At 33.7% G+C, this 72,089-nt stretch overlaps 3 protein-coding genes across 3 annotated transcripts in view; all 3 read left to right on the forward strand.

Annotated features, from left to right (window-relative positions):
• The first annotated feature begins 25,979 nt into the window (after window positions 1–25,979).
• Window positions 25,980–31,837, forward strand: LOC150101540 (cytochrome P450 2A6-like). Its single transcript, XM_090399834.1, has 3 exons — window positions 25,980–26,265; window positions 26,950–27,137; window positions 31,575–31,837. The coding sequence occupies exons 2-3, from the start codon at window positions 27,029–27,031 to the stop codon at window positions 31,721–31,723; spliced, it is 258 nt and encodes an 85-aa protein (XP_090255960.1). The 5' UTR covers window positions 25,980–26,265; window positions 26,950–27,028; the 3' UTR covers window positions 31,724–31,837.
• A 12,820-nt stretch (window positions 31,838–44,657) lies between these two features.
• On the forward strand, window positions 44,658–56,502 carry LOC150101541 (cytochrome P450 2J5-like). The gene is made up of 8 exons (XM_090400832.1): window positions 44,658–44,869; window positions 48,924–49,051; window positions 50,211–50,317; window positions 50,728–51,029; window positions 52,694–52,809; window positions 54,699–54,951; window positions 55,445–55,632; window positions 56,324–56,502. The coding sequence occupies exons 1-8, from the start codon at window positions 44,658–44,660 to the stop codon at window positions 56,500–56,502; spliced, it is 1,485 nt and encodes a 494-aa protein (XP_090256958.1).
• Window positions 56,503–69,799: 13,297 nt separating this feature from the next.
• The window catches only part of LOC150101542 (cytochrome P450 2J4-like), a 24,015-nt gene continuing 21,725 nt past the window's right edge, over window positions 69,800–72,089 (forward strand). The window contains exon 1 of the mRNA XM_090400765.1: window positions 69,800–70,049. Coding sequence (XP_090256891.1) covers window positions 69,802–70,049 — 248 coding nt within the window. The 5' untranslated portion in view covers window positions 69,800–69,801. The remainder of the gene's footprint in view (window positions 70,050–72,089) is intronic.

Genomic DNA, 72,089 nt, shown 5'->3' on the forward strand with positions numbered 1-72,089 from the left:
GGCTCAATAATACTGATGGTTATGTTATTGTCAGCTGCTATCTCTATGTGTACATGTAGTTCTTTCGCCTATGTTGAGTTCAGGAAGGCAATTATCTTGATGGACACATCAAGGTTAGCGTTACGCCTGGTGGTTTTTATCCACTTCCTGTTTTTTTTAGGAACAGTATCTAAATTACTGTCTATCAAAGTGTTTTTATAAATGCAATAGTTATCAACTGAAATAAAGGCTTTCTTCCTCTTCTTCTTTCTCTTCATATTATTATTGCGACACTCACATTCGAATTACAAATAACTCGGAAAACCTTCCCCATAGGTTTCAATATTGTACTTTTAGAGTTGCGATCGTGTTTATTTTTGCGTTCTCAACATGTGGGCACAATTCAAAGACGCAATTGGTCATTGGAAAGTGTTTATAAATGATAAAAAATACTAACTAAAATAAATATATCTGAAATAAATCATGAATAATAAAAATAACAAATTTAATATTAAACTGAAATTAATCGAAATAAGTCATGAATTGAAATAATAAATAGGATTGATTTCTTATGGTCGGCATTTATAAATGTCATTAATTTGATTTTTATTCCTTTATAAAGAAGGAAATTCGACAACTTGGAAGAAGGCAGTTGTTTTTCTTGCATGATTAATATATAACACAATGGTTGAATAAGGGAAAAAAAGGAAAGCTGTCATAAGCATATCAGAATTATCAGATTTGGGCTACGAGAACATTGAATGTTGCATTAGGATATCTATTTTTTTTGTATTTCCATTAAAAACATGTTATAATCACTAGCTTTTCTATTGTTTAGAAATTAAAATTTAGCTGGCTTGGTTGGTCGAGTGCATAGCAATCCCAACAAACAGTCGTGAGTTCGAGTCCGATTGTGGGCACGGTTTTATGTTTGTAAACGTCGGCTCTGAACGAGCTTGCACAGCTCCTTGAGTTTATAATGATTGTGTTTAAAATAAGAAATAAAAAAAAAATATATATATATATATATATATATATATATATATATATATATATATATATCTCACTAGCACGTGTGATTGGTTGGCTGGTTAACAAGGTAAATACGAGGGCGGAGAAACTGAAGGATTTATGCTATTTGCACTCTTCATTTATTGCTATATAATTATTTGCATCAATATTGCAAGTCCATGTTCAGCAGTGGTTCAGTATTTGTGGCGTCCCTGGCCGCCACAAATACAAAACCCCATTGAGAATGTATGTAACATGTTATGAAAACAGAAAAAACAGTATTTCTCCATCACTTAATAGTATTTTGTATTCAGAAAACTGCACCTTCTGAACACTATTACAACAAATGACGCTGTATTCAAGGACATAATTGCAAGGACAAAGAACATAATGAATCAGAATGTCATTATGTCCTTTCTTTCCTGTACCCGTATGCTATTATTCATGTACTGCTTATTATCTGTGGAGTGGGATATAAGCACAGAAGTTTGTTTGTTTTTTTTCCTCAAGGAGGTTGTACATGTGAACACTTTTTTTTCATCAAATGAATTTAAAAACATTCAGAAAAAGTGATCTAATATTAAAAAAGAAACGTAATTGTTAGAAATTAAACTCTGATCATAACCTTAATCAAATTTTGTTAATTATCAATTAAAATATTCTCATAAAATTAAAGCGGTTGCAGTTTAATCAGAAATGAAATTTTAATCATAAATTTTAATCCCACAATATATTTATTCAGTGCATACGTACATCAACCCCAATATCCTTCACATAAAAGAATATTTTCTGCTTGTTTACAACACTTTAGACATCGTTCTGGTCGAATAGTTCAAAATGAAACGCAATTAAATTTTTCTATACGGCAATATAAAATTAATACACAAAACCAAAGAAATGAAAAATTTGGGGAATTAATCAGTTCAATCTTGAATTTCTTTTTTTCATTTGTTGAATAATAACACTATAAATTATCGTTTTATCACTTATAACATGTTTTTCGTTTTAAACGTTTGAAATGAGAACTCTGAATTATTTTTTCTAAATTACCCTCTTGAGAATATGATAACTCCCAATCCCCAGGAGAAAAAGGAACTAAATGAGAATCCATATTGGGCAACGTAACTTTGAAAAAAATGAATATTCTGTAGTTGATCCCGTTTTGGGTTTAATTTTTTTAAATAAATTTTCTTTTAACCTAGAACATTGCATAAATAGACATCACACACCAATGAATTTTCTTCCCAGTTTTTTTAATATTTTGGGGTATATGCGATTAAAAATTACAAAAACAAACTGCTAATCAGCACGAAATTCTGTTCTGAAAGTTACTGAAATACGTGAAATATGCACTGACAAAGCGTGACACCAACAGAAGGTGTAAAACTATCCTAAGCCTCCGTAGCTTAGCGATATAAACGAATCCCCTTTGGTCGGAAAGACATGGGTTCGATTCCCGATAGTGACTTGAGGAATTTTTATCTGGTCTCTTTCGACGTCATGTGAGTTAACCAGTCTCATACGGTGGTGGTTTTTTTCACCCAGAAAGGCGGGTTTTGCGACCCCCGAATCGGCCCCAGTGAACACATAAGGTTCATCAAGAATGATAGGTGAAGATATAAGGATTATAAAGTCAAGAAAATAAGCGAAAAAGTTACATGTTTATTATTTAAAAATGTTATTTCAGGATTGTTTATCATATTTATGTGATATGTAGAGTAGCGTAGTACCTACGATACTACGCTACTCTACATATCACATCACATTTCACAAAAAAAAAAAAAATCGACTTGTGAATCGACGTCGGACTTGTGAACTCTTTTGTCTTTCAGACAAGTCTATCAGTCAAGATGCTATGCAAAGATTCTTACGTTGTTAGTGTGTTTAGGATTAGCGTGGACTAATCACTTCCATCTATACAAACTTTGCCTCTGTGACTCTGTTGAAAAGATAACAAAAATGAATAGAAATAGACATAGAAATAGAAAAAGTTCATGTTATATTTTACTCATATTATTGATTCTATTCTCCGCGTGAACTATAAAAAAGATTTTTCTTTGAATATTCAAACTAATACTAAAAAAAAATACAGTTGTTGCTTTTATGGGCTGCTCCTACAGATAATCTCTTTTGTTGTGAAAATAATAATTGCTTTTGTCTCTCTCTCTCTCTCTCTCTCTTCGTATCATTTTTTCTTCTGACTTTTATCTAAACAATAAATGTTCATCTCATAGAACAGAAACTTAACAGCATCATATTAAATAATGCATGTGAAATAACTATGAACATCCAGTAAAATTAAAGTTAGTAATTTTAAAATTAACTATATTTTTTTATCTTTTTAGTACTTCTGTAGACCCGACAATTGGAGACCACTTTATTCCAAAAGGAACAATTTTGGTACCTCTGATGTACTGTGCGCAAATGAATCCCGAAATGTTTGAAAATCCCACCGAATACCGTCCTGAAAGGTTTCTTAACGAAGATGAAAATTCAGTTCTAAAGTCAGATGCTTATGTACCATTTAGTTTAGGCATATTTTAACAAGTATTTTATAGTTTAATTGACTATATTATGAAATTATTTAAGACTCTGATAATTTATTCTATATTATTTTTATTCGAAACTTGTCTAATCAAGGTCTAATATATGTAGAAGAGAAATTTTAAAGTTAGGTTTTTGTTTTTTAAAATAATTTTAAAATAAATATTTTATTTTAAATACACACACACGCGCGCGCGCGCGCGTAAGGCAAGTGTGTATGCGTGTGTGCGTGCATTCATTCGAAGAATAACAGAAAGAGAGAGAAATCGTGACAGTGATTTATTTGTGACTGAATTCGAGAAAGAAATCGTGACTGCAAACATTTCTGTCGGCAGCATCTTACTTCACTGTCTTCTTCATTCCAATGTACATCGATGGCTATGGATTTACGAATGATTCACCATGTATACAATGAAGAGTATTGGAAAGAATTAAAGTCATCTTGCGTTTCTAAAGTGTACCACAAATATTATCGTCTGAAAACCTGTGATTTTAACGGTGTGTCAGAGAAGGACTAAAACGGAAATTTTAAAAGTTAAAAATCTTTTCGCATGCGGAGTACATTGGCTAACACGAAAAACCTGCTGCAAACTCTATTACTGAAAGGCTAGAATCGAAATATTTGCAGTCTCTTCCTGAAGGTAATTAGAGAACCCGGAGCTTTGTCAAAATATGACATACTCCAGAAGAGAATGCAAACATAGAATAATTATCACTGAAATATGAAAAGGATAGACGAGGTGTTTTTTCGAAGAGATTTGTTATTTCTTCTGCTATGTAGAAGAATCTCTCATACATGTTTTTCCGGAAATGATTCATTACCACAAGTCCAAAACTGTTCACAATAGTTCCATCCACTTGGACTTTGGTAAAATCACTAATCGCAAACGATGCAAAGAAATGTGATGTCTGCTCTCCAATTTATTTTAATCTCGCTATATAGGAAACTTTGACCATGAAATGCACCATCATGCATATTCCGTTCTCAATTTTTAATTATCATTTTGTTGAATACAACTTCTAATGTCTCCGATGAAAGCAGTATTCTAAGGATTTCAACAATTATGCTGAATTTTAAAATAACGCATGTTTGTGTGAGCAGAGAGGAAACTGATAAAATGGAAAATTGTAGCCTACATTAGCTAAATATTGTACTTTGAATACTCTATAGCATTCTACTGTTTTATAAATGCTGTATATTATTTGTTTCATTTATTGGATTCAACCTCCTCTCCCCTCCTTGATATGTATGACTATGGAAGAGAGAAGATACTTTTTTCCAGGTTGACGTTTTTTGACTTTTGTCCTCAATGATCAGGAAATATAATAAATCATGATTTTTCCCTTTACTTTATAGGAAAACGAAACTGTCCAGGAGAAGGCGCTACCTATATGAGTATCTTCATGTACGCATCCTCAGTATTACAACACTTTGTGGTGAAATCTCCCGATGGTGGGAAACCAAATATGAACTTCGACCAGCTGCTTTCTTTCTATATGCCTATAAAACAGAATCTGTGCTTCATACCAAGATAAATTTATGATAAGATGTGATGTGTATGATGATATGTATGGTAAGATAAGATCTGTATGATATAAAAATACAGAAATGTGCACAAATAATCTAAATTTTAAATAAATACTTTAGTTTAATTCTAAGTTGAAAGTTTTAATTCTAAGTTGCATGTAATCTGTTCATTAATGAGTCAGTCGTGAAATTAGTTATCATTAGTCAATATTATCCTGTTAATATAATATCGTAATTTATTAGTATTATTTAAACCGGAATTAAATATTTTCCTTTCTGCAATTATTATACGTATGTGACACCTCCAAGGCCCAAAGACTCATCGTGGCAGGGAACCTATTCCACAACTCTCCGTCTCCACCACTCAATCCACCATCTACAGAGAATCGATTATTGGAAATTAAAAGTGGGTTGGAAAAAAAAATCCGTAAAGTTCTAAATTTCAGGTTACAGTCTTTCTAGGAGGAATTCCTTTAAAAACATAAATAATTTTAATGAATTCTCCAAATATTTCAAAGATTAAAGTAATGACTGCAGCGAATCAAATAATAATAATAATAATAAAAACTGCCGTTCTTATCAGCATTCATTATCAAAATAGTGAAATCTGGCGTTATTTAGACTACGCCAGATTTCACTATTTTGCTCTTGTAACACTGTCCTCGTAATTCTGGATAAAGTGTCATTAATGTCTTTAATAATTTATTCATTATTATTAGTAATTAGTACATAACTTTATGTATGTTAATACTTAGTTAAAAATTAAGAAATATGATAAAAAAAAGAATAATAAATAATAATAAAATGAAGGTGAGTAAAACATTTAATAACTTAAACTCTATAATTAACTGATTGTCTGTCGCTTATTTTCTTTTAAAACTGTGCAATAATTATAAATATATAATATATTATTATTAATATTATATAATTATTATATAATAATTATATATACATAATACTCCGACAATAATACATTGATTTTTAATAGCACTCGTTACTTTTATATCGCTGCTCATAGACAATGTTCGTTAACTAATAAGTCTCATATACGAAATTAAAATTTGTAAACTTTCTTGTAATATATGTTTAAATAGGAAAACAAAAATTAAATGAATGTAAATTGAAAATGCAGGTTAGTGTTTTCTATTTTGCAATTTGTTCAAAATTCTTGCAATTTATTTCACCTATTTAAAATTATATTAAATGATTTATAAATAACACTTCCGCACAAATTATGTTGTCATCTATATAATGCGATAAATCTGGATTTAATTTAGTGCAATGAATGCATGAAACGGTTGATGTATTTGAAATTCCTGCATTGTGATTTTATTAATGACTTATGACGCATTATTAATTCTAGGATTCTTGAATTAATAATTGACGAGAATTAAGAAATTCTTCATAATTCTAGTCATTTTAATAAGTATGTTAAGCCAACTGCTATTATATCTAGCGTCCAGAGTAGAAAGGCTTGAAATACACATAACTAATTGTATGAAGAGGAGAATAAAAATTGCTAGCTTAAATCAGAAAGTTGTCCGTTCAAGCAAGATATCTAATGTTCAGCTACGATATTGAATTCGCATTAGCCAAAGTACCTCTGAAAGATTATGTTGATCTGCTCTCCCAGGCCGTTGACTACATCTTCCTAATATAGTCCAGTTGTTCTCTGAGGCCCACATCCCTTCACCTCTTCCGATGCTTCAGTACATCCCAGAAATGTTAAATTCGATTGAAATAAGAACAGTGTGATGATGTTCATCTACTCAAACCACGCGTTAAATAGCAGCAGCATTATGACACTGTGCATTAATGAAAGAGACCACAATTAGTTCCTTACAAACGCACAAAGTAGGAACATTGCATTGTCCAGAATGTGCAGATACATGTTGGAATTAAATACTTGTGTCACCCCAAAAAACGATCTGAGTCCAACCCAGTAAAAAGAGAACTATACATCACCCCGCCACCTACGGATTTTATAGATCGTAATATGCAGTCTGGTAAGAGACGTTTACCTGGCATCCCTTACACCCACACACACATACACCAGTCATCTGCTCGGTAGAGGGTGTACGTGAATCGTCGCTCAATAACACAGTTTCCTTCACTTTCTGTGAGTGTGGTGGGCAGTCCGCTAATGATAACACATGCAGTTGAATCCTTCAATTCCATCATAGTATAATATCACTGATTATTGACTCATATTTTCTGAATTTCTCAATTATATGAAGAACAGATAGGCATGCAATATGCCATCCTATCACAGCGCCTCTTTCTAACTCCGTCAGTTCTTTTCACACAATCATTTTACTCGCACACACTTACTATGACTGGGCGCATCTACAATGACATAGATCACTACAGGATTTAATAGTCAGTGGGATATAATCAAGGATCATCTAGAGGAAGCAGCAATAAATTTTAACCAACGTAAGCAAGAGTAATCGGGTAGGAGGTAGATGGATGAATAATATCATTAAGCACGAGCTGCAGAAGAAGAAAACGCTGTGGAGGGTATATAAAGAGAAAGATGACCAGCAAACTCAGGAGCAGTACAACGCTCAGGCAAGAAAGGTGACCAACATGGCAAAGAAGAAGACAAAATGAGATTATCAGAAGGATCTAGACGAGCAGAACAAAGGAAATCCCAAAGGGTTCGTTCGTTATGTGGCAAGTAAGAGGAAGAATGACTATGGATGATTATCAATAATGAGTGATGATGATCAAGAGGATACAGAATTAGTTAAAGTAGTTGAGTTACTCAGTGGCCACATTGCAAGGATATATCTTCCTAGTGAGGTCACTCCTTTGACCTATGTGACAGACACTAATAATGGAACAGAAGCGGATGAATTGTAAGTTCTTTGAATATTGCAGGATCTGAATGTAAATACAGCTGTGGGATTAGATGGGATATCAATTACGGTTTTGCGACACTGTGCAAGGGAAATGGCAATGCCTATGATTATACTCTTTAATTTAAATCTCAGCTCTGGTAAAGTTCCAAGGGAGTGGAAAGAGGACAAAATAATTACTTTGCATAAGGGTGGTTATAAGACTATATTAGCAAATTATAGACCAGTCAATATCTCAGATGTGATGGTAAAAGTACCAGAAAATTTGTTAAAAATAGAGAATCCAAGAATTGGTAGATAAAAATATGAATACGGTATGAGAGTCAGCATGGCATTGTGAAGGGTCGGTCATGCCTCAGTAATTTGCTAACTTTTTATAACAGAGTAACAGGTGAGTTGGATAAAGGAAATGGCCACACAATTATTTTGCTGGATTTTGCAAAGGCATATTACAGAATCACACATGGAACTCTGTTACCCAAATTAGAACAAATGAAGATGGATATGATAGTGGTTAAGGGAGGCTGCTGGACAGATATCAAAAAGTGGCATATGGAAGGGCAGTATCCAGGCGAAAGGGGTGACTAATGGTGTGCCACAAGGTAGAATGCAGGGACCATTGCTGTTTAATTTGCACATAAATAATATTGGAAATGTTTACTGATGCGAAACTAGATAGAGTAATAGTTAATCAAGGCGATGTGGATAGCTTCCAGGACGATTTAAGTAGGCTGTCAGTATGAGCAAAAGCCGTGTATCACATTGCTGCCAGTGTACTCCAGGAAATAGACAAAGTTAGAGATTTAAGGGGTGGTAGGAGACAGAGAGTTAAAGTTTAGAAGACATATTGATAAGGTTGCTAAGGTAGTCCATAAGATTACTTGGTTATTGATGAACACATTAACAAGGAGACAGTGAGTGTTATTCCTTTTTTTAAGGCCTGACATGCCCACATCTGGATTAATGTGCTCAAGTCTGGTCCCCCGTGGGTTTCTTGGAGATGAGTAGAGGATTCAGAAGCAAGTGACCAATATGGTGAGTGGTGCATGGAATGTTCCTTATGGGGATAGATTGAAGGAGTGTGGATTGCAGACGTTGGTTGATATGGGAAAATCTTTTTCTCATATCAACCAACTTCTGCAATCCAATAAGAAAAAAATCACTGATTGTAAGAAGTTTTTACTTTAGACTGTGAAAGAGACCAAATTTATGGATTTCTTTCCCAAGACGTATAACAAAGATATTTGTTAAAAATATCACAAAGCAAACTCTTTGTTAAGTATTGTAGCGTGATATTCAGAAAACCTTAGCTGTTCAAATAAAGATAAAGGATATTTTTTTAAAAAAATGAGATATTTAAATCAGAAATTCAAGAAATTCGATTTATTTTCTGTAAAAATTCTTCAGTAATAAGTATTTAAGTATATTTATCGAAACGAAAATAATTTTATTAATTAATAATAAATAAATACAGTTTAAAATGAAATAAAAATGGACAATATCTGAACAAAAAAAATAATAAAATATAAAAACAGTGTCATTAAGTAGAACTTTAAAGGGGCGTTAAACAATTCTTCTGATACTCTGTCTTTGAATGTCTAATAATATCGAATAGCATTGAGTTTACCCTGGTGTCCTTTCTCTGAATCACGAGAAATCAATAGTGTGGTTACGTTTATTTATTACCAATAAATAAAGTAAGGTAGAAGGTAGAAATAAAATAGAATAGAAATAAATCAAATAAAACAGAAACTGAAGAAGTATTAATAACAAATAGAAGTATTAATTGGACTTAAAACACCTCTTCATATAACTCTTTGAAATGACTAATAACAGTCGAGCAATAATCTTTCTGAATTCATAATTCAGAGAAATGACATTCTCGTGTCATTTCTCTGAATTATAAAAAAACTATGTTTAGCATTTTTCGTAAACCTCCACACACTTCATTCGCTAGTGTAGATCCATCTCAAAAGTGTCTATTCTGTATATACAGAGAAAACCTTTCCATCTTAAAAAAATTCCACTTTGTACATTATTAATTATTAACAATGTCATAGTATTCTCTTCCGAGTCGTAATCCTTTACATTGCTATTTTCTTTCATATAAACTCTTCTTTTATATAACATTTTCCATAGAAAATAATAAGCACAATTTGAATATTTCATCACCGATTCTAGTATTGTTACTTGTTTACTGAAAATCTAGAAAAATGTTTCGGCTTTATACACTAGTTCATGAGAGCTCATTGGCTTCCATAATAATTGTTTCCATAATTGATTGCAGTTCAACATTTCAGAGTTCAAAATCACAGGCATAGTGTAAACGTCGGTATTCCTCATTCTTCAGGGTGCATAATCTTCACACCACCAAAGTAAGCCTCACACCAACAAATTGTTCTTTTCACAAAAACAATTCTGTTCACCCACAATGACTAGCTGCGCGGTACTCATCCACTAAATATCAGTATCACCCATATTATATTTTAGCATTTATTCCCGTTAAAGTCGCCGAAGCCGTCAAATTAACATAGATGGATTTCGGATATGTGATATCTGAATATAGTTTTATTATTATCCTCAGCATCCGATAATATATTATCAGATATAATACTAATAAAAGGGCTAGTTATAGTGGCATTATTATATAGCGATGTGGCATTGTTCATTGAAATCTAATCATCTAGTGCTGGGATGCTAGTGAATATCCCAGATATGAACTTTCGTTAAATCCTTATCCAAATACAGCTGTTTTTATATTAATTATCTTAAGCCTTTGCAAGAGAATGGCACGAAACACCAAACTACGATAGATGGAGCCACTTACTATGATACATTTTTTTACCAGTACACTGCAATTTAGTCAGCAGAGTTCTTATCTCTGTAAATAGATATTAGAGATAATACACGAGTAGACTGGGGCCAGGACGTAAAATCAAGGATGAACTGTTTAACTGATAGGACCATTTCGATTCCCTGTTGTACTGATGAATATCCACACTTAATGCCAACATGTTTTATGAAGCAGTGTTCTACTCAGCAATTACCGCTCTTAGTTGTAATAAGTCTATTACTGCTTATCATATGGAAAACGTTAAGAAATCCGAAAGGGCCCACCAGGAATTCCGTTTATAGGAAATATATTTTTATTTGGAAAAGGACCTCATTTGAAATTTTATGAACTATCCAAAGAGTATGGGAAAGTATTCAAGTAACCTTGCTTAGTTTTCATTTCACATCGCCTCTGTAATCAATAAAAATAATTTTCTAATTAAAAAAGATGAAATAAAGATCAAGTTGATTTTTAAAAGAATACCTAATATAATCCAAAAAAAGATTTTTCCTTTTACATCTGACAAAGAGATTTCTCTTTAACAGAAGATACTTTGTTAACGCAGAAATGAACGACCTGCATGGAAGAAATTCGTTTCTTTCTTTTATTCTTTAAAAGGTTTGTACTGTATTTATTAAAATAAAAATAAAGTAGAAAGAAATAAAATAAAATAGAAAATACGACTATTTTAATAAATAAAACTTTATAGGCAATTAAAACCCCTCTTCTTATCTTTCTCTCTTTGAAATGATTAATAAGAGTCTACCGGCAGTTTACTTACTGTTGTCTCATTTCTGTGAATCATGAGTAATTCATTATTATTATTTTTTAAAACCTTCATTTTGAGATGGATCTCAAAAGTGTTTAGTCTGTATAGAAAGATAACCATTCCATCCATCTTGAAAGAATTCCAATTTGAATATTATTAATTTCGAGGTTGTTCGATGACATGCACTCCAGAATCGACACATTTACATTTCTAAAGTGTGGTGCAGTTTATAAGTGTCCTATTCATTATATACACTTTTACAGATAAAATGCAAATTACAACTATAAATTACAAATAGAGTATTATATAAAATAAAAATATATATTTATATAAAATACAAATACAGATATGGGCATTCTGAATATTGAAATATTCAGAATGCCCATATCTGTATTTGTATTTATTATAAATATATTGCTTCCAGTATACGAAAAAACTTGGAAAATGTTGCTATTTCAGCTTTGTACTCTATTTTAGGAGAGTTTATGATTGGCATCTGATAATGGTTTCTATAACTGATTATTGTCGAACCTTTCAGAGACAGCGAAGGAATGAAGTCTCTCTACAACACCTGCTTGTTATCAATTTGAATAAACACTGAAATTATACATTTCTGTGTGGCATAAAGCTAGGCTTCTGAACCTAAAAGCAGTTTCGAAAAAGAAATTTGTGTGTGTGTGTGTGTGTGTGTGTGTGTGTGTGTGTGTGTGTGTGTGTGTGTGTGTGTGTGTGTGTGTGTGTGTGTGTGTGTGTGTGTGTGTGTGTGTGTGTGTGTGTGTGTGTGTGTGTGTGTGTGTGTGTGTGTGTGTGTGTGTGTGTGTGTGAATGATAAAAAATATATATATACTGCGTGTTTTATTTCTTCCTTAGCATTCGTCTCGAATCAAAGAGTATTGTGATTCTGTGTGATTACAAAGCAATCCGGGAATTCTTAGCACACCCGAACTGCATAAATCGTCCACCATCAAGAAAAGAGGCAATAATTCCACATGGATTTGGTACGTAATAAATTTACAAACGTCTTGTGTTACATGACTATCATAGTTTATTCTACCAGATCATTGATTGTAACACAGTTGTTAATTTTGCTTTGCTAGCTTCATGAAGGATTAAATAATTACTTATTAAGGCATTTAATGTTACTGCTGAGTCCAATAACAACAAATATTCATTTATAATGAAAAACATTAAGTAATTAAATAGCAAATGTTTAGTCCACTGAACTCTCACTGGATCACTGGATTCACGAAAAGCTCTGGCATTCATTACATACTTATACAAACAGTCAAAAAAATTAAGTATGGTGAGTTTTTTTTAATTTTTTACTTCTTTAGGTTTTCCTTAAAAATACGGGAGGGAATGAGAGGAGCAAAGAAGAGTTTCCCTGCATCTAATGAGAAATATTGGCTTAAGGAAATCTTCTTTTTCACAAGAAGTTCAGGTGCGTAAATATCATGATCACTTACGTTTATTATCTATTTATGAATGCTTATTAGTAAAAGTAATACTTTTTAATAGTAAATAAATATTTATATTTGATTTCTAATAATTATGTCTAAGAGAATATTCTAATTTTTACACATCTATGAGAAAAAAAATGATATTTCTAAATCAATAAACATTTTTGTTCTAAGCTAATCAAATTCAGAAATCTCAGAAATTATTGAGCATTTCTTTTATATAATACTGAATTATAAATGCTACTCAAAGCGCTGGATAACGTTCACGTGCTACTAATAATTATAACTGAATTTAAAACTGAAGTATCTCTGAAACTGAATATTTGGCTTTCAGGATGATATCCGTGAACTTTTAGAAGTAATTTACAAATTCAATCGCAAATCCTGTGCTTTTAAGGACTACTTGAGCAAAGCTAATCTTAACACTGTCTGGCTGATGGTATTTGGAAAGAGGCTACCGTATGATGATCCTTCATGGCCTACTTTAATTCAAATTTTGGTGAGGTTGGATTGCTGATATACTTCCCTTTGCTTTTAATTCTATTCATATTCTTAGGATGGACGGAATTTGATAAAGATAGACACCTTTTTCAAAAATATTGCGACATGGTAGAGTAAGTAAAGTGCTATATTTCATTATTTTTTCATTTGTTTTTGTAAACGTGTAACACTTATGATGTAAGCTGAATACACATGTAAAAATGGATCGATGTATCTGTCGTACTCACAGACTACGCGCGCGCGTGTGTGCGTGTGTTTGCGTGCGAGAGAGAGAGATAGTTAGTGCACCGAAGTCAATGCGTATCTGAACCAAAACCGTATATAGAACGAAGCTATCTGTGATTTGTCGATAACTATCTTCATGGCATCTGTTGCTTTAACAGTTTACCAAGTAGGTTAATGTTTGAAAGCTTATTCCACAGCTGACCAGCCACTCATATATCAGTGGTGTGGTGGTGGGGACAAACGATCATGGCATTTGTACTACCAGTTAAGCATACTTGAAGATATTTTACTGGTTGTACAAGAAGCTGAATGAAAGATTAATTATCTCAATAATGTGACAAATAAGACAGCTCATCGAAGGTCAAAGTTCAAATTCATCTTATCTTTCTAGATTACTTCGAACAAAACATTTCTACTTGGGGATCGTCTTGGAGGATTTCTGCAGCATTCGAGATTTTAGGTGTCGAAATTTGGGTTCTGCTCTTAGTGAGAAGAAGCTTTAAAAGTATATAATCTATAGAAAATATTTAAAGAAATGAATTTTTTAGAAAAACAAGCTTATCAGGCATATGCTTGTAGGCCGGATTGGCCAACAGGATAATGTATCCGCTCTAACGTAGCTAACCAATAGATAGCTAGGGATTCTACTTCTGTCCACCAGAACATGGAAGATCTTGAATGATCGGAGATGAATTTCATCATACAATGCAAGAACATTGTCCCACTATATTTGGTGTCTAAGGCAAAGTGTCTAGTAGTAGCTTTATTCCATCACAACACAAAATACAAAATATGGTTGTCCATTCAGTTTTCGGTTTCCAACTAAATATTCCTGTTTTTGTTAATATATACTAAAAACAAAAATATTACAATTTTAATATGAGATATTTTTAATTTTTTATTCAGCAGTTAATAACGTTTTTTGCAAGTCTAAAACTCAATCACCTCAAATTACCAAAAGGACTTGGTAAATTGATAAGGGTATAATTCACGATAATTGTATGGTTGCGTTAATAAGAATGATAGTACTCAAGGACAGTAAACACATCCCAATTAATGAGATAAGGAAAATCTTGATAACACCAAAAAAAAAAAAAATCTCACAATGTTACTAAGGATGCATAAAATTTTCTTCAATTCGTTTTTTTTTTTTTTTTTTTTAAGAAGGATTTTATAGAAAAATTCTGAAAATTTTTGAACACCAGCTATACTTTCTTTCATGAGATATAACCATATTTAGTAGTTTGGAATCTTCCCAAGTATAAATAATTACTTCAATAGTCTCTCAAGTAATTCGATCAAGTTTATCAAGTAATAAGATTATATTCTTTCCGGTCAGCCTATTAGTTATAAAATGGTTCCCAGGTTTCTAAACTGTTATAAAAATTAAATATATATTTTTTAATTTTAATATATATTTCATTGCAGAAAGGAAGTAGAAGAAAGAAGAACAAATCCTGGTAGAACTAATGAAGATTTCACGTTTATACCTGGAAAAAATGGAAAACCGTTCTGGAAAGACGGATACATCTCTCACCAGTAATGTTCATTTTCTTCATGTTCAAGTTCTATTTTCCTGTGAAATAACGTTTACTTACATGAAAAATTAATAACGATTATTTTGATATTTAATTTCTGAATTAAATATAGATTCCGTTTATATTTTATGATTAGATCCAATATCGCGAATTTCAAAAATTACTCGTTTTAAGATTCGATGTGGAATTATTATTTTTATTTCAGGCTTTTTTTTATGTTTTTGTGAACAAACATGATAATTTTCGCCAAATCAAAACTAACATAATTGGAATCGAGATAAATTTACGTGTTTGTTCTTTATAGATGCTATTTCTAGATTGTTGTTTTCAGCTGTTATCACGTAAGTTACTATGCCGTCCTAGATATCACATCATAGTTCACAGAAAAACAACAATTTTTTAAATAACAGCAGATGAATCACTCCCCCTCCTCCACACACACACACACACACACACACACACACACACACACACACACACACACACACACACACACACACACACACACACACACACACACACACACACACACACACACACACACTCACATGTTGGCTCGATGTCCACATTTATCAACAAATTTATCAGCTGTCCACATCTTAGTTGATGATTATTGCTGATAGAAGAAATACAGGAAGAAGAGTGTGTAGCATAGAACTAACTCAATCTTTCGATCCGCTCTACCACAAATATGATTGCCTAAAAAATAATGCTATATCAATAGTGTGTCGGGAAGCAGGGATAAATCGCCAATTTTTCTTGAGGATAAAACTTATTTGCCTCCGGCAAAGATCGCTATCACCAAAACCAGCTGAAATAAGTTTATTACACATCGACTAGAATCGAACCAATGGCAGTCTTTTTCTGAAGGTGTAGCATTAGGATACAAGGAGCTTTCTCGCACCTTACATATTCAGGCATGCAAAACATCAAAGAATTAGCGCTAAATGATGAAGGCTGCAGAACATTTTTTTGTTGTTGTTTGTTCGTTTGTTTGGCTTTGGTTTTGGTTTAGTAGACGTTGTTGTTTTTCTGCAATATAGGAAAATCGCTCATGCATGTATTTCACTGAAATAATAGAGGCTTAATTGTTCGATCACAATTTGAATGTAAACCAAAATTCCAATCAAAACTCTACTGAAATCTGCATATCGCAAAGCAAAGCAAAGAAATGCCATGTGTGAACTCCACTTTAGTTTCCTCTCGCTACATAGGATGTTTTGACCATTAAATGTACCCATCAAAAAGCATTTTTGTTCACATTTTGATTTATAATTTTGTTGAAGAGAGCATCAAATCTCTCGGGCGAAAAGAAATATCCTGACGATCTCAATAATTACGCATTCATTTTAAATTATTTTATGCATATGTAAGTAGACAGGAAAGTTCTGCAATGAAACAAATGTATCCATCAGTATCAGGAATCTGATTTAGTTAAGGAGGCAGGTCAAGAATCACTGTGAAATCAAATAATATATCAGATGGATATATTATTTGAAAAATCATATATACGTTACCATATAATCCATACGTTAAATCCCTCGTCTGTTTTACAGCTGTTGTATATTATTTATTTCATTCTGTTTAAGTTTATTATTCTTCCCACCAATCCGTATATATATGACTCTGGAACAGGAGAAGAAGTTTCTCCAGGTGGACACATTTCTGTCCTTTATACTCAATTTTCAAAACAACTTCCTCAAGCAGCATGTAACAGAAGGAACTCGAAGTCAAAGTGTGTCAGATTTGACTAAATGGTCCGAAGGGGTTTCAGTTAAACACGTAACTATTCTGCCTGTACTAAGTTTATGAATGTTCCATTCAAATAGGTTAAATGCTGAACTATAAACTAGGAAATTATGACCAACTGAGGAGTATACTGAGTTCCGTGGAATGGGTTCGTTTTCTAGATGGGAAAAATATCGACAGTGCATGGAAGCATTGAAAGAAATACTTAAATGTTGCGATATCAGACTGTGTCCCGAGATTTCTAAGAATAAACAGGATAGAAGTAAAATGAATGTGTAATCTTAATAAGCAAGAGATTCGTAAAGGATGTTGTGGAAGCATTCCCGTATGCATAATGATAATGTGTATTATGAAAATTATAAGCAGCGGAATAGAATAGTCACAACTGTTGGACGGGAAGCAAAGTCTGAGTATGAAAATAAACTGGCTCTGCGTACCAAAAACAACCCACAAGAATTCTGTCGATATACTAAAAGTAAAAAAATAACTTCTAAATACAGATGGCATGAGGGTTTCAGATTCAGAATAGGTTAATCAATCAATGAACAACCCATTTTGTTAAAACGTATCAACCTGATATAGGCGATATTGAGCTCACTGCTACCTCTTCACTGGATGAAGACACTCAGGTGTATGATAACGAGGTATTGGAGCTGTTTCACAAGCTAAATAACATTTCATCAACAGGGAGTCATGGAATATCAGCACGTGTGCTAAAAGAGTGTTCAGCTGAACTGGCCATTCTTTTTGGCCAGGCTGTTTAACATTAGTCTCAGATCAAGGAATATTCCGCAGGAATGGAAAGAATGTATGGTAATTCCATTGCACATGGGTGGTGCAAAGACCGATGTATCCAACTATCGACCAATTAGTATCTCAGAAGTGGTGGTGTACATTTTAAAAAAATGGTTAGTGCTCTCGTATTGAAAATTGGGCTGACAGTGAATACCTAATTTGCAATGAGTAACATGGGTTTACTAAGGGAAGATCATGTTTTAGCAACTTCTACACAGGCTATAAAAATGTTACCATAGAACTAGACAAGGGCAATGGGTACACCATGACACTTTTGGATTTTACTAAGGCTTTTGTCAGAATACAGCATTGTAGACTATTGCATAAATTCGAGAATATGGGTTTGGGTTATAGAATATTTAGCGTGGATAAGAGGATGACTGACTGACAGTATCAAAAACTGGTATACAGTGGATGTGAGTCTGAAATACTTAATATTATTATTTATTATAAGAATAACTCAGATGTAGTGAGTAAGATATGGGAGGAGAATGAGGCAACTCCGAGATTTACCAGCGCCACCATCTCTTTACATGGTGTTTGGAGCGCAGATAGTTATAAGGACTTAAAACAGCTTGGGCTTACGCAGAAGGATATAAAATTTCTTTCCTTGAGGGCCCTACAGGGCACACTGGGGGCATGGCGTTGCCACCAGAGAATGACTACTATGCTAACTCAAACAGGCATTGGGTGAAACACTTGTAAAGGCTTAGGCCTATATAAGGGTAGTACTGCCCATAAACAGTACAAAGATTAATAAAAAATAAAATAAAAATAAAAAATAACCAGTGGTGTACCACGAAAATTAGTGCTTGTTCTGTTGTTCTTCAATCTGTACATTAATGATATTGGGAATGATTTCAAGCAATCAGCTATTTGCTCATGATGCAAAGAGAGCTAGGATAATCAGGAATACTGCTTATAAGCAGCACTTACAGAGTAATTTGAATAGAATGGAATTGTGGACTTGAGAAAATGGATGTCAGTTCAATTTCAATATAGGAAACTCATTCGGTTCGACATGATTAGATATCCAGTGTCATATTATATCGGTGGAATTATGCTTGACTAAACTGATGAGGCTTGGGATCTTGGAGTGTTAATAGATAGGAAATTGACGTTATGACGTTATAGCAAAGATGCAAATATAATTCAAACGATGATTGCAATGCTGAAACGAACGTTCACATGTAAAGATAGGGATGTTATTTTTCCTCTTTATAAGGCCTTCATAGGACCTCACTTGAAATATTGTGCGGAAGTGTGGTCTCCTGGTTTCTGTTGTGATTTTGATATATTGGAGAGAGTGCAAAGGAGAGTGTTAAAAATGATTTCAGGATTGTGCAATACTGATCAGGAAGACAGATGGAGAATTTGTAGTCTGCAGACACTAGCAAACAGGAGAAATAAGAGTGATATGCTTGAGACCTACACTTCTGAAAGGGTCATACACGATTTCAACTGATGGAATTTTTCAATTTATGGAAGGTGGGGAATGGAAAAGAGGGCATCCTTGAAAGCTAAGAATGAATGGCGTTAAGAAGGGAGTGATGGCTAAATTTTTCTGTCATAGGGTGGTGCGTGATTGGAATGGAATGCCATTGGATATTGCGAGTGCAATCAATGCGAACGAATTCAACAATAAGTATAATTATTGTGCTTGTAGTATTGTAGTATGTGGCCTCCCTCGATGTATCGCTGACCTCCGTGGACGTCTCTCTTAATAATAATAATAATAATAATAATAATAATAATAATAATTTTTTTTAAATATTAAGAATAATTCATAAAATTATTTTTTTCATGTTACATAGTAATATTATATTAATGATATTATCACATAATAATCAGTATCTTCAGTATCATATTTATTGTTATGTAATTTACTGACTGTTTTGTTATATTTCTGCATTTGATTATAAGGATTACGTGTAGATGGGTGAGACAAGTTAATCCCACCTACATGGAAGCTTGGGTTAGCTTTTATGAAGAGAGTGAGATTTAGCCTTCACTATTTATGTTGTTGTTACTGTTTATGCATGGGCTGTAGGCATTGGATGCTGGTGATTTGTGATGTTTATGTTAGTGTTAATCGTGTATTAACTTTGTTGGTATATTTTCCAGAGTTTATTTTTTAATGTTCTGTAGTTATCAATGTGTTTTAAATTTCTTGGTAGGTTGTTGAGTTGCGTGGGTATCTGATGTGATCTCACAAAAGAACCGTATGAGTTGTTGAAGGGTGTAGTGATGTAGAGAGTTGTTGTAGGTCGTGTTATACGATATGTGCCTCTGTTGTTTCGATAGGTGATGTTGAAGTAATTCCTTGTTAATGTCATAAGGTGTTTCAGGTTTAATGATCAGGATTCTGTGTATCGCCATGTGCTGGTCAGATGTTGGTTGTTGCTTGTAAGGTGTCCAAATCACTGTTGACACAATTTTCCTCTGTAATATTTCTAATTTTGTTAGGTGGCTGTTTGACGTCGTTGCATAAACTGCTATACCGTATCTGAGTAGGATTCGCAGATACCGTGATATAGGAGTTTTTTTTTTTTTATATTTGATGGAATAATGTCTTTAACTTAGAAGAGTTTTGCTGCGATGATCCGGAATTTGGTTTTCTATATATTTTGTCCATTTAAGGTGGCAATCTATATAGAGACCAAGGTATTTTGCATGCGTTACAGGTTTGATTTCGGGATATTTGCAGGTAATTTTGTTGTTAATGCAGCGGTATGTGTGACAGTGTATCGATAGTGGTGCGAGGTGTATGATTCTTGGGTTGTGTATTATCAACATCTGTGTTTTGGTGGCGTTGATTAGAATTGCGTTTTGGTAGAAGTATGTTTTGATTTCATTTAGGTCTTGTTGTGCTTTGCAGAGAGCCGTGTTGATGTCTGTGTAGATTGCAAATAGTGCGGTGTCATCTGCGTACTGAAATATTTGAATTCTTATGGCCATGTTATGAACATCATTAATGTAAATGTTGAATAGTGTCGCTGATAATTTGGCGCCTGGAGGAACACCGTGTTTTATTTGTATACCCCGGCTGTGATATGTACCTATTTTTGTTACTTGTGTTCTGTTTGAGAGGTAGTTCCTGAACCATTTATGCAGTGTTCTTCTTATACCTATTGAGTATAGTTTGGTGAGTAGTACGTCATGTTCAAGTGTATCAAATGCTTCAGCAGTATAAGGACGGCGTACTTGTTTCTGTCGATAGCTTTGTTTATTGTGTCGTCGATGTCTTTTAATAAAGTGATGGTGCGTTTTGTTTTCTGAAAGCCGTATTGGTTTTGTGAGATGATGTTGTACTTCTGTAAATAGTTCTGTAGTCTGGTGTGTGTTATTTGTTCTCATTTTATTTTGGAAAACGAAATTTCCCAGGAGATAACTGTCCCTTCAACAGCTTTCCTAGATAGATGACTGAAAACACGCACACATAATCAGAGGTAAATACACAGTGCAGAATTAGGAAGACAACAGGAAACCACGTTTTTTTATAATTACTCTCCTCATGATGTCCTTCCTTTCTCTTCTTGTTTTGTTTTATTGAAAATTCCAGTAACCTCTTCAAAACACGGTTACGTTTAATTCTATTGAATAATTTCAAATACGCTACTTTTTTTGAGTCTAAATAACCCCACGAGAATTCATTTATAATAAAATGAAGAGGTGCTAGTGCTGTTTCACAAACTGAATAAGAATTGAGCAATAGGGACTGATGGAGTGTTCTACTAAAAGAGTTCCATTAGCAACATGGGTTTACTAATAGAAAGTCCTGTTTTAGCAACTTGCTCACATTCTATAACAATGTTACTATTGAACTAGACAAAGGAAATCGATACACCAGGATACTTTTGGATTTTGCTACGGTTTTTGACAGAATACAGCATGGCATACTGCTGCATAAATTGGAAAAAATAGGTCTAGGTTAGAGAACATTAGCATGGATACGTCGATCGTTGACTGAAAGATATCAAAAAGTGGCATACGGAGGATGTGAGTCTGCAAGATTTAAGATAACAAGTGGTATACCATAAGGATCAGTGCTTGGTCCAACTGATATTATATCTATACATTAATGATATTGGGAAGGATTTGTCAAACGACACACAGCTATTTGCTGATGATGCAAAGATAAGTAGGATAATCAGGAATACTCCGGACATGTAATACTTGCAGAATGATTTGAATAAGCTGGAAATATGGGCATGCGAAAATAATAGTCAGTTTAATTCAGTAAATGTAAGTCATTCACTTTGGCATTATTCGTAGATATAAAGTGTCGTATTATATTAGTGGGATTAGGCTAGAAGAAACTGATAAGGTTACGGATATTGGAATGTTTGTAGATAGGAAGTTGAAGTTCAGAAGCCATATGGCAAAGATTGCAAATTCAACTCAAACGTAATTGCAGTGCCGAAAGGAAAATTCACATGTGAAGACAAGAATGTCGTTTTGCCTCTTTGCGAAGCCTTGATAAGACCTCACGTGTACTATTGTGAGCAGGACGTGATTCTGTAATATTGGAGAGAGTTATAAATGATATCAGAGTTGTGGAATAGTGATTATAAAGACAGATTGAGAATTTGTAGAATGCAGGCAGTAGCAAACAGGAAAAAGAGGGGTGATATGATTGAGACTTACAAATTTCTGAAAGAGTCATACAGGTTTTCATTAAATGGAAATTTTTTAATGTATGAAAGGGGGAAAAGGACGAGAGGATATAATTGGAAGCTGAGAATGAATGCCGCTAAGAAAGGTGGGGGGGTGGGGAGATTCTTCTCTCAATTGGTGATTGGAATGCATTACCATTGGATGTTGTGAGCGCAAGCAGTGTAAATGAATTCAAAAATAAAGATGATAACTGATGCCTGTAGTATATCGCCTCCTTCGATGAGTCCATGACTCCCTTCAGGTTTCTCTTCATAATAATAATAATAATAATAATAATAATAATAATAATAATAATAAACATGAATTAAATAATTAAATATCGTTAGCTCCAGTCCACTGAACTAATTACTAGATTCCTATAAATTTATTAAATACTTATTATATGCACGACTAAAATTAGCGTAAGGCAATGCGTTTTTTTATTTTTATTTTTTCTTATTTGTTAAGGGTTTCCCACAAAAAATGGAAAGGAGTGGGAAGAGCAAAGAAGATTTTCTATGTATCTAATGAGGAACATTGGCTTAGGAAAGTCTTCATTTTCCAGAGAAGTTCATGTGCGCAAATAAAGTGATCATCATTTTATTAATTACATTTTTTAATATTTTATTATCAAAATAATAAATTTGTTTCCATGATAACCAAATATTTCTATTTCATTTTTAATAATTTTTCATAGGAGGTTATTGTAAACTTGATAAGTATACGAGAAAAAAGGAAAACTTGTTAATATATCTATAAAGAATCTGTCTTTGTTCGAAACTTCGAAACTTATCAAAGCAAAAGTATTCTTTCATTGTTAAAACATATGACTCGCTGCTTCCAAAACAATTTATGAATTTCTAATACAGTATATAATAGACTTCTCAATTATAAATGCTACTTGAATGCTTAGTGCAATTCCTTTTCTGTAAATTAACGATGAAAGTTTATTACAAATGAATCTTTACTTTTAGGAAGACGTCCATGAACTTTTGGAAATAATTCACAAATTCAATGGCAAACCATGTGCTTATAAGGATTACTTGAGCAAAGCTAATCTTAATACTGTCTGGCTGATGATATTCGGAAAGAGGTTACCGTATGATGATCCATTATGGCCTACATTAATTCAAATTTCGGAGGCATTTATGAGATACTTTGGTGAAGCTGGATTGTTGACTTACTTCCCTTTGCTTCTAAAGATATTTAGATTTTTAGGATGGATGAAATTTGATAAAGATAGACATCTTTTTCAAAAATATTGCGACTTGATAGAGTAAGGAAATTGTTAAGTTTCATAATTTTGTCATTTTATAAAAGTTTTTACACTTTTGATATATATTGAAAACACTGCTTACGCATGAGTTGCTTCCAAATCTAACCAGTCACTCATTGAGGGTAACCAATTGAATAGTTTATCACATAAGTAAATTAATTTTATCACATAATAAGATTGCATAACTTCTGCATCAGTAAAAATAAAAACTTAATGGTAACATTCCTGGTAATATATTTATGTTTTTTATAACTTTGCGAGAAGAGTATGTAAGTAAAGCACATCGAGTTTTCTGTATCTATAGGGAAACAATGAGAGAATTAAGATTACAATTAATTATGAGTACAATTGATTATAGAAAGGAAGTAGAGGAACGAAGAGTAAACCCTGGGAGTAGAACGAGTGAAGATTTCTTAAGTCTGTATCTAGATGAAATGGAAAACTGTTCTGGAAAGGTGGACACATCTCTCACCGGTAATACTAACAGATTTATATATTTCATTTCATTTGCAATAAAGATCATTTACATCTAGAATTATTATTGCTTATTTTAGAATTTATTTACTGAATTATGAGGGATTTCATTTATTTCTTGTAAGAAGATTCTGTTATTAGTAATTACAACAGTTATACTTATTTAATCCTTCATCGAAAAATATTTTCTGTAGGTTTTTTTTTTTTATTGTTCGTTTGATTCCTAAACAGTGATAGTTGAAGAAATCAGGATAATAAAGTCAAGGAAACAAGTGAAAAAGTTACATGTTTATTATTTAAAAATGCTAATTCTTTATCATCTCTTTTATTATCTACGATACTACGCTACTCTACATATCACATCAAATTTCGCAAAAAAAATCGACTATTTTGAAAACAATTTCATATGATTCGCCGACCGCCTATACATGCACACAATTATGGGGCTTGTGAAATCTTTTGTCTTTCAGATAAGTGTATCAGTCGAGATGCTATGCAAAGATTCTTTAGTTGGTACTGTGTTTCGGGTTTTAGCGTGGACTAATCAGTTCGAACTATACAAACTTTGCCTCTGTGACGCTGTTTAAAAGATAACAAACAAATGAATACGAATAGATCATGTCCGCTGACAACTGAATCTGCAGATATTTTCTTTTCATTGCATTTAAATAAATTTTCTTTAGAAACTACAGCAGCTCAGACTAACAGTCGAATATCAAAGCTCGCGTACGGGTCACCTTATGAACTGCTTACTATTACATAGGATTAATTATTTACGATAAGTAATTATTTTTAATTTATTTTATTTTGGATGAAAGGAAATAAACATGCTACCTAATTTCATTTCATGTTATATTTTTACTGATATTATTGTTTGTATTCTCCGCATGTTTGTATTCTACGGGCGCCTACAGATTAGCACTTTTGTTGTGAAGATAATAATTGTTATCTCTCTCTCTCTCTCTCTCTCTCTCTATATATATATATTTTTTTTTTTTTAATTTTATTTAACTTGTTAAAATAAACATTACACGATAGGCAACAATGACTATTTACATATTATAAGTATATATTTACAGAGAAAGAAAAAACATTTTCCTTTCGGGTGTACAATAGAGATATAAATGAATATTCAAAATTAACAGTTCAGTTTCAGTCTGAGTTATCATTCAGATGAAGCACATTGTCGTCGTCAATCCAGAAGAGGGTACCAGTTGGATTCCACTCCTCTAGGAATTTCGCGACAGTTATTGTTTCTTTGAAGTTCTCAAGTTGTGCCCCCACAGGAAAAATAAATAAATATATATATATATATATATATATATATATATATATATATATATATATATATATATATATATATATATATATATATATATATATATATATATATATATATTCTCTTCTCTAACAATCCTCATGGTGATTTTCAAGGTCACTCAATTTCCTGGGATAGATCTGAAAACATTTTCCGCTGCCATGATGAATTTTAAAAGAAAGCTAGTGGAATCCAGGAAGATAGTTCTTAATCTTGAATATTTAAACAACAATTTAAGCTATAACATCCCTGATAGCCATACTGCTGTTATTCAGTACTGACGTTCTCGAGAGTCTGCTACCACGCATACAACAAACAATGGCACGTAAAAGAGAACAACGAATGTTAATACAACGTTTTTTATTTCAATCATGTATTGCAATTTATCTGTGCTTCTCAGTTTTTTAGAATCTTCAGTTTTTATTATTGTTTCCTCTTCCTAAAAAGATACTTGAGGAAGGCTGTAAAAAGTCGAAACTAGTTGCTTTTTATCATTAAAGCTTTTAATTCTCGGTTTTTTAGTCATTAAATATCTTTATCTATATATATATAGAAATTATATAGAAGTTACAGTATCCCCAAGTTAAAAATAACAATTATATATAGTGTTTCTTTCTTAGCATTCGTCTCGGATCAAAGCGTATTGTGATTCTGTGTGATTACAAAGCAATCAGGGAATTCTTAGCACACCCGAACTGCTTAAATCGTCCGCCAACAATGCACGAGGCTATTTTCCCACGTGGATTTGGTACGTACTAAATTTACAAAAAAAAGTCTTTTCGTAAAGACTATCATAGTTAATTGCAGTGGTGCACTCAGGATTTAATCTTGAGGGGGGAGCGGGGAGTTGAGTAGACGATTTGAGAATACGCATACTACGCATTGCATGCGACCTATGACTGAGCATCTGCAGTGATCGCTAATACATGATACCCTTGATTTTCTCTGGCCCTGCTCGGGAAAACGAAGTAACGCTCGGTCCACCAGAGCACTACTTCGTTCGCCTTGCATTCACAGCGGCCGTGATTCCCCAGACTGTAGGTATTCCCACTTTATGTGACCGCTAATTCATAAGTAGTATAGAAATAAAGACATGACAAAGAATAAATAAAAAATGAATTTTAATTAGGAAAAGATTTTTAGAAATTTTTCTCGTGTTTTTTCTTTTTCTTTTTGGGAGGACCAGCCTCCCTCCTCCCTTCCTCCCGGTGTGCTACTGGTTTATTGTATCAGATCATTCAGTGTAACACAGTTATTAGTTTTGCTTTTTTATGTTAACGAACAAGTAAATAATTCCTCATTCGAGCATTTAATAGATCAAGTTTCTTGCACTATTTCGTGAAGCATTCAATGGTGATAGGCGCCATTTTCTCTGTTTTCAGAGAGCGAAGTTAACAAGGTACTGTAACACGACTCTTTTTTATCCTTTTAGTACTTCTGCAGACACGACAATCGGAGACCACTTTATTCCAAAAGGAACATTTTTGGTTCCTCTCCTGTACGGTGTTCATATGAATCTGGAAGCGTTTGAAAATCCTACCGAATTTCGCTCTGAAAGGTTTCTTAACGAAGAGGAAAATTCAGTTCTTAAGTCAGATGCTTATCTAGCATTTGGTTTAGGTATATTTAACAAGTTTTCTATAGTTTAGTTGATTATCTTATCAAATGATTTATGACTCTGATAATTCATGTTATATTATTTTTACATCCAAAGTTGTCTAAACAAAGTGTTTTTTCTATATGTGGAAAAGAAATCTTTGATGTTCGGTTTGCTAATTTATTTTTTAAAATAATTTTCAAATGAATATTTTATTTTAAGCACACTCATCTAGCATTTGGTTTAGGTATATTTAACAAGTTTTCTATAGTTTAGTTGATTATCTTATCAAATGATTTATGACAATGATAATTCATGTTATATTATTTTTACATCCAAAGTTGTCTAAACAAGGTGTTTTTTCTATATGTGGAAAAGAAATCTTGATGTTCGGTTTTCTAATTTATTTTTTAAAATAATTTTCAAATGAATATTTTATTTTAAGCACACTCACACACACACACACACACACACACACACACACACACACACACACACACACACACACACACACACACACACACACACGTATGTGTGTGTGTGTGTGTGTGTGCGTGCGTCCGTGCATTCAAAGAAAGAGAAAGAGAGAAATCGTGACTGATTTCTTTTGTGTAATATACGCATTCTGAATAATAAAATCATACAGATTAAATAGAAGATGGAATGAGGTTTAAGAAAAAATGAAACTGTATAAATCACTTGTTTGTTTTCTAAATGGTTGAGTTCTGAAATCTCTAAAAGTATGTCGCAAAATAAAGAGAAGCACATCCGTAAACTTTTCCGTTACCAGTATTTTAGTCAGGGTTATCTTCATTCCGAAGTATATCGATGGTTAGGGATATACGTCTGATTCAAGATGGATACAATGAAGGATATTGGAAAGAATTACAGTAATTTTGCGTTCCTAAAGTGTACCACTAATATTATTGTCTGAAAAACCATGTCAGAGAAGAAGGACCAAAACGGAAATTTTAAGAATTAAAAATCTTTTTGCCTACAGCAAACATCAGTGAACACGAACAACCTGCTGTAAAATTATCTATTACTCAACAGCTAGAATTGAAATACTCGCAGTCTTTTCCTGAAGGTCATTACAGATCACAGAGCTTTGTCATAAGATGACACTGTCACAAAGAGATTGCAAAACATAGAATAATTAATGCTGAAATATGAAAAGGATAGGCCATGTGTTGTTTTATAAGAGATTTGTTATTTCTCCTGCTATATAGGAAAATCTGTCAAAAATGTCATTTCCAGAGACTCTGAACTGTTCGCCCATAATTGCATCCACTTGGACACAGCTAAAATCTCTAAATCCCAAGTGAAGCAAAAAAATGTGATGTCTGTTATCCCTTTTATTTTACACTCGCTCTATAGGAAACTTTGACCATGAAAAATATTCACATATTTTAATTATAATTTTGTTGAAGACACCTTCTAATATCTCCGATGAAAGAAATATCCTAATGATATCAATAATTATGTCTAATTTTAAAATATTTCATGTTCTTGTGAGCAGACAGGAAAGTGACAAACTCGAAAATTGTATCCTTCATATTTGGTATAAGATTTAGGAGATTAGACTGATCAACAAGCACTGTGAAGTAAAATACGGCATCAACTAAATATTGTACTTTGCATACTTTAGATCGGGGATCTTCAGCGCATGGTTAAATAAGCTTCAACGCGATTAAATAAAAAAAATAATTAAATGAAGCCTGAGGGCTACTATTCTATACTGTGGTATTTAGAATTGTAAGATGCTTTCCAGGTTGATTCACAAAGAACGCTGTGCATTTGATACTTTACATAAAATCCTATAAAAATAAATATGAAATAGACATGCTTCTTCAGCCATCTACCAGTGCCAAGAGGTATTTAAGTACTAGTACTAACGTCGCAGGTGGATGGCTGAAGCAGTAGTTCGTTCGAGTGCGCTGTCTAGTGCTTCCAGATACATCTCGAAGGTTCTCGATACTTCGTTAGTTTCATATAAATACAAGAGGATCTCATCCAGAGTCAGTCGACTCTGGATGAGATCAGTTGTGAACAGTGTGATATTCGTGTATAAGCGCACGCAGGTTTGTCGTGTCTGCTAGCCTATTGTTGTTTTATATTGAAAGACTTTTTCCATTAGTGTGAGACATATTCAGTGGATAATAACCGTTACACGCCAATTTCGGATCATTTTTTGTGTTCGCCTTCCATCTCTATGGCATCTACGAGTAAAAAGCGTAAATGAAGTGATTCTTGTCGGGTTTTTAATGAAAAGTGAACCAATTTCTACTTTTTTGTGCCGATCGACGATAAGCCAGTGTGTTTAATTTGTCGTGAGTCAGTGTTAGTATTAAAAAAATACAATATACCTTGACACAATGAGACAAAGCATGCGTCCCACTTCGATCACCTTCAAAGGCAGCTTTGTGTGGACAAAGTGAATACCGTCTCCAAATTGATTTAAAATGCCAGAACGGTACGTTTAAAAGGCAGATGGATGAGAGCAAAGAGCGCGTCAAAGTTATGTAATAGCTGAAACAATTGCTAAAAAAATCAAAAGCTTTCTTGGACTGCGAGTTTGTGAAAGAGTGTCTCCTCTCCACTGGGGAAATGTTGTGCCTAAATAATAAGGAAGTGTTTAAAAAATCGAGCTTGTCTGAGATAACTGTAGCACGACGTGTCTAATAACTTGCCAATGACATTGAAGGAACTTTAAAAAAACGGTCGTCCGAATATAAGTCATATTCACTTGCTTTAGATGAGAGCACAGATGTGAAGGATACAGCACAACTGTCTATCTTTGTCCGAGGCATTGATCAACAATTCACTGTGACAGAAGAACTGCTAGCTCTCGTACCTATGAAGGGACCAACGAAAGGCACTGATATTCCTGAAGCCGCCAAGAAAATGCTCCAGCGTTTTGACCTCAGCTTAACCAACCTCGAGGGTGTGGTAACTGATGGTTACCCTGCTAAGGTGGGAATGAACGAAGAGTTTGTAGCTCTGCTACGGAAAGAACCGGAACTAGAAGGAAACGATTTCGTCCATTACCAATGTTTAATCCACCAGGAGAATTTGTGCGCAAAAACTATTGGATTTGAGAATGTCATTAAAGTTATTGTAACTGTCGTCAACATTATTAGGGCAAGAGGATTGAATCATCTTCAATTCCAAGACTGTTTGACCGAAGAGTGCGAAGCAGATCACTGCGATATGGTTTATTATAGTGATGTGCCTTGGTTGAACAGAGGGAAGGTTCTTAAAAGAATCTTTGACTTAAGGAGCGAAATACAGCAGTTCATGCACACCAAGAGGAAGCCGCGGAATTCAACGATTCGAAGTGTATGACTGACTTTCCCTTTGTGACCGACATCTTGTTGCATATGAATGACCTAAACACCCGGCTATAATCCAAAGATCAACTGGTACACACTCTGTTTGAGCACATCAAAGGTTTTGTGGCCAAGCTTAAACTTTGGGAGGCACATCTCGTAAAAAAAAGACAACTCATTTTCAGCTTCTCCTTTAGTTTAACTGTTCGTCTCTTGAAGAACACGTTGCAAAATTAGCCGTGTTGCGAAGTGCGTTTGCAGTGAGATTTAGTGATTTTCCTAACTAACAGTTCTTCTTTAGATTTATTTTCAATGCCATTCAGTGTCAATGCTGCCGAAATGCCAGGCTCAGTTCATGGTTGAACTCCAAAACAACTTTTCTTTGAGAGAAAAATTATTCAATGTGCCCTTGCTTACATTTTACAAAGACTACATTTCTGAGGACATATTCTCTAATCTTCGCCTGCATGCTTTTGAAGGAATGCGTTTTGTCAGGAAGCACATACTTATATGAGCAGTTCTTCTCCAGAATGAAGCATGTGAAGTGCAAGACAAGAACTCAGATTAAGGACTAACATCTCGAGAACTATGCTCTGCGCAACGTGACTTCCAACACTGATGCTAACATCGACAAGCTGGTCAAGGAAAGGCATTGCCAAGTTTCCCATGGACATTGTAAAGAATGATGTTTTCTTCATTAAATTATCTTTTTTCAAGTATTGATTGTATTTACTTATCATGCACCCGACTCCGAATTACGCTAATAAAGCTGAGTTTGTTTATTTTTATATGATTTTATATAAAGTATCAAATGCACAGCCTTCCTTGTGAATCTGGAAAGCATCTTACAATTCTAAATACCGCAGTATAGCTTAGTGGCCCGCAGCTTCATTGAAAGTTTTAATCCGGCCCGCACTGTCTGAAAGGTTGAAGACCCTTGCTTTACATTATTCTACTGTTTTATGTCTCCTACATATTATTTGTTTCATTTTTGGTTTAATCTTCCCCACCCTTTGATATGTATGACTATGGAACAGGAGGATACTTTTTTCCTCGGTTGACATTTTTCTGGCCTTTGACCTGAATGATTAGGAAATATAATAAATCCTGATTTTTCCCTTTATTTTATAGGAAAACGAAATTGTCCAGGAGAAGGAGCTGCCTATATGAGTATCTTCATGTACGCATCCTCAATATTACAACACTTTGTGGTGAAATCACCAGGAGGAGGGAGACCAAATATGAACGTCGACATGCTGCATGCTTTTTTTTGCCTATGAAACAGAATCTCTGCTTAAAACCAAGATAACTGTCAGTGCGTGATCAATGAGGAACCTGTGAAAGAAATTTAAATACAAGAAATGCATAAATAATCTAAATTTTAAATATTTTGCTTGTATTAATTCTATGGCCATATTTATAAACTGTACATTTAATAGTTTGTAGTCTTTCTAGTAGGAATTGCTTTAAAGACATAAATAATTCTAATGAATCCTCCAAATGTTTCAAAGAATTATTTATGTCTTTTAATTTAAAGTAATGACTGCGGAGAATCATAAAAATGAAATTTCAAAAAAAGGATACTGGAGTTCTTATCAGCATTCATTATCATAATATTGAAATCCAGCGTTGTTTAGGTTTATGTACTATATAAACACTTTCTCTTAATTCAGGCTATAAAGAATCATTAGCATGTTTAATAGTTTATTCATTATTAATAATAATTATTACATAAGTTAATGTATGTTAATATATAATTAATTAAAAATTAATAATTATGAAAAACGAATGACGGGAATAAAAATGAGTAAACAATACATGTAATAGCTTATACCGTATAATTAACTTTTCGCCTATCGCTTATTTTCTTTAAAAACTGCGTAATAATAATAGTAATTGCATAATATTGTGTGATTGTGTACTCCTACAATAATATGTTGAATTTTTATAGCAGACGTTACTTTTTTTATCATTGCGTACAGACAACATACTTTAACTAAAAAGGTTCATATAAGAAATTAAAGACTGGAAACTTACATATAATATATGTTTAAATAGAAAAACAAAAACTGAATGAATATAAAACAGTTTAATACTTTCTATTTTGTAATTTTGTTCTAATTTTTTGCAGTTTATTTTACCTATTTAATATAATATAAAATGATTTATAAATAAGACTTCCAATAACAATTCCTATAACAACAAATTATGTTGTTATAGGAATGGAACGGTTTCAACTCACCGTCGTATTTTAGCCACAAGGATTCTTACTGGCTCCGATTCTGTTTTCAGTCTGTATGGCAGATATTCGCATAATCACACGTCATCCATCAAGCCCCTCAATGCAGATGGCACCGCTCTATTAGCTAGATCACTTTATCCACACATTTAGTCAAAATATTTCAAGAAAACCTTCTAAAACTTGAACGCTGGTTCACCAAATAGAAATTATAAGTTAATCCACAGAAGAATACAACTGTGCTCTTCACTAGAAGATTAGTGTCTCCCAACACTTATCTCCCAACTGTTTAATACTAATCTTCCATGGCAAGCAGAAATCAAATATCTTGGAGTACTGCTGGACAAAAAACTAAGCTTCAACAACCATATTCAGATCACATGTGAATAGGCATCTCAAACCATCGCCAAATTCTACCTCCTGATTAACAAAGACTTTAAATTAATAAAGCTCTTCTCTGTCTTTGTTTTCATCTGATAAGGGCAGAATATACACTGAATATACCAATCGGTGCAAATGTGTGTGTATGTGCGGAATGGAAGAAGAGAACTGATGGAGTTTTAAAGAGGCGCTGTGATAGGATGCCATGTTGCAGGCCTATCTCTTCGGCCTTTCTAGGTTAATAATCACTGATAATATTCCGAGATGGAATTTCAGGGATTCAATTGCAAGTGCTATCAGTAGTGACGACCCACCACATTCACAGAAAGTTACTTAAGATGTTATGGAGGATAATATATAAAAACCAGCCTTCGTCGGACGACAGTTGAATTTAAAGTTACGCATCGACTGCACAACGAATCTACATAAAAACATTTAGAACCGAGACCCGCAACATTGGTGTCCTTGTTAAGTTTGCAAAATTCAAGCGCCACATTACACGACGAGCCAACGTCGTGTAATGTGGCGTTCAGTGATGCAAAGAGTGTGTGTACAGTGGAAGGTTGAAGTTTGTAAAGCTGTGTTATGGAGCAACGATTTACATCTTGCCAAGCAGATGAACTGTTGTAAAGGTGGGTGTGACAGATGCCCGATTAACGTCTCTTGTGTATAATCCGTACTATGAAATTCAGAGGTGGTGGTATGATGTATGATCCTGTTTTTCCTGAATTTACCTGGGATCTCTGTTTGTGGTGCCACGAGTATTGAACTCCGAGATGTATCTGCACATTCTAGACAATGCAATGCTTCCTACTTTGTGGCGTTTGTAAGGAACTGACCATTCTCTCTTTCAGGAAGACAATGCACCGTGTCATAAGCCTGCTGTTGTTAATGCGTGGTTTGTGTAGATCACATATTGGCAATCCGCGACCGGATCCGGCCCTCTACTTCTTTTGATACAGCCCTAATCTATTTCAGAGAAGTTTGTCTGATTCATGGTGGGAGAAAACATGGTGTGTTCTACTAACTCACATTAAGCTGACGTCATATGACTTGCGCAAAACACACCATGTTTTCTCCAACCAAGGTATTTTTCTCACTTCGACTAGCGGCGTTTGTAAACGTGTTACAACGTGTCAGTTCGGGTACTTGCGTTGGTGTTGTGCTTTGTTCAGTGCCTGAATTGATGTAAATAATGTGCCAGAAAACTTACAGATGGAACTTATTGAGTTTCAGACGGATTTAGTGCTAAAATCACAATTTAGCACTAAATCCGCCTTTGACGGATTTTTATAAATTTTATTTGGTGGAAGAAAAATATACAAATTTACGCACCTTTTCAAGAAAAATCATTTGTCTTTTCGGCAGCACATATATGTGTGAACAGTTTTTTCGAGGATGAAATACAATAAATCAAAAATTCGGACAAGAATAACGGAAGACAACCTCGAAAATTCTATGCGATTATCCTTAAATAATATTGATAGTCTCGTAGTTGAACTACAAGGGAAATCTTCACATTAAATTGTTATGTCATTCATTATATTATAATATTTATGTAGAGCATTATACCAAAGCATTATATTATAAATAAATGAAATATGAGGTAGCAACTTGTTTTAATTCATTTAATATTAAATTAAATAATTTGGCCCCCGAACTAGGAAAAGTTGCCCATGCCTGAACATCCGAACACAGCTCTGATATCAACCTAATTGGACTTTTCTCGAATGAATTAGAGCATCAGAAGGGGTAAAGGGATATTTGCCCCACAGCAGTCCAGAACCTCATGATAGGCTTACAAAAAGAATGGTCAGAATTCCCTTTGATCGCTTTTACGCTTCTAGAAAATGTGACGGATAGATTGCTGCAGTCATTGCAGTGAACGTAGATGGGAAACTAGAGAGAGAACACTAGCAATTCAATTATAAATGTTAGGAGAGAGAGAGAGAGAGAGAGAAATCTGTTAAACATTTAGCCTTTGTTCAAAACCTGCTCAAGAAGCTTAAAGGTCCATAAAGCATTCACTTCAACTATTTCAAACTATTTCATTATATTTTTTCATGGGCAGGATATAAATGAGATGATTCTGTTTCATTGAGAGCATTACAGTTAGCATGGAAGTGGACTGTTACTGAATTTCTAAAATTAATTTAGAAATTTCTAAAGGGAGAGCAATAAGATTTTATGATAAAGATTTTTATTTGTTCTTTAACTCGCTCATGCACGAATTTCTGAAATGGTGATTACAAAATCAATATAAGCTGTCCACCACAGTGGACATGTGCATGAGAGGGTTAACTTCAATGAGCTCGATTGCTTACCGAAGTTATACCTAAGTTATACACGTACTTCAGGTGATTATTATCAACTGTGCTTTGTTTATTTAATTCCTTCCTTTATTCATAACAGATACCGTAAGCGAGCCAAATAGAGTCCTCATGCATATTTGAAGACTCAGTTCAATTATTCCCTAATTCACAGATTCACACGATGTTTTAATAACTGCGAGAGAACATTTCTTTACCAGGTGTGAGATCACCATCCTGGTCGTTGGAAATTTGAAGTATCAAAGAAGCCACCTTTCGTCTGCTTCAGGATTATCCTACATTAAGCCCAATTAAGCCCACCAAACAGTTTGCAGAACACAGTCTATAGCCAAAAAAAGACGTGCTACTGATCTCACTTGATGTACAAGGAGCCTTCTATGCTGCTTGGTGGCCAGCCATAATCAATTAATAGATTTTAAATGCCCTAAAAACTTACTCTGCCTTACTAAAAAATATTTTTCAGACTGAAGAACAACGGTGACACTAAAAACCACAACTGAAACGAAAAAAGTCAAACGAGGCTGTCCGCAAGGTGCCTGCTTTGGGCCAGGTTTCTGGAACATACAGTTCGAGTCGCTTTTTAGACTTCCTGTGACTACTGAAACAAAAGTCACAGCCTTCGCCGATGATAATGATTCTGGGAAGCGACGGCATACAGTTAGAAGTTACGGCCAACGAAGAACTCTTTAAAATTGCAGAGTGGGTACGCGAGAAGAAAGTGACATTCAATGGCACCAAGTCTAAAGTGCTCCATATCTCACGAAAAAAATTCAAAACAACCTCTAAATGTCTTCCTAAACGGACAAGTTCTCGAGGTAGCCAGTGAGCTAAAATACCTGGGAGTAACAATAGAGGAAAATTCACCTTCAGTAAGGACATCTCATATGTTGCCGAAAAAGGTTACAAATAGTAAACCTCCTAGTTAAGTCGGCAAGGATAAAGTGGGGATTAGGCCAACGAGCGCTGAAAAAGTGGTAGTATAGCATCGATATATATACCGATGCTATACTACCACTGATATGTTATGCTGCACCTGCCTGGAAACATTTCACTAAAATCAAAGATTAACCGACAAAAACTATACAGAGTTCAACGCCTTATAGCCACACACATAATTAAAGGATGCAGGACAATATCTTTCGCGGCAGATTGCGTTATTGCAGCTCTAACACCGATCGGCATGAAAATACAAGAATTATCTCTTATATATGAAGTCACTTCCGGAAGATATATCGAAAGTTACAACATCGATCCAAATTGCTACGAACGTCCGCTTCACTACAGTGAGTGGCCTCACCCAGCAAAGAAAACAAATATTAAGGAGAAGGAAAGCTCTGAAAGTGACGAATTCCAAATATACATTGACGGAAGCAAAACCGAAAGGAACGCCGGTTTTTCGTTCATTGCATACAACAGACAGTCCATTATACAAGAACACTGTTCTAGACAGCAATCAAGCAGACATCTTGCTATAGTTCAGTCACTCACATATGTCCAGGAATTAGATCTCAACACCTCTCAGCAAATGACAGAAACAATTTACAGCGATAGTAGAAGCACTATAGACGGCACAGAAAAAAAAACAGAACAACCATATCGCATTGATAGAAGAGACAAGAAATCTGGTTCGAAATCTCACTCTAGAGGGATGGGAAATCAAATTATGCTGGGTGAAAGCGCATACTGGAATAGCAGGAAACGAGAGAGAGAAAGAGAGAGAGAGAGAGAGAGAGAGAGAGAGAGAGAGAGAGAGAGAGAGAGAGCGGATCAATTGGCAAAAGAAGCAGTTAGAAACGAATGGCTAGAAACAAGTTAGCAGAAATTTTAGAAATCAGCAATTAAAAAAAAAGTTGCAGAAGAGAAAAGCTTAGACATGTGGGAATAAGAATGGAAAACATCAACAACAAAAGAATTCTTTCCTAGCATCAGAAACAGACTTAGGCTTAAATGACACATCATTTCTTCATGTTTAACCACGCCACTAACGGGACATTGAAAACCAAGACACCACTTACACAGATTCCATATCCTGGAATCACCATCGTGCATTTGCACTCCACACCTTCAAGAGACTGTTGACCACATACTTTAAGACTGTCAGCTATTGGACTCCATCCAGATGCCCCTAATACAACACATCATCACTTCCGGAGACAAGTGGCCAGTCTCAAGACTTATCAAAACGTTTTACATAGAATTAATTAAATTTGCTAATAAAATCAACTTATGTTAGATCCAGGGACTGTGATCTAACATAAATACTGTTATTATGTGAATTATACTGTATAGTGTTAATATATGTATATATAAAAATCTAAATGTAAATACGAAAATTGGTACCAAAATATAAATATAAATATTAATCAGTACTAGTTATAAGCTACATGTAATATAAACATTGTAATGAAATGGAGCATGTAGGAATAAATGACCTCCTGGTAGGGTTACTATTGGGAGGAAAACGCAAAACACACACACACACACACACACACACACACACACACACACACACACACACACACACACACACACACACACACACACACACACACACACACACACACACACACACACACACACACACACACACACACACACACACACACACACACACACGCACGCACGCACGCACGCACACTCACACCTATTACAAACCCATCTCAAACAAACACCACTATAAGGACACAAATAAACACATCATGTCCAAATCCAACCCTACTTGCAAAGTTAATCTGTGTAATAGCAGTTGAAGTCTTGCAATCACGTACCAACAAACAGTAAAATGAACACCTCGCTTGCGACCAGTATCGAAACATAACCACGAAACCACCGCAGCTATTATCTTCCTCAGATAAGCTCTGCAAAGCTTCGAGGATGAAATCAGAAATGACTCCCAAATTATTATTATTATATTAGTTATTCACTAAAAAAACATTCTATATAATTATCACTGTTAATATTAGAACATGTGTTGTAAATGCATAATATAGAGGCAAAGAGTATTATTAAAATTATTAACTGAAATCCAATGTAGAAAAAGTTTGTAAAATTATACTCAAGATAACTATTGTACATATATATGTAAATATTCTAGCAATGAATATTATTTATATTTAAAAAATATTATTATTAACACTATTAACACTCGAGATCCCTACCCTCATCAGTTTCTTCTAGCCTAATCCCACCAATATAATACTATATTGGATATCTAATTATGTCGAAGTGAATAACCTTGCATTTACTGACATTGAAGTGACACCCATTTTCCCATGCCCACAATTCCATCCTGTTCAAATCATTCTGCAAAGACTGCATATCAGCAGCATTCAAGATTATCCTGCCTATCTTTGCATCATCAGCAAATAACTGTATATCACTTGTCAAATATTTCCCAATATCATTAATGCACATAATTAATAACAGTGGACCGAGCACTGATCCTTGTGGAACACCACTTGTTACCTTAAACCATGCAGACCCAGAACCCCCATATACCACTTTTTGATATCTATCAGTCATGCATCTTCTTATCCATGCTAATACTGTATAACCAAACCCAGTTTTTCCAATTTATGCAGCAGGAAGATATACCATGCTATATTCTGTCAAAATCCTTAGCAAAATTCAAAATGATCATGGTGTATTCATTCCCCTTGTCTAGTTTAATGGTAACATTGTTGTAGAATGTGAGAAAGTTGCTAAAACATCATATTCCCTTAGTAAACCCATGCTGTTCATTGCAAAGCAGATATTCACTGTCAACCCATTTCTGAATGCCTGCCCTGTCCAATTTTTTCAAAATCTTCACCACCACTCCTGAGATACTAATTGGTCGATAGTTGGATACATCGGTCTTTGCATCACTCTTGTGCAATGGAATTACAATGCATTCCTTCTCTTCCTGCAGAATATTACCTGTTCTGAGACCCATTTTAAACATCTTGGTCAAAGGATTGGTCACTTCAGCTGAACACTCTATTAGCAGACGTGCTGATATCCCATCAGTCCCTATTGCTGAATTCTTATTCAGTTTGTGCAGCAGTTCTAATACCTCGGCCTCACGCACCTGCGTGTCTTCATCTAGTGAAGGGGTAACAGTGAGCTCAATGTTGCGTTCACCAGGCTGATAGCGTTTAACGAAAAGGGCACTAATTAACTGAACAACCTCTTCTGTATCTGCACATAATATACGTTGTGTAAACAATTATTTTGTGATTGTTATTATTATTTTAAAAAATATTATGTATGTGCAAATATCTGTTATGCACAATCCTGTTCATGTAATGTATTATAAATATTAAAAAATTTTTAAAAATTATAATTTTATGTATATTATAAATTTTAGATAAATAAATAAAGAAATTTTATGTAATTTATCTGAGAAATAATATAATGATAAAAAAAGAGGAAAAACCTCCATGGACCCAAAGACTCGTCGAGGGAAGCCACATACTACACACACACCAGCTATCAAACTTATACTTGAATTCATTTACACTACTTGCACTCACAACATACAATGGAAATCCATTCAAAATCTAGCCTTCATCCCTTCTTATGAGCATTGATTCTCAGCTTCCATTCATGCCCTCTTGTCCTTCCCCCACCCTCCATAAATCAGGAAAAATTCCATTAATTGAAATTCTGTATATCATTTTTAATTCTGTATATCACATTTATCCCTCTCCTTTGCACTCTCTTCAATATATGTGAATCACGACCTGCGCACAATAGTCCACGTAATATCTTATCAAGGCTTTGTAAAGAGAAAAAAATAACATCGTTATCTTTAGATGTGAACATTCGTTCCAGCATTGCAATTATCTTTTGAGTTGTATTTCCAATCTTTTCCACATGGCCCCTGAACTTCAACTTCCTATCTGCTAACACTCCAAGATCTCTGGCCTCGTCAGTTTCTTCAAGCATAATCGCAATAATACGACAATGGATACCTAGATATTCACGCCAAAGTGCATGACTTTAGATTTAATGACAATGAACTGACATCCATTTCCTCGTGATCACAATTCCAGTCTATTCAAATCATTCTGCAAGCACTGCATATCCTCAGAATTCCTGATTACTTTACCTATTTTTACATCATCAGCAAATAGCTGTATCATCAGCAAATAGCTGTATGCCGCTTGTGAAATCCTTCTCAATATCATTAATGTACATACAGATTGAATTACAGTTTACCAAGCAATGATGCTTGTGATACACCGCTGGTTAGCCTTAAATATTTGCAGACGCACATCCCTATATACCAGTTTTTGATATCTGCAGTCCACCATCCTCTTATCCACGCTAATATTTAATAACCCAAACCCATATTTTCCAATTTATTGAACGGGCTACCATGCTGTATTCTGTCTAAACCTTTGCAAAATCCAAACGTATCCTGGTGTATCCATTCTCCTTGTTTAATTGAATGGCATCATTGTTATAAAATGTGAGCAAGTTGCTAAAAGATGACCTTCCCTTAGTAAACCCGTGTTGTTCATTGTAAAGTAGACAGTCATTGACCACCCATTTTGAATGACGTTCCTGATTAATTTTTCCAAAATCTTCACCACCGCTCCTGAGATACTAATTAGTCGATAGTTGGTACATCGGTCTTTGCACCATCGTTGTGCAATGGAATTGTTATACATTCCTTCCATTCCTGGGGAAACATCGCTGTTCTGAGACTCATATTAAACAGCCTGGTCATAGGAATCTCCAGTTCAGCTGAACATTCTTTTAGTACACTTGCTGATATCCCGTCAGTGACTATTGATGAATTCTAATTCAATTTGTACAACAGCTCTAATACGTCCTCATTTTATTACAAATTAATTCTCGTGGGATTATATGGACTCAAAACATAGTGTGTGTGAAAGCAAAATTATCTCGTACTCCGTAACCTACACATTAATGTTTTCATGGAAACAACACATTATATTAAAGTTGTTACACCATTATTTATAAAGTATATGCTCACAGTTTTAACTAATTATCTAAAGAAAGGCAAGATATCTGTCGATGCATTCGAATCTCCAATAAAACAAATCTACTCATGGAATGAAATTAACCTTAACCGTATTATGAAGTAGTTACTGAAAATTTCTATGAAGCAAAACAAGGGAAAGGGACATCCTGAGTACTTTTCCTGTTGTCTTCCTTCTCCTACAGTAGATATTTATGTCTGCAGATTGTATTTGTTCACAGTCAACTACCTACCAGGAATGCCGCTAATGGGACAATTATCTAGTGACCAGTCAATAAAGAAAGCAGCAGAAAACAGTGTTTTCTGAGTTAATTTAGATTTGTGCTACAGTTGGACTAAGCTTAGTTTAAAAAAAAGGTGTTTTAAAGAAACGTTACTGTTGAACCTTCTAAAATTTTTATTAGTTTCTAATATAAATAAGTTTGATATAAATAAGGCAGTTACATTCAGACAGCAAACATGTCTGAATGTAACTGACTGTCGTGCAACAACACCATGTTAACTTCGCTCTCTGAAAAAAGAGAGAAAAATGAGAAATATTGCCATTGAAAGTTTGACCAATTGCTGCAAGAAACCTTGATCCATTAAATGCATTAAAGAGGAGTTATTTAGTCATTCATGAACATAAAAAGCAAAACTAAACTGTGTTAGTTTTGCGTTTTCATGTTAATATAAGACTAAACTTTTTTTGTAAATTTAACAAGTACCAAATCCATGTTGAATTATTGCCTCGTGATTTGCTGGTGGACGATTTAATGATTGCACACATAAATACTTTATCTCAGTTAATACAAAAAAAAAAAAAAATTCGTATGCAAATAAAGAAAACCGACTTCTGCATTCTTACTATTTTCAAACCATTCTTCCGCTGTATTGTAATAATCTCATTTTTATTCTCACTTATGTGCGATTACAAACTCTCTAACAATATTAGAAATTCTGTGGCCTTCTTCATGCTTTCCAATAATTCTTTCCCGCGTGAAATCGTCCCACACACACACACACACACACACACTTGCACCGACTAGGCGTATCATCTTACAAACAGGGGACTTGTTACATGGCACGATGCACCTTGCCATTCTTCAGCTGTATTGTAATAATCACATTTGTATTCTCACTCATTCTCAGAGAGGTTCGGACTATGTGAGAGTCCGAACCTCTCTGACAATATTAGAAATTCTGTGGCCTTCTTCAAGCTTTCCAATAATTCTTTCCCACGTGAAATCGTCTAGATGATATATTTGAGACATTACAAGCATCCACGATTTGCAACGTTTTACCTTCACGAAAAGAGCTTCCGCTTCCTTCAAACACAATTCGCTTAACTCAGCCTTCTGCCTTTTATGCTCAGAGTATGGCTTAAAAGAGATATTGTTTGTTTAATGTTCGATTATCCTCTTTACAAAGTTTTAACGCATGACTTTTTATGTATCCCACTCACGAAAAGTTGTAAACAGCATCAAGACAGTAGATGGCCTGTGTTTTTTTAATTATTTTATTCACGGTGTACCCTCCATTATTTTAGATAATAATATATTATATTGGGGACGCCAGGTGGTGGCACTTGTCTGTCGTCTCTTCGACGAATGCCGTTTAAAATTACTGATAGTCTCTCTGATTGGCTAATATTGGAAAGAGATTACTTCTCAAGCTACGAAGAGGTACATAGGACTAAACAGCCCCACTTATTCGCTATCAGAATAAAATACGTTCCTATTTTTTATTTATTTTTACACATTCCAAACATAAAAAAGTAATTTTTTTTAAAAGTCGGTTCTGTTTCTCAAAAACTTTATTGACTCACTGTTTATTTGTTTATTACTGTTTAATTAGTTATACATTTATTCATTAATGAATACATATTGATTAAACCAAATAAATTTATTAAATAAATAACGAATAATAATTACTTTTAACTGTTAAATTCTTTGGTCGATGAACTGAGCCTGTGTTGGAGATAATTGGGGGTTGGAGTGGGGGAGCGCTGGGCCCATCATTTGTGAGCTTGTAGTAGATCATGCAGTTGAATTTATATTTATATGTATTTATGATATATTATATCTGAAATATCTGAAACGGATATGCTATCAAAGATAATAAAAAATACATGCATTATTCGTTAATGTCACATCACTACAAAGATTATCTCTAGACCTAGATTATCTCACTTTCTCCATTCATGGATAAAGTGAGATAATCTAGAAAATGCTATGCAGTCCATTGCACGTTACCATTTCTAACTTATCACTTCATATATTGTCAGTATTAAGCCTAATTTCACCAAAAACTGGTATGATTTAAAATAAACTAGGATTTTCTGATAATGAATATTTCAAACACAAAATTTCATTAAGCCCGTACCCAACTCAGCTCTTTTATATTACTTATATAATGTCGAAGCGAGGGTGTTGCAGTATCCTTGGTAAGAGTATTGCTACACTTTTAGGAAGAATGTTATACCTTTACAATTACAGCAGTTTTTATATTAGTCATCTGGTGCGTGAAGAATAGTGTTACATAACATACAAAACGCCAATAGATGGAGCCACTGACTGTAATGTGTTTTTGGTAATTATTATTACCTGTACTACTGTTGGTCATAAGATGTAATACGAGATTCTTCGACACTTCTGCGCATGTCAACAGACAGAAAATCCTTTCCGATAATAGGGTAATCAATCCTTATTGAAGGATGAGTTGTTTATTATTTTATTTTATTTTACAAGTCGTAAAATTAACTTCTCTTTTATGATCATTGTAGTTTTTAAAGTGGTAAATATTTTACTTGTGTAACAGTGGGAAATTTTACCTATAAAGCACGTTATTTCGCGTGTTATTGATCAATTCGTTCATGTCCTTATTCCTTTCTCCTCTTCAGCATGAATTGACACTTCTTGGCAGTGTGCCAACACGAGCTATCGCTTATATGGTCGGATTATAAAAGTATTGCTACACTCTTAGGAAGAATGTTATACCTTTACAATTACAGCAAATTTTATATTAGTCATCTGGTGGTGAACAACAACACTGTTGCATAACTTACCAAACAACGGTAGATGGAACCACTTACTGTAATGTGTTTTATAATTATTATTACGTGTACTGCTGTTGGATATAAGATATAATTCTTTTCGCTGTAAAATAACAGATATAAGAGATAAAACACAAGTCGAGTGGGGCCAGCCTGTGAAATCGAGGGCGAACTGCTAAAGTGTCAGAGCAATTTCGTTTCCATGTTTTCCCAGTGAGAAGTCACACTTAATGCAAGCATGTTTTATGAAACAATACTCTCCACTCAGCAATTACTTCTCTCGGTTGTAATAAGTCTTGTAGTGATTTTCGTGTGGAAAACGTCAAGAAATCCGAAAAGTTTTCCTCCAGGTCCACCAGGACTTCCGTTTTTAGGAAATATCTTTTTATTTGGTCAAGCGCCTCATTTGAAATTTTACGAACTCTCCAAAAAATACGGGAACGTATTCAGGTAATATTGCATTTTATTTATATTATTTTACATTTTATTTATTTTATTTTTTTTACCTTTTATTTACATTATGAAAATTTACGTTATTGTAAAAACAAAATGACACGCCTTTGCAGCAATATAAATGAGTTTCTAATTTTAAAAAGATGAAATAAATGTTAATTTTTATTATAGATATTATAATTTTATTTAAGATATTATAATGATATCCATAATATAATCCGAAAAGAAATATGATTCTGCAATAATCTGTTTTAATTATTTTATTCTCAAGAGTTTAAATCTGACTTGTTGCTATCCATTTTTTTTTTTTTTTTTTTTTTTGCAATAACAGAAATGTTTAGTAAGATTTGTTAATGACTAATGTTTATAATTGTTTTATATTTATAATAAAATATTGCAATTATAAATTTAAGCGTAGTCATTTTAAACATATAAATACGATATCGTTCGTGGCAGATTAATTTTTTTTTACTTTGTAATAAAAGTTATTGTTTCAAATAAGAAAAATCTTATTTCTTAATTTGATTTCATTTTTTTATTTACAACATCACTGATTAATAATAAGTTTGCGCTTGCGACTGTGAAACAGTCGACACTCTGGATAACTCTATAAATATAACTCTCTGAATTTATTTCCCAAGACTTATAACAAAGATATTTGTTATAAATATCACAAAACACACGCTTTGTTAAGTATTGTTGCATGATATTCAACATTCAACATTCATAAGTGTTTAATTACAGATATAAACAACAGTATTCAATAAATTCCATTTATTTTCTGTAAAATAAATATTTAAGTATATTGATTAAAAAAGTTTACTTTTATTTATTAAAATAAATAAATATAATATAATATAATATAAAATGAACAATATAGGACAGGGGTGGGGGAACCTCTCTCCCGCGGGCGAAATTTCGCCCCCGAGTCTATTTCAATTTGCCCCTTTGCTGATGTACTCGTATGTACATGTAAATAAAATTTTATAATAACTTAAATTTATTATAATTAAATTTATTTAAATTTAAATAATTAAATATACAAAATCAAAAATAACTATATTACATAAAATATGGTCGATATACGTCTGGCAACCATCAAATCGAGACCAACCATTAATAAAATAAAAAAATTAAAAAAATTAAAATAAAAAGAAATCAGGAGCATTTCTCGCGGGCAAAGCTCAGACTCTCTCTGATTGGTTCCTTCCCAATTACCGTCGTAATATTTTCCCGCGTGTCAAAACATATCGATGAACAGCGTCATGAATGTAGTAACAAAGGCCATTAATTTGATAAAAAGTAAAGGGTTGAACAACGAGGAATTCAAAGAATTTTTGCAAGACCTTGAAGCCGAATATGGGGACTTATTGTACCATTGTGAAGTTAGGTGGCTAAGTAGAGCTCAAATGCCCAAGCGATTTTATGAACTTAAAGACGAAGTGAAAATTTTCTTGGACATTAAAGGTGTCTCCATTAAAGAATTGGAGGATGAAAAGTTTCAAAGTGGTTTTAGCATTACAAGGCCCCAATCAGCTAATGACTTCTTTGCTCACTCATATCAAGAGCTTTGAATCGATGCTTCAATTATTTCTTACCCAACTGAAAAAAAAACCGCTTTACACGTTTTCTAAAATTAAGAGAACACAATCTAAAATCAACAAGTGAATATGTTGATGAGTGTCAAAGTGTTTTAAATGAATTTCAAAGCAGATTTGAAGATATAAAAATCAATGAATTGAGTTACAGATATTTGAAACACCTTTTGATATATGCCCTGAGAAAGCTTCCGATTGCTTGCAATTAAGAGTTGATTGATTTGCAGTGTGATAACACTTTGAGATATTGGACACTATACTGGACTTTTACAAATCTATTCATTCTGAAAAATTCCCTTCTTTTAAAAATAATGCCTTGAAAATAGCTTCTCAGTTTTCTACTACTTATCAATGGGAGCAATTTTCTTTCAAAATTAAGTCTGGCAAAAATCGCCTTCGCACAAGACTCACTAACGAAAATCTCGCCAATGAACTACGAGTAGCCGTCTCATCAAGGGTAGATAATATTTCTAAGCTTTCACAAAAAAAAAAGCAGTTTCAGCCTTCTCACTAAAAAGTTTAAGATTAAAGGTAAGTTTCATTAACTTTGATGAAATATTTATTATGCTATTATTGCTTTAATAAAGTTCTCAGTTAAAATAAAATAAATATAATTTTTTAAATAAATTAAATATAGCCTTTGCTTGATTGTTATAATTATATGTGTATACAATTGTAATTAAAAGATACCATATCAGATGAGAATGTTGCACACATTTACTTATTGAGATTTATATTGCATACTACATGCACTATATATGAGTTAAAATTTGACAGCCGCCCGCGGAAGTTTTTTTAGCAATTTTTGCCCTTGATATTAAAAAGGTTCCCCACCCCTGATACAGAAAGAAAAAATATAATATAAAAATGGCGTTATTAAGTAAAACTTTAAAGGGACGAAAAACACCTGTTATCTATCTTTCAATGTATAATATTCTACTAGATTTCCGTTTACCCTGGTGTCCTTTCTCTGAATCACGTGATATCTATAATGTATAATGTTAAAAAAAACCAAAAATAGATAGTTACGTTTATTTATTAACAATAAATAAAATAAAATAAAAAGAATGAATAAAATATAAATAAATAAAATAGAAAATGAAGAAATATTAATAACAAACATAAGCTTTAAAGGGACTTGAAACACTTATTCATATAACTCTTTGAAATGACTAATAACAGTCAAGCAACATTCCTCTCATTCTTATGTCGTTTCTCTGAATTATGAAAAATTTATGTTTAGCATTTTTGTAAAGCTTCACATACTTCGTTTTCTAGTTTAGTTTCATCTCAAAAATCCGTATAGGGAGAAAACATTTTCACCTTAAAAGAATTCAACTTTGTATATTATTAATTATTAACAATGACATACTCTCTTCAGAGTCGTCGTCATTTGCATTGCTCCCTTCTTATATATAAACTTTATATAATACATTCTTTTATATAATACATTACAAATAACATAATAAAAACAGTTTGAATATTTCAACAGAGATTCTAGTACAAGTATTGTTACCTGTGTACTGAAGATCTAAAAAAATATTTCGGCTTTGTACACTAGTTCATGAGATTTTATTATTGGCTTCCGATAAAAACAGCTGATATAACTGATTATAGTTCAACATTTCTGAGACAGCGAGGGGCTAAAACCTCTCAAAAAAAAAAAAAAAAATGCTGCTTGTTATTAGTCTGATTAACAAATGACAACCCAAGCTATATATATTTATGAACCATGAAATATTTTTATATATACATATAAATACATTAGGGACGTAAATAACTGTGTACTAGGTGTGCGGTGTACACCCATGGAATAGCAATATCACGGATATTATATTTTAATATTTATTCCTGTTAAATTTATATCTGTTAAGTAATCCCCTAAGGGTTGTGTGGTAAAAAACACGGCACCTTTGAGTCCTTCAAACAGATTTACAGATTTGCAGCTGGTCAAATTCTTGGCATGCCAGTGGCTTTAAACCGCTGAGAAGGTGAGGCAGGGTGTGCGCTGAAACAATAGCACCCAGAAGTCGTTAATGGGTGTGACTAATCGTGTAGAGCAATCAAATTGAAGGTTCTCATTTGTCATATGAACTGAGGTGTTTAGGTTACCGATATAGATAAACGTTTAATATATAATTTTCTAGATATAATTTATAACCTTTTGCCCATATTTACAATGGGAAAGGGTGTTGACGATCTACTGAAAGAAACGTTTTCTGAGAGAACCTTTGGGGACTGTACTCGAAGGTGATTGGAATTTGTGTATAAATAAGTAAGTAAGATGTGTTATTTTAGCCTTTCTTTGGTTCAAACGAAAAATTTCAGTTAGCGTCAATGCGCTATTCACTCTTTAACTTTCATATATCTATAAAATGCAATCGTATATATATATATATATATATCAGTGCAATGAATAAAGATATATACTGCTTATTTTGTTTCTTCCTTAGCATTCGTCTCGGACCAAAGCGTGTTGTTATCCTTTGCGATTACAAAGCAATTAGAGAATTCTTAGCACACCCAAACTGTTTAGATCGTCCACCAGGAAGGCATGAGGCAATAATTCCACATGGATTTGGTACGTAATAAATTTACAAAAGAAAAGTCTTGTCTTCATGACTTTACATAGTTTATTGTATCAGATGATTCAGTTTAACACAGTTGTTAGTTTTGCTTTTTTATGTTCATGAACGACTAAATAACTCCTGATTCATGCATTTGATAGATCAGGTTTTCTGGCAGTAATTGGTAAAACTTTCAATGGCAACATTCCTCACTGTTCTCTTTTTTTCAGAGAGCGAATAGTGCTGTTGCACGACAGTCAGCTACATTTACACGTTTATTGTGAATAAACGTGTAAATCATGTTTATACAACGACGGCATAACACAGAATGATGTTTTCCTCCTTGTGGAGTAAGCAACATCATCTGTGAATTATTTATAACAGAAAGTAATAAAAATTCTAGAGAGTTAAACGATAAAATTTCTTTGAAGAAGCTTTTTTTAACTAAGCTTAGTCCAAACGTAGCACAAACCTAAATTAATTCAGAACACACTATGTTATGCTATTTTCTTTACTGACTGGTCACTAGATAATTGTCGCATCGACGACTTTCCTGCTAAATAGTTGACTGTGAACACACACACACACACACACACACACACACACACACACACACACACACACACACACACACACACACAATCTACAGACATAAATACCTACCGTAGGAGAAGGAAGACGAGAAGGAAACTACGTTGTTCCATAATAACGCTACTGCTACTACTACCGTATCTCTTCCTGTTGTACTTTATTAAGATTTCCAGTAACTAATTTATAATACAGTTAAGGTTAATTTCAATCAATAATTAGATTTGTTTTATTGGAGATTCGAATGCATCAACAGTTATCTTGTCTTTCTGCAGATAATTAGTGAAAATTGTTATGATCATGGACTTTATAAATAATGGTGGGTTCCATGGCATTACTGTTTTTTCCATGACATCAGTAATGTACAATCTTCGGAGTAAGTGATAAGGTTCCCATTCAAACGATTTACTTTTTGAGTCTAAGCTTTCGTTTATATTAGCAAACAATAATTAATTGCCGTAATCACAGTCCACTGAACCACTCACCAAAGGCTCTAGTAATTTATGAAATATTTATTTATATGAACTAACTAAAATTAGAGTAAGATAATGTTTTTTTCTATTTCTTTCTTTCTTATTTGTTAAGGGTTTCCCACAAAAAACGGAAAGGAGTGGGAGGAGCAAAGAAGAGTTTCGCTGCATCTAATGAGAAATATTGGCTTAGGAAAGTCTTCGTTTTCCAGAGAAGTTCATGTGCGTAAATAAAGTGACCATCATTTTACTAATTACTTTTTAATGTTTATTGTGAAAGTAATAAATGTTTCTCAATAATAACCACATTCTTCTGTTTGATTTTCAATAATTATTTGTAGTAGGATCTTAATACCTCTACGACAAAAAAAAGAAGAAAATATGTTAATATATCAATAAAGAATCTGTCTTTGTCGAAGCTTATCAAAGCAAAAATCTTTGTATCATTCGAAGAACAGCAAAAGTCTTCTTTCACTCTTAAAACATAATTCGCGGCTTCCAAAACAAATTATGAATTCTTCATACAGTATGTAATATACTTCTCAATTATAAATGTTACTTGAGTACTTAATTAAATGGCTTTTCTATAAATGAACCCTACTATATTATTAAAACTGAATCTTTACTTTTAGGAAGACATCCATGAACTTTTGGAAATAATTCACAGCTTCGATGGAAAACCATGTGATTATAAGGATTACTTGAAGAAAGCTAATCTTAACACTGCCTGGCTGATGATATTCGGAAAGAGGCTACCTTATGATGATCCATTGTGGCCTACCTTAACACAAATTTCAGACGCCTTCATGAGATACTTCGGTGAGGTTGCATTGCTAATTTACTTCCCTATACTTCTAAAGCTATTCCGATTCTTAGGATGGATGAAATTTGATAAAGATAGACACCTTTTTCAAAAATATTGCGACTTGGTAGAGTAAGTAAAAGGTTAAAATTCATTTTTTTCATTTTTTTTTTAATTTCTAACATTTATGACATAAACTAAACGCACAGCTTACGCATGGGTTTGATTCCAAAGCTGACCAGTCACTCATATATTGCTGGCGTGATGGTGCAAAGTGGACGTCGAATACTTCTCGGATCGGATGTTTCCAATATCCAATCTAAGTTATAAGCAACCATGCGAAATACTCTTGATGGTATTTATACAACCAATCATTTGAATTTGAAAACCAGCTGAATGAGGGATGATTTAACTGAGTAATGAAGCAGGTACGATAGTTTATCATAAGCGCATGTGCAAATTCATCCTACCTTTCTGGACTGATTTTAACGAAAGTTTTCAATTCAGGATTTATCTAGGCTTTGTGCAGTAGTTGAGATTTCGGTGTGTCGAAAATCCGTTTCTGTTATTTTTAAGAAGAATATGTAAAGTATATAATCTCGATAAAATCAAGAAAAGATGGAATCCATTCCAGAAAAACAAGCCTTTCAGGCCAATTCTTGCAGACTAGTTGACACAGAAGTAGCGTATCTGCTCTCCAAGAAACAGAAGAGTATGTGTTTTAATTCCCCCCCCCCCTCCTCTCAAGGTGTGGATGTTTTAGATTGTCTTTGGGCGAAAGATGAATTTCATCGTCCAGTGCGAAATCATATTAGAGCCTGAAGTGGTGTAAATGGAACGATATTTGGATTTGGTCTCTTGAGCAAAGATTCTGAAGCAGGATAATATATATATATATATATACATAATCTTCTTTTCTCTTTTTTTTTTCTTTTCTGAATGTGGTTTGTAACTACTATATATAAATTAATAAAAATTGAAAACATAGTAGCCCTTATCCCACAGATTGTAGGAATGTACTATAGATTTTCACAAACGTTTAGCGAGTACAAACCACAATAAAAAAAAATCGCATGGTAAACTTTTCCCACTTCTCTGTTATAGGGAATATTATCACACTTTTCTTTCACAACAAATGTTAAAAACGATTTATAATGCCATTTTAAATATTACGATGCATATTTCTTTCAAATATGACTTGTGTTTTCTTCACGATGTCATAGAACCACCCATCCTTGAAGAAAATTGCAAAATAGCCTTTTTGGATTCTGTCCAGGCAGACAAATAGTAATTTACACAGCATACTACGTAGTTGAAATATATGGTGCTATCATACAGTTTCATGAAAATTAACATTAACTATCAGATGCATGAATTCAAAATAGCACACGCACGCACCCACACACATATACACATACACATGAACGCGCAAACACACACACCTGGTTTTATTTCAACGTATTTTAAAATATAAGCAATATCGTGGTCACTCAAGTTTTTGGTTACTACTTAAATGTTTATGTTTGCTAATAAATATGGAAAACCAAAAAATTGTACATTTTAATGTGAGATGTTCTTATATTTTTTTATTAATGAGATAATGTCCTTTTGTTTTGCAAGTTTAAAGATCAAGCACATGAATTTACTAAAGCGACTTCGTAAATTGATAACCGCATCATTTAGGTTTTGTTAGACTGTGCAAGAATAGTAAGTTAAGGACATCGAGTTTTCTATAACTATAATTAAACAATGGCAGAATTAAGATTACGATTAATTAAGATTACAATTCATTCCAGAAAGGAAGTAGAGGAACGAAGAGTAAATCCTGGTAACAGAACGAATGAAGATTTCCTAAGTCTGTATCTAAATGAAATGGAAAATCGTTCTGGAAAGGTGGACACATCTCTTACCGGTAATACTAACAAATTTATATATATATATATATATATTATAACCACTTCATCAAAATTAATGCGTGTCCAAAATTTTGCAGCAACTTAAGGAATCAATACAAGTTTGGTCTTTAGGTGTGACATCACCTATCAGAATAAGGGAGCCAGGAGTCAATGAAAAAAGTTACGTTTATTATTTAAAAATCATATTTCTGGATTGTTTATCACCTGTTCTTACCTGCAGTACTACGCTGCTCTATATATCGCATCACAGTTCGCAAAAATTCGACGATTTTGAAAACACCTGCATAGGAAACATCCCCTCCTCCATACACGCACACCGTTACGGGCTTGTGAACACTATTGTGTTTCAGATACGCCTACAGTCGAGATGCAATGCAAAAATTCTTACATTAGTACATGCTTGACGTTAGCATTGCGTAATCACTTCAATCAATATGGAATTTTTCTCTGTGACTCTCTTTAAAAGAAAACAAAGAAGTGCGCAGAAATAGACATGTCCGCTAACTGAAGCTGGAGATATTTATTTTTCATTGCATTTAAATAAATTACCTTTAGAAACATATAAGCTCAGACTAACAATAGAATATCAAAGCTCTCTTAGGGGATCCCACCCCTGCAAGATGCTTTATATTACAGGGAATTAATTATTTACAACAAGTAATTATTTTTAATTTCTTTTATTTTGGACGAAAGGAAATAAAAATTATGCCAAATTTTATTTCATTTTATACCTTTACTCATAGTATTGTTTTTATTCTCCGTGTGAAGTATAAAACAGATTTTTTTAATATTCAAACTATACTCATTCAAAATTATAGTGGCTATTCCGAACGCCTACAAGTACTTTTTGCTGTCAAAATAATAATTGAATATATCTGTACATCCTTTATCACAGGAAGAGCTTTATTTCTGATATATACAGTTTTCTGTTGTGTTGATGAATATCATATCATGATTTGATTAGGAAATTGTAATAGAAAATTGCATTTAGGTTTAACAATAAACGTGTCACTTTCTCTTTGTCTTTGCCTCTATCTACTATTTCACTAATGCCAGACAAACCACTTTGTTTACCTTTTAGCTTTTATGGAATCAACCAATAGTTCCACTGAGTAAATAAAATTTTTCCTTCATCTTATTTAGCCTCTTATGTACTGCAACATGTCCATACAAAGGATGCCATTCATCATTTAGTTGTTGTTTCCGCTCATATCTACTCTGTGTATTCCTTCTGATGTGAGAAGGTGCAATATGAGGAGGTGCAATTTGAGGAGGTGCAATAGGTGCAATACCAGACAGTAAATATAGGTGGTCAATTTTTGTAGGCTTAAGGCAGCCAGCAATGTGCCGACATGTTTCATTAAGAATCTTGGCAATAATTTTGACATGTGATGATCTTTCCCAAACAAGGCTAGCATACTCGGCTGTCGAAAAGCAAAGTGCCAGTGCAGAGGTGTGCAGTACTTGTGGACTTGCACCTCCACCTAGATGATGTTAATCTTGATTAGACATAGCGAGTGATGATCTTTAAATTTTTCACCGCGTAGTCCTGCCTTCTCTGTCAAATCTCAATTTCCCAAGTCTATAAACTAAAATACAATAATTTGTAATTAATTCGTATCTATATCTTAATCAATGTTAAATAAATATTCTTTCTTTTAGTAAATAATAAGTAATTAAAATAAATACTTAATTTAATTAGAAATTTAATTAAAATTATTCATTATAATAGATAAAGTATATCCAGTATTTTATGCTTTCATGCAAGGCATTTTTTTATTTATCTGCGAAAAGCAAAGGCAGTGAAATGGATTATAATATCAATAGTTATGTACATTAATTTCTATAAGGGTATATCTGAAGGACAAAATTTTTTTTGTTTCAGTTTCATCCCTTAAGGGCAATACACAAGGTTTACTAATAGGAGGGGCAGCAGGATCAGCACTTGTTCTTGAGTGGTTCTTTCTTAGAATGGCTGATAATCCCAAAATCCAACGACGAATTCAAAACGAAATAGATAGTGTGACAGGTAAATCAAAAGATATTTGCTGGGAAGACCACAAATCAATGCCGTATACAGTTGCCGCTATTAGAGAAACTATCCGATTGGCTATCACTTCTTTGGGAGATCTCCGATGGTGAGGATTAATTTTTCTTACTTTACTGTTGTTATTCTATTGAGTTGTGATAAATTATTCTTTCATTTGTTTTAGAAACTACAAGGAACAAGGAACTTTGCAGGCATCTAAAGTTATTTGAAGGTTTATATACATTCAAATAAATTATAAAGATAAAATGTTTATTTAAATAACGAACGTAACAAATTAAAACTAAAGAGACACTGTCTTATAACACGAAAGTTATAAACTATGGATATGAATTACTACTGAAAGATTCAAATATCATCTTGTTCGGTCTTCTATGATAGTAATGAATTATAGAGGGTCATCTCTCTCTCTCTCTCTCTCTCTCTCTCTTCTGAATTTATTCGAACAATAAAAGTTCATCTCGCAGAGACTAGAAATTTAACAGCAATTATATTAAATAATTCAAGTGAAATAAATATTAACACCGAGTGAAATAAAGTTAGTGAATTTAAAATGAACCAATTTTGTTTCTTTTTCCTTTTAGTACTTCTGAAGACACGATAATCGGAGACCACTTTATTCCAAAAGGAACATTTTTGGTTCCTGTCACATATGGTGCTCACATGAACCCTGAAGTGTTTGAAAATCCCACAGAATTCCGTCCTGAAAGGTTTCTTAACGAAGATGAAACTTCGGTTCTCAAGTCAGATGCTTTTCTAGCATTTAGTTTAGGTACGTTTTTAATGACCTTTCTATAGTTTAATTTGGTATTTTATTAAATAATTTATTACTCTGATAATTTGTATAATGCTATTTTTTTCCTTCCAATTGTGTAATCAAGATTAATAAATTAAGGATTAAGAAAATAAATTTTAATGCACTGTTTAAAATTTTGTTTATTGAAATAACTTCAAAATAAATATATTATTTTAAATACACACACACACAGACACACACACACACAACAGACACGTTAGTGTGTTGTGTCCATGTCTGTAAAGAAAAAGAGAAAGACAAATCATGACTGATTTATTTTGTGTCATATACGTATTCTGAATGATAGGATCTCAATAACTATGCAAAATTTTAAATTATTTTATGTTCATGTGAGCAGACAGGAAGGTGACAAATTGGAAGAATGTATCCCCCAGAATCAGCATGCTGATTTAGGAAACGAGACTGCCAACAAGCATTGTGAAATAAAATCATGCATCAGCTAATTATTGTACTTTGCCTACTTTAGATCATTCTACAGTTTTACAGCTAGTATATATTATTTATTTCATTTTTTTGTTCTACCCCCCCTAATCTATATATGTATGACTATGGAAGTGAAGGCTACTTTTATCCAGGTTGATATTTTACTGTCTTCAATGATCAGGAAATATAATAAATCATGATTTTTTCTCCCTTTATTTCATAGGAAAACGAAATTGTCCTGGAGAAGGTGCTGCCAATATGAGTATCTTCATGTACGCATCCTCAATATTACAACACTTCGTGGTGAAATCACCCGACGGAGGGAAACCAAACTTGAACCTCGACATGCTACATACCTTCTTTATGCCTATAAAACAAAATCTGTGCTTCATACCAAGATAACAGTGTGTGATCAATAAGGAACATGTGAATGAAATTTAAATATAATAATGTGCACAGATAATCTAAATTTTAAAAATTTATAATTTGAACTCCATTGTAAACATAGTGCAAGTTTATATATTTGAAATGTGGTTAATTGGTATACGGACATTTGCTTCCTAGTGTTAACAACATTCCAGTTACTAAATATTTCATGTGGGTTGAAAAAAATTCTGCGTTTTTTTCCGTAAAGCTGAGCTCCGGATTTTTACACTCAGTCCACTGCAATACTAAAATTTTGCGATATGTTTGCAGTCTTTCTAGTAGGAATTCCTTTGAAAAAAATATATATATAATTCTAATGAATCCTATAAATATTTCAAAGGGTAAACAATGACTGCAGAGAATCATAAAAACTCAATTAATAAAAAAAAAAAACTAGCGTTGTTAAGACCATCATTACCAAAATATTGAAATCTATTTTGATAATGAATGAAACTTATTTATCTATTATAGAACCAATTTCCTTTTAATCCCAGCAATAAAATGGTGCAGTTAACGCGTCTAGAATAATTAATATAATTAACTGTTCGATATTGCTTATTTAAAAACAAAACTGTAATAACAATAAAAATTACATAATATTGTATGATTGTGTACTCGGACATTAATATGGTGATTTTTTTAATGCAGTTGTTACTTTTTATATCACTGAACATAAACAAGCTACTTTAACTAAAGAGGTTAATATACGAAATTAAAAACTATAAAATATATTTAAAAATAAAAATAAAAAATATAAATTTTTTGATATTTTTATATTTTTTATTTTTTTTTTATATTTTAAAAGTTTATTTTTGATAAATAAATAAAAATTGGAAATCTAAGTTACTGTTTTCTTTTTTTGCGATTTTCTTCTAATTTTTGCAATTTATTTCTGACACCTATTTCAAAATAATATTAAATGATTTATAAATACCATTCGACAGAGATAAAGAGTCAAGGAGGTAGACTGGCTAAAAGAGTCCTTTTTAGGACATCCAGCATAACGAATGGCAATGCTGTAGCCAATGAAGTTTTAACTGAGGCTCGGCTATTGCCGTTACCCAGCCATGACTAGAGCTTTTTAGCTCAATAACACTCCATCCACACAGATTTTCTTCATTCAGATGACGGGATAAAGAGTCAAGGACTCAGTTCATCGCCCAGTTCTTATAAGAACTAAAGAGTCAAGGACTCAGTTCATCGCCCAGTTCTTATAAGAACTAAAGAGTCAAGGACTCAGTCCATCTCCCAGTTCTTTTAAGAACTGGATTTCGTTTAGTGCAATCGATGCATGAAACGATTGATGCATTTTAAGTTCTTGCCTTCCTCCCTCTTGCGGTTTAGAACAGTGGTCTCAATCTCAAATTGCATTCGGGCCGAATGCCTGACGTGAAAGCAGCTGACGGGTCGGATTTTTTTTTTTTTTTAACAAAATGAGAGTGAATATTTTTAAATGAGAGTGAATATATATATATATTGATATATTGAACCGTACTTACCCCTAATGTATGGATACCACCCCTTTATAATTATGAAACCCTTTTGTAACCTTTATAACTTGAGAATAAATAATGACAACCTATTCTCTTTCTTTTAGTTATTGAATTTTTCTTCGACACATACAGAAAAAATACATATGTTTGTATGTAAATAATTATAAACTTCTTTATTTCTTACTGCAACTTGACACTTGATGGCGTTTCGATTCTGATGAAGTTTGTAGCCTTGGAGAAAAATTACTAGAAACTATCTTCATCACGGATTGTAGATGCTCATCTGTCAATCTGGTTCTTTTCTTAGACTTATTAATTTCCCACTGCGAAAAAAACTTCAATAAATTCTCGATGATTCGGGCCTCGTCAACGGATAAAGTTTACTGTTTTAGTTACTGTTTCCATAACATTATCCATCTGCAAACTTTTGGCACAAAGTGGTTTCTTGATGAATAATGCAATGTATAGCGCAAAATTTATTCTGAAATTTTTCTTCTTTCACTATATTTCTTAATTTTACCGCTACTCCTTTTTTTTTACCAACCATAGTAGCTGCACCATCACTTGCAAATCCAACCATTTTATCCCAACTTAATTTATATTTATCTATTACAGTTTTTATTTCAGAAAAAATATCCTGTGCACCATTTTTTCCTTTCATAGGAATTATTTCCAATAATTCCTCAATTACTTCAAATTCATCAGTAATACCTCGTACGAAAACGGCAAGTTGTGCTATAGCTGCGATGTCAGTACTCTCATCAACTGCTATTGAGAATGCTGCAAAATCTATACTTTTTTCTTTTAACTGACATCGTAAATCACTAGCGATTTCGTTAATACGTTCCGCTACTGTGTTAGCTGACAAACTAATAGGGTACTTTTAAATAACTCTTGTTTGTCAGGACAAAGAAGTTCAGCAGACTTAATCAAACAATATTTAAGGAATTTGCCATCAGTAAATGGTTTTGATCGTTTTGCAATAATGTGCGCGAGAGCAAAACTTGCGTGAACTGTTGCTTCACTGGATTTATTTGCTTCAGTAAAAAATTTTGTTGTCGTTGTAAGCCAGATTTCAGAAACTGTAACTTTTCTTCCCTCAATTTGCCTTCCAACATTTCAAATTTTTCTTCATGATTCGTTTCGTAATGGCGACGTAGATTGTATTCTTTTGGAACTGATATTCCCTTATTACAGATAAAACATTCAATTTTATTGCGCACAACACCACAAAAGTACATAATTTCCCATTTATCCTGAAAAACACGTCCTTCTTCGTCCACTTTTTTTTTACTCTTTATAAAAGACATGGCTTGCAGTTTAATCTCTTAATTAAAATCACTATTATAATTTTATTTATAACTTTAATTCAACAAGATGAATTTTCGTATGAAAGCAATACTCAAACGTTATGCACAATTCTAAACGATAGGTATTGATATAATGTAGATCTAACAAGAAGCACAAATAAACAGGTTTCTTAAGCCGTACGTTAGTTTGTCTCCATCTATATTGCAATATGAACTGCGCATGCATTGGAAACACCAGAATACTGATACGCCACCAACTGTTGGCTGGCGAACTAAATTTACTGATTGTAAATTGTAGATATGGACTGAGCTTATGCGCACATAAGCTCAGTCCATAACTCTCTGTCTCTAAAACTATAAGCACCGTATTTACAACAAATACATACTTGAAATGTATTCGCGGGCTGTGTAAAATTGCTTCGGGGGCCTGATGCGGCCCGCGGGCCGCCAGTTTGAGACCACCATTTTAGACCACACTCGCACGTGTAGCCGCTGTAAACGCATGTTCTTTTTCCCTTTGTATATCTCACGCTTTTACTTAAACTTTTATGCTCTATTTAATTTACTTTCTCTTTATACTGTTACACCCTGATAACCAAGAATGTAAAAATTTCAGTTATCATGGTGTAACAAGAAAATAAAAATATAAAATCCTATGTAAGTAGCTAATACAAAATATTTAAAGACAGAAAATATGCTTGCATCCAGGTAAAATAAATATAGCAGAAATTGTTTGTTTAACTAAATAATGAAAAAGGGAATCGTATAAAAAAAGGGTATGAAAAAGATAGGTTAAGTAAAACAAAGAAGATTAGAGATAAGAATTTGTATGTGAGAGGCTAGTTTACCACTCGAAAAAAAAAGAGATTAAAATATTCAAGTAAATCCAAAAAAAGGGGATTAATTTGAGCATAGAGGCTAGCTTAAAACAAATGACGTTCGCTCAAGGACAATTCCCGAAGTGAGACGTCGTCAAGTGAGAGCCGCGTGCAGGGAACCGTAGCATGTTTTGGCAGAAAAGGACGGCGCAGGAGTTGTCTCCATCCGACGCAACAAGAAAACAAAGTGTGCAGGAATTCGATCCCGTATTCCTATTGCAAGAGACGAGGAACGCCGTATAGTTATAAGAAGGAAGAAATTGTCTATGTATCACATCATCCAGTACTCGTATCGAGGGAAAGAAAATCCATACAGAAATCCGTGCCCACTTGAGGAGTTCTATAGTGATAGAATAGAAGATCTTGTGTATGTCCTTTATTCAAGCACGAAAGGTATAGATGGTAAAAACCAGGATTCGTCCTAGAAAGGTACTGTAAAATCTTGTATCAATTGAAATCGCATATAATTGCAATCATTGTTAATTACTGGACAGTCGAAGATATACTAAGACTTTAGTACAAATCAGAGTAAAGTGAGAGTAAACTAGTTTATATTATTTGATATGCATTCATGTGCGAGAGATTTATGTATGCACATGGTATTTCATATGAGAGCGTCTTAAAGGTTAAATATATGTATGGGCATAGCGAAAGGATAGTTTAACCTATATTGTTTTGTTTTGTAAGTTAGACAAGGTAAACTGAATATGAACATTAATGCCCATGGTATTATAGCAATATAGAGCATTCTGACTAGTATAGGGTTAAGTAAAGTGTTAATTTGTTCCAGGATTATATGTGTATATTTATATGTATAAAGTCCGTTATGACGGCATGATCGCTAATTCCCACATAGGAATTTTGCCCTAATACTTGTACTTCGCTTGTGAAATTTTTGCAATTTTACTCTTAGTATTGAATTGTGTTTTATATAATAGAAATTGAATTGTACCATGTATATGATTTTGATTGTATATGCATATGATTTTAAATAAACTTTTGTTCATTAATAATACAGTTGTCTGAAATTGCTGCGAAATGGCACCACTTGAATAACGTACTAACCTGATCACGCGAGAAACTAATGTGCTAAGTTACGAGATAGAGGGTCACGACTGTTTAATAATTTCATGCTCAGACATATTTTTGTATTTTGCTCCATGTTCTCGAATTATATATCTTGAACTAAATGTCCTGAAAGACGCAGTATAATATAAATATTAGGGACACTAAGGGGAGTAAAAGCTTAAATATTTGAATTTTGTAATATCTTGTGCATAGTTAAGTTTTGAATAAAGATAAAATAGAGATTCACTTGAAAGAATAAAAGAAAGTTAAATAATCGTAAATAGGGACACAACAATACTCTATTTAATTTACTTTCTCTATATACTCTATACTTACTTTATCTTGGTTTATTACTGTATACTCTAATCTAATGCTTGACACTTTTACTTAGTAACCACAGGTTATCTAACTTAAATTAAGGGGATATTAATTCCCACATAGTTTTAAAACCGAATAAGAAACTCAAAGATTGGAATCAGAGAGTTTCTTGCCGAATATAGTAAACTATAAAGTATCGGCGAACACTAGCGTTAGCCAATGCAAGTGATCCTAGTACGTGGTACAATCTCGGGCAACTCGTTGCAAAGGTGAGTAAAGTTCAGATCGCTATTCTTAGGTATTTTCCATAATGTAAAAACACATTTCCTAGAAAATGTATGCTGTTATTACATTATGGAGGGAGGTCACTACCCAGACCGGTTTCAGCCTTTTTTGAGGCTTCATCAGTGAGTAGCTAGACCCAATGCCAAAGTGTATAGCAAAAAGAACTTAAGTACTTTGCGAAAGAGTTTTCCAAACAGGTGCAACCATTAAGTTACTTAAGTATAAAGAGCTAATAAGCTTCATTTCGGCAATGAAAACATTACTTAAATTAAGGGGATATTAATTCCCACATAGTTTTAAAACCGAATATTCGGTTTTAAAACTATGTGGGAATTAATATCCCCTTAATTTAAGTAATGTTTTCATTGCCGAAATGAAGCTTATTAGCTCTTTATACTTAAGTAACAGGTTATCTAATTTCTAATACCTTGGGAAACTTGGAAAATTTATTTAATGTTATGACTGCGCCACCAAGATTTCTCTTTGTGGGCATTAAATATATTTAAGATTATCTGCCGTATCTCTCTAGATCTATCTCAAGCGTTATTGACAGTCGTGGCTACTCTTATTGAAATTTGCACACAAGTTCGCATTTTATTTAGAAACAGTGCATGGGATCAAGGATCAGTGAATACACATTCTTTAACATAACAAACATTTTTATTAAAATAGGATGCAATAATAGTTTAATGAATGAATTGGCTCTTCAACATTTTTAAGCTAAGAGTTAAAATAGCTCATACATTGTACATACATAAAAAACACATGAAGCAATGCTATCATATACTTCAAACAACAACTTTTTCATATCTAATTACACCTTTCCTTAGCCTTTTAGACCGGAACAAACAATCATACTTTAACTTTATAAATGTCCCCCGGAATGTATATATGCTTCAAGGAACAAGTTTCCCAATCTAAATTAATACCAATACTTCTTTAACCTCTTAGTTCGGAACGTATAACCGCACATTAACTTTGGAATTGTCCCGCCAAATATCAGTCAATCTTCCAAAATGTTAAACATACACATAAAGGTTGTACTCACAGTTCTTCACTTGACACATATATCTGAACTTGCTTTTTCATCTCTTATCTGGTTCCACTGACTTCTTTACCGTCCTGGGCCTCAACATTCATGGAAGGAGACTGCGTTTCCTTCTGTGTTTCTGAATACCTGCTTTCTTCCTCTCTTTTGCTTCTGCAGACCGGCATACTGCCGTTGCATCGCTGCATACTGCCTCCGCCTGCTACATACTGGATCTGCTGCCTCTGCATACCTCGATAAAAAAAGCCCCCCGGATCTTTTCTTGAGCCTTTCTTAAACTTCCTCTTGCGGTCCCTGGATTAAGGTTTCAGAACCCCGAACATTCCCGCGCAAAAAAAGGGGGGGTGACCTTCAGAGTTGCTGATTACTTCTGTTTCCCCCGAACACACAAAAACAATCTTATTTACTACACGCGGGAGATCCTTAGTTGTTGCGCTGTCCTTGAAAGATGCATTAGGTTAAGTTTCGAACAATTGAAGGTCCTTTACATTTTACAAACAAAGCTTCTAAGCTCTTTCTTTGAAATTGGAACCACTTAAAAATGACAGGCCGCTTTCTAAGGCATTGCCCATGAAATGTACAATGTAACATTCCTACCGTTTGAACATCTACTTGCCTGGTTTTTCAAATCACAAAATTCTTATAACTATTATAATTACAGTTAATATAAACCTTATATACAAAATTCGTAATACCAAAACTCCACAATCAAAGTTAAATTACAATGTCCTTCTATATAGAATGTTTATGACCTCTGTAAAGGTCGATGCAAAGTTAAGAAAATAAATTCCTGTTGCATCGAATTTTACACCGCCATCTTGCAACTGGAATTAGATGTGAGGAGACAGTAGCGTCACACTGCAATGACGGTCTTTTCGAACGTTATTAATGGGTCTATCTGCCCACCTTCTGAAGGGACAAGTGTTTTTATTTCATTCCTTTTCGACATTATTAAGAAAACAATGTTACCTTACTTTTCGGAAACCCCTCGTAGTAGCAGTATTACTAGGTGACGTCCGTAGACCAATTATTATGCGATGAATTTTCCTCAGATTTGGTATTTGAAACATTTACAAAAATTTGTTAAACCTTTCCAGTTTTCAGTTCAACTGTGTTCGGAGCTATAAAGGGACAACGTGTCGAAATTATATATTGCAATAACTCTCGTAACTTAGTGGAATACGATAAACTTCGGAATTCGTGAAATACGCAAGATGTTTGTGTGGTTCAGTTTTAGTTCGAACTGGATCACTTTTATTGGCAAATTTTCGTAAAGAAGTTTCAAAACAATATTAATAATTCGACTTGGGTGGATGAAATTTAATGAAATTTTATAGTTAAGATCTGTATTAAAATTTGTCAGCATCGATTTCAATCTGACCAATGTTGTTGTGAAAATGTTTTTAATCTTTTAATGAATTATGAAAGAATTCATCGAAAAGTTATCGATGAATTGTTTTTTAATGATAAACACCAAGAACAAAAACGATATTAAAGCAACTGGTATAACCGCAAGAAAGAACATGCGAGCAGATAGAAGCACATACGTTGTGTTCATAACTCTGTTACTAATATATTCTTTCTTGTAGTTATATCATTTGCTTTAATATCAGTTGTTCTAGACATTTATCAGAACTCTCCAGACTCCAATTGCATAATTGAATAATATTAGTATAACTGTGTCATCCGACAATAACGTGTTGAAACGAAGTGGATTCAATGATGACTTCCAGGGTAACAAATGGCAATGCTGTAGCCAATGAAGTTTTAACTGAGGCTCGGCTATTGCCGTTACCCAGCCATGACTGGAGCTTTTAGCTCAATAACACCCCATCCACGGAGATATTCTTCATTCAGATGACGGGATAAAAAAACTCAGTCCATCGCCCAGTTCTTTTAAGAACTTAAGAACGTGTTGAAATGTCACGTTTTATTACACGGTACAGAAAAAACATACTTCAACTAAAAAGTGTGATATACATGATTAAAAATTGAAAAATTTCAGATAATACGTCTTTCAATACAAGAATAAAATTCAAATAAATGGCAACTGCCAAATACAGTTTTCATATTTTGCCAAAATTTTCAAATTTCGGCAAAATATGAAATGTTGCAGTGTATTCACCATACCTATTTTAAAATTATATTGCATGATATATAAATAATGCTGTCGCACAAATTTGTTGTGATATGTGTAAATAAGTCAAGAATTTACATAATACGTTTCATGTATAGAAGTTTTTGCCAAACCTGTTGTGGTTCCCAGCATACAATACAAGCACAAGTTAAAAGACTTTTTTATGATTCCAGTGTTTTGAGAAGGGTGATTAGCAGATCGCTGTTGTACCTACGATTCAGGGAAAGTAGATTTGCAATACACTGAAGTGGTTAGTTCATCTGAAGAAGTTCAGGACAATGATATGTCTACGAAGGTAGTTTGTTTTCTTTTTCTATTTCCATAGTAAGGTCCATACCGGGAATAGAATGTAAATTATTTATTTTTGCTAGATAGGCAGATAAGGTAACGTCTTCGGAGAAAGACGGCGAAGAAGTGGATATTCTATACTCTTCAGATTTCCTAGATAAAGTGAGAAATTTATCCAGATCTTCAACCGAGGTATTCAATGGTTAGCTACGACACTGCATTCGTGTTCACCAATGTGTCTCTGAAAGATTGCCTTCATTTGCTCTCACAATCCTTTGACTACATCCTCCAAATATAGTCGAATTGTTCGAGTTTGTCAGCCACTCAGGTTATTTTATTCGTCAAAATAGATTTTCCAGACACGTTGAAAGGGCCATATTCTGGAGCCTACTTTCTGCAGTTCTCGCAAGCGTTCATCTAGAAAAATTGTAAGAAAGACTTTTCTTCCAGTTTTTCTAGATAACTCTTTTCTATCTCAGCATTCTTTTGAAGTATAATTACATTGAAGTATAATTAATAACTAATTACATTGATGACGTATTTGCTGTCTGGCCCCCACAAAGAAAATAGCTTATCTATCTTTCCAGCAAATATAAGCAATCTACATTCCTGGAAAATTTTCATTAGGGAAAAAGAAGAAACAAACTAGCTTTCTTAGGAATCTTACTCTCCCGCTATTCTTCAGGAAAACTAACTACTTCCGTTTATCGCAAACCTTCACCTCCACTGGACGCCGGATGCAATAGCAATCTGCTTACCCTCATTTAAAAAAAAACTGAAATCATAAAAAGGGCTTCATATTGTGACATAGTGAACGCAAATAATAGACTATTATAATTCGATGAATTTAGAAAGTGCTTTTTTTTATTTTATTTTCCTTTTATTTTCAATTAAAAGGTTCATATCACTGTAAGCTCTAATATGTTGGTCTACCTAAACAGCGTAAAATAATTATCTATTTCTTTTGTTGTCTTTAAATTCTTTCTCGTTTCTGCTATGACTTTGTCTTTCTAGAAAAAGCAATCCTCATTCCCGGATGAACTTCACTACAGAAAAATCTTCTGGATGCACGAGATTCATTTTATCTTACCTTTATCTTTTCCTGATCAAAATCCATTATTTCTGTCTGGTGAATTTTCTATTTAAAGCTTCAGAGTTTTAGATATTTTTTATTTAGTGAGGTACCAACCCAACCCTACGCAAAACCCTAACAATGTACAGGACCAGAGTATCTCTGTTAGTGTGGCATCTCCGTGTTGACCTGGCTAACTAATGACTCCATAACAGAAGCTTAGCTACTGGTGGAAAAGATCTTCAAGTTAGCCTCCTTATCGGTTCAAGATTGAAATAATCTTGAAGCGATAAGGAGCGTTTTTTTTTTCATTTAAATTAATAAAGGACGTTTGAAAGCCTCTTCTCTGAATGGACTACTTTGGTTTCGTAATTTTATTTAAAATTTTGAATGGTTTTTCCGTTAGAGTATTTATCCATAGCTTGCAATTCTTTCAATGGTGGGTCTGCTCCACTAAATAGCATAATTTAATTATCTATTTCTTTGTGTGTGTGTGTGTGTGTGTGTGTGTGTGTGTGTGTGTGTGTGTGTGTGTGTGTGTGTGTGTGTGTGTGTGTGTGTGTGTGTGTGTGTGTGTGTGTGTGTGTGTGTGTGTGTGTGTGTGTGTGTGTGTGTGTGTGTGTGTGTGTGTGTGTGTAAAAATTATCTCACTTTTTCAGGTGAGGTATTTTTTATGAATTCATTTTTAGATATGAAGTAAAATATCATTGAAACTAATATAAAATAGCTTCAATAACATTATTTTTAGAGTTACTAAAATAATTCAGACTTCGCCTTGCGAACTACAGATGATCTAATTGCCTTCACCACCCATCTCTGGACTCAAACCATGGAGAAATTTGCAGAAAATCACGTGTTTGCCCTCGACATTTCAAAGGTATTCGATCGAGTTTGGCACAGAAGCCTACTTAACAAACTGTCGTCATATGGTATGCCTTCCCCACTCTGCAACTGGATTGCCAATTTTTTCACTGATTGCTAACTACGTGTCATGGTGGACAGTTTTCCCTATTCAGATTTCCCCACCAATGCAGGAGTATCCCAGGGGTCTGTTCTTTCAACCACTCTCTTCCTCTTGTACATAAATGACCTGCTCTCTCTCTCAGACTTCCAATTCTATCCATAACTTTGCTGACGACAGTAGACTACATTCCACCTTTTTATTCAACAAACCTGTTAGTGCTCAAATATTAGAATCCTCAAGATCTACCACTACCATTGACCTGAATTCAGATCTGCTAGCTTAGAAGAACAACCTTCTAAACTTCAATGCCGCCTCAGTCCTGTTTGATCTCTATCAAGAACGATCAGATTTCGCTTCTTGTACTGACTTGCACCTCCAATCTTATCTGGCACAACCACATTTCAACTATAGCTTCTGCAGCCGCCAAAAACTTTTTGGTGTGCTTTTTTGCAGAAGACACTGCTTCACACCTTCACAGCTACTAACTCTATACAAATCCGCCTACCCATGGAAAATTGCTCCCATATTTGGGGTAGAGCACCAAAATCCTCAATGAGATTGCTGAATTCTGTAAAGAAAAGGGCAATTAGGCTAATTAATGACCCTCTCTCACATATTCACATCAAACCCTCTCTCACAGACCTTCAGTTTCTGCCTTGTGCCTCTTCGACATATACGCTCATGGATAGTGTTCGCTGAACTGGCAACTATTATTCCCTCACTCTTCTCCAAAATATTAGAACAAGAGCCACTGCTAACGAAGACCCTTTTACAGTCCATCTTGAAACTCACAGAACCAACTTCAATGCCCTCTTTCATTCAATGCACTTCTGTCCTTTGGAGTAGTCTCCTCACTCTGCCTTTCCTAACGTTTTCCTTTCCCTGAGTTGTTCAATCAAAATGTGAACAGATTCCTCTTGTCCACACATGGACTAATGTACTATAGGTCTTGTGGCCTTTCGTGTGTGGATCAGATATTAAAAAAACGATTCCGTCACACGATTGCGTAGGTACAGATTAGTTAAAAAAGGGAAATGCAACACTATATCTTAGGTCGGCTCCTTAGCTCAACTACATCATATTAATGCTGTAGTTCAGCTAAGCCCCACAAACGAAGGGGCATAGTTTAGCAGTCATTGTTCAGAAGTTTCAGCGAGCATGACAGCGACCTCCACTATCTTCCCTGGCCACCACAACCATTGGATCTAATTCTCATTGAGAATGTATGGAACATGTTACGACAACAGATCTCGTCCTGTTCCGTCAAATCCGAGCCAGTTAAAGGACTGTTTGGCGAATGCCTGGTATGTTGTAGACGTAGACGCAATCTAACACCATGTGGAATCAATGGCAAACGTCAGATGTGCCGTGATATGGGCTAAAGAAGGTCCAACAAGGTGTATTAATTAAAGCTAATCATTCAGTGGCCGGTATGTGTATTAGCACTTTTTATGGAACTTGAAAATTGATAAGTGAATAATTTTATTTAAAGGAGTGGTTACAGTAAATTACGAATTTTAAATACATTTCACTATTAAATTTTTTTTTCGATAAATCCAAAAATTGTTTCTGTTTTTATTTTTTTGCGGCATTCCCCTCACAATCTCAATTTTTAACTGAACACACGGCTTCCCATTACCTCTCACCTGAAATTCGACTTTCCGAGGCAGAATGATTGTAAATCAATCTTTCCTTTATTCCCAAACATTCCTTGATCCTGTAGGTAGAAAATCAATATTTCTCCTTCCCTTATAATATTTTGTATTTAGAAAACTGTACTTCTTAAATACTATTACAACAAATGAAGCAGTACTAAAGAATCAGAATTCTTTTTAAAAAAATTAAACTATGATCATAACCTTAATCAAAATTAATTATATATTAATCAAAATTGTTGAATAAAATTTAGGCGAGCACCGATTTCAGACAAAATTAGAAATGTTGGGAAAAAAAGAAATCACGATGTTTTTATATACTTTAAGTATATAAAGTACAAAATTTCACTGTATTTGAAATTTTCACGATCGTTATCACTACAGCAGCTGTTGTCATATAAGTTATGTAATGCCTTATCAAGTGTGTTGCAACATTTCTGCTAAGAGTATTGAAAAAAAGTGTGACAACACATTTTGCATCAGAAGTGTGTTGTAATATTTTTGTCAACAATGTTGCAAAAAGTGTTGTGACACTTTTTTGCAAAACAAGAGTGTTGCACAACGCACCAAACTACGATAGATGGAGCCACTTACTGTAATGCGTTTTTAATTCTTATGAACAGTACTGCAATTGGTCATAAGATGCATTTCTTATCTCTGCAAAATGACAGATATAAAATAGATAAAATATAGTAGAATGGAACACCAACTATAAAATTCAAGGGCAAACTGTTAAAGTGTCAGAACAGTTTCGTTTCCATGTTGTACTGGCGAGAAGTCCCACTCAAAGTAAGCATGTTTTATGAAACAATACTGTCTACTCAGCAATTGCTGTTGTCGATTGTAATATGCCTTGTAGGGTTTTTCGTATGGAAAACGTCAAGAAATCCGAAAAAGTTTCCTCCAGGTCCACCAGGAATTCCATTTTTAGGAAATATCTTTTTAACTGGTCAATCACCTCATTTGAAATTTTACGAGCTCTCCAAAAAGTACGGGAACATATTCAGGTAATCTTGCTTAGTAATTACAATTTAATTAAAAAGTACCGCGTTTATAACAATAAAAATAATTTTCGAATATAATTCGAAAAGAAATATGATTCTGCAATAATTTGTTTTTAGTTATTTTTTTTACCAAGTGTTTAAATCTGACTTGTTTCTTTCCTTTTTGTTTTTTCAATGTCAGAAGTATTGAATAATATGTTATACATTATAATGTGTTTTGTAGGTGGAATTAAATGCTGAAATTATAAATTACGACCTAGTAATTTTCAAAATTGTGAAATTCGGATATTGCGAAAATTCACATACACATATACAAAGTATTATTTTTTATATAAAAACTTAAATTTTTATAAAAAAAAAAGTATTTTTTTTTATCGAATGGGTTTCAATTAGTGAAAACTGAGAGATTCAAATGTCGAAAATATATACATAAAAGCATCGTTTATTGTAGATTATTATTATTATTATTATTATTATTATTATTATTATTATTATTATTATTATTTTCTTTGTAATAAAAGTTATGGTTTTTGATCTCATCTATTTATTTTTAATATCACTCATTGATTTAAAATAAACAGTAGTTTGTGAAATGAAATATAAACAACGGTATCCAAGAAATGTCGTATATTTTCTGTAAAAATTCTTTATAAAAAGTATTCAAGTTTATTGATTATAATAAATATAATAAAATTAGAATATAAAATTATTCTTAGTAAATACAGAATTAAAGGAAATTAAAACACCTCTTCATATCTCTCTTTAAAATTTTTAATAAGGGTCCACTAGAATATTGTTCATTTGGTGGGTATGGTGGGAAAGCTACTGAGAGTCCTTTTTAGGATTTCCAGGGTAACAAATGCTGTAGCCAATGAAGTTATAACAGGTTCGGCTATTGCCGTTACCCAGCCATGACTAGAGCTTTTAGCTCAATAACACTCCATTCACACAGATTTTCTTCATTCAGATGACGAGATAAAGAGTCAGGGACTCAGTCCATCGACCAGTTCTTTTAAGAACTTGTTTATCTGGTCTTTAAACGAGCTGACATCCAAACACAATCCAATCCTGCTCCAGCTGGAAAAGCAAGAACAACTGCTGCCTCTCCACCACTCCCTCATTTCATGGAAAAAAACTACCAGAAGTACTATCGGAACACATTGGACCTGTCCCTCACATCAGATCCATAAAAGAAACTGAAAATGCTGTCAAAAGCCTGACTCAGGAAATCAACACAGCCATAAAGGTTGTCACCTCTACCAAAACCACTCTTAAGCCAAACCGACTACCCGAAGACATCATGGATTTAATTAGGGACAAAAACAAAGCAAGGAAAAGATACCACAACACCCGTACACCTCATGACAAAAAGATCCTCAACAAACTGAACAATGAAGTTAGAGAAGCACTTAAAGCTCACAGGAACGAAACATGGGAAGCCAAACTAGCCTCTATATCACCCGGCGAACACTCCATCTGAAACATATTAAGAAGTCTCTGAAACAAAAATAAATCGCTTCCCCCACTCAAGTCAGACAGGGGCCTAGTACACACGGACGCAGAAAGAGATGAAGAGATTGCAAAGAACCTAGAATAGCAGTGTAGCCCTGCATACGACAATTTGGACATTAAGCATGTCTATAAAATCCACCTCCATGTCAGACATGCACTAAAACTCACCGACACCTGCAACAACAAACCTACAAACACCTCACCAGCGGAAATCTATGAAGTTCTAAAGAAGCTAAAGAATAAAAAAGCCCCTGGCCCAGATGGCATAACAAATAGAATAATTAAACTGCTTCCCCGAAGAGCTGTCGTACATCTCACCACCACCATAATCAACGCCATGTTCCGATTTAACTCTTTCCCCAGCTATTGGAAAGTCGCAGATGTGTCCCAGTGCATAAACCAGGTAAAGATCCACTCCTGCTGGAAAGCTATCGACCCATCAGCCTTATCTCAAACTTCAAAATTGCCGAAAAATCATCCTCTCCAAACTCCAAGCCTCAGTAAACGAGTTAAATATCCTTCCTAAGGAAC

Source organism: Typopeltis vanoorti, chromosome 11 (assembly GCF_054136105.1).
Source record: "Typopeltis vanoorti isolate ZY-2024b chromosome 11, IOZ_Tvanoo_1.0, whole genome shotgun sequence".
Classification (NCBI taxonomy): Eukaryota; Metazoa; Arthropoda; class Arachnida; order Uropygi; family Thelyphonidae; genus Typopeltis; species Typopeltis vanoorti.

Coding starts and splice junctions, on each gene's coding strand:
- LOC150101540 (XM_090399834.1), top strand. CDS start 27,029: ATGAATCTGGAAGCGTTTGAAAATCCTACCGAATTTCGCTCTGAAAGG. Junction 27,138..31,574: donor TTATCTAGCATTTGGTTTAG/GTATATTTAACA, acceptor TTTATTTTATAG/GAAAACGAAATTGTCCAGGA.
- LOC150101541 (XM_090400832.1), top strand. CDS start 44,658: ATGTTTTATGAAACAATACTCTCCACTCAGCAATTACTTCTCTCGGTT. Junction 44,870..48,923: donor AAATACGGGAACGTATTCAG/GTAATATTGCAT, acceptor TTTCTTCCTTAG/CATTCGTCTCGGACCAAAGC. Junction 55,633..56,323: donor TTTTCTAGCATTTAGTTTAG/GTACGTTTTTAA, acceptor TTTATTTCATAG/GAAAACGAAATTGTCCTGGA.